The sequence below is a fragment of the Cajanus cajan genome, chromosome 5, assembly GCF_000230855.2.
Source record: "Cajanus cajan strain Asha chromosome 5, NIPB_CcT2T_4, whole genome shotgun sequence".
In the NCBI taxonomy this organism is placed as follows: domain Eukaryota; kingdom Viridiplantae; phylum Streptophyta; class Magnoliopsida; order Fabales; family Fabaceae; genus Cajanus; species Cajanus cajan.
This window is the reverse complement of record NC_138521.1, coordinates 31218166-31290254: the sequence shown is the minus strand read 5'-3', so window position 1 is coordinate 31290254 and position 72089 is coordinate 31218166. Positions and strand designations below refer to the sequence as shown.

General features: G+C 39.6%; 1 protein-coding gene across 2 annotated transcripts; it reads right to left on the bottom strand.

The window, feature by feature from the left end:
• Positions 1 to 36251: 36251 nt before the first annotated feature.
• Positions 36252 to 41719, bottom strand: LOC109790117 (Regulator of Vps4 activity in the MVB pathway protein). 2 transcript variants are annotated; one of them, XM_020349220.3, is made up of 7 exons: positions 41547 to 41719; positions 41324 to 41456; positions 37834 to 37937; positions 37582 to 37753; positions 37301 to 37441; positions 37129 to 37217; positions 36252 to 37042 (listed from the first exon to the last, which is right to left on the bottom strand). In XM_020349220.3, the coding sequence occupies exons 1-7, from the start codon at positions 41636 to 41638 to the stop codon at positions 36400 to 36402; spliced, it is 1374 nt and encodes a 457-aa protein (XP_020204809.1). In that variant the 5' UTR covers positions 41639 to 41719; the 3' UTR covers positions 36252 to 36399. The 2 variants fall into 2 exon arrangements, with proteins under 2 accessions (XP_020204809.1, XP_082931332.1); XM_083075206.1 differs by lacking the exons at positions 41324 to 41456; positions 41547 to 41719 and adding an exon at positions 38067 to 41281.
• Between the last annotated feature and the right edge of the window lie 30370 nt (positions 41720 to 72089).

Sequence of the window (72089 nt, the reverse complement as noted above, 5' to 3'; positions counted from 1 at the left end):
GATACCTATACTAACATGATGTATACAAAACATATGAAAATAGCTATAACAAAATATGGCCCATGAAAAGTTCAACTTGGGCCTTCCTAGGCCCATTGGGCCCGATGGGCCCTGACTGGCCTAAACCTTCATGCCTAGCCAACTCCTCTTGGATCTTTGAGTATGTCACCTCTTGCACTCCAAAGCATGATTCCATCATCCCCTCCCTCTTGAAAAGGATTTGTCCTCAAATCTCGAGGATGAATGGAAGAAGAAAAATTAACACCTACATATAAAACATGCAAGGAATAAGAAGTAACATGGTAAGAGAAAAGATCATGGATCCTAAGAGGAGTCCTAGTATCTAACCTAACAAAGAAAGATAAAATATTAGACTCTCTAAAAATAGGCTCCTCTTCTAAGAATAACCTAGAAGTAAAACCTAAAAATTTAAGAACACTATGACTAAGACAATGAAAAGACTGATTTTTAAACACTACAATATCTTGCCTAAAGTACCCTAAATGGTATCCTAGGCTTTTCCTAAAATATAAAGATAATACTACTAAAAAACGTCCTAAACAATTTTGGATTTGATTGTTTATTAGATACTCATAGTCATATATTCTATTTTTGTCTTGTAGGGAAGGAAACATATTAAGTTCAAAAAAATAAGAACTTCCCATAAGATCAAGCATAGAATATAGATTATTACAATTTATATCTACTAAACAATGTAAACCAAAAATTGGGTGCTTTATGAAATCCAAAGAAATACTTCCTTCCTTGTGCACCTTCAAGGAAGTAGTATAAGGAGTAACACTAGGTATAGTCCACTCCTTCTTCACTATATCTCGAAGTTGAGAAGAATTCTTTACTTGAAATTCATTTTGTTCCTCATTCTCAACTTTAAGATAAGTGGCAGCATTAGGATAAGAGCCAAGACTTTTATGAATAAAGAGAGTTCTTTTCAAATCTTGCTTGGTCATAAAATAACTCTCCTTGGTCACAAAGGTTTTAGTGGAATCCCCTTCTTCCACACTCTTTCCTTCTTTTCTTTCTTTATTTCTTTTTCTTTTCATTTGCTTTTGATCCTCAAACACTTGGGGTGGTGTTAAAGGATTAAAAACAACTTTCTTATTTTTATGAGTGAAGGTTATTTTGTTAGTAAGGCCATCATGTATAGTTTGTTTATCAAATTGCCATGGCCTACCAAGCAAAATATGACAAGCTTCCATAGGGATCACATCACATAAAACTTTGTCTTTATAATCCCCTATAGAAAACTTGACCTTCACTTGTTGATTCACCTCCAATTCCTCACCTTCATTGAGCCAATGAAGTTTATAAGGGTGAGGGTGAGGAATGGTGGTAAGGGCTAACTTGTTAACCAACCTTGTACTACAACAATTAGAACATGATCCACTATCAACAATGAGAGAACAAGTTCTTTTAGAAACCAAACATCTTGTATGAAAGATGTTCTCTCTTTGAGATAGTGAAGTGGGACAAGGTTGGCTTCCAAGAAGCCTTTTGATCTTAAGAAGATCACCATCCACAGGATATAACTTTTCAATTTTAGGATCTTCCTCACTAGTCTCACTACCACTTGAAGTGGTAGAACTAGATTCATCAAGACTACTATAAATGTCTTGTCCTCTCAAAATCATGACCTTTTTAGTTGGACATTGAGAAGCTATATGGCCTCTCCCAAGACATTTAAAGCATTTGATGTCACTAGTTTTACTACTAGAAGTGACAACATTTTTATTATTTTCTTTTTTTATTTCTTTTTCTTGACCCTTACTAGAGTTTTTAGAAGAGTCATATTGACCCTCTCTCTTGTAGTCATTCTTGATATAAGAGTTAGTTTGAGTTTTTCCTTTTCTCAAATTTTGTTGTTCCACCCTTATACAAAGTTGGACCAAATCATCAAGGTCCCTATAAGGGAGTAACTCAACTCTATCTCTTATATCAAAATTTAGACCACTTAAAAACCTAGCAATGGTCAATCTTTCCTCTTCCCTTATGCCAGCCCTCATGAGATACAACTCCATCTTTTGTCTATACTCCTCAACACTCATGTTCTTTTGTTGGAGTCTTTGGAGCTTATCCATAAGCTCCCTACTATAATAAGAAGGTATGTGCCTTCTTCTCATAGCACTCCTCAACTCATTCCAATAAGTGATTGGAGGGTCATTGTGAAGTCTTCTCTCTCTCTCTAAGGATGTCCACCAATACATAGCTTGTCCTTGGAAAGCTAAGGTGGCCAAGGGAACTTTTCTTTCTTCACCTACTTGGTGACAATTGAAGATTTGCTCCACTTTCATTTCCCAATCCAAGTAGGCATCCACATCTTCTTTTCCATGAAAGTAAGGGAGATCAACCCTTGATTCCCTCACTTTGTGTTCTTTAATGACTCTCCTAGGTGTTGGTTGATAGTAAGCATCTATATGCATACTACCATCATTATCTTGGCTTTGAGAATCATTGGAGCTCTTGGTTGAGCTCCTAGAAGAACCTTTTGGACTTTTATTTTTATTTAATCTTTTCAAAAGTTTTTCTTCTCGTTGCTTAATCATTTGAATCTCTTGTTCTAAAGCCATGATTTGTACTTCTTTTTCAAGTTTTTCTTTTTGTTTTTGAAGTACTTCATCTTGTTTCCAAAGTTTTAGTGCTTCAACCTCCTTTACAATTCTTTTAAAACTTTTAGGAGATTGAAAGTCACTACTACTTTGAGAATGTTGACTCATGATTAAGCAATAAGAGTTTATATGCTATGCAAAAAGGTATAAAATATTTTTGAGATTTTCTAGGAATGAAAATAGCACTTGGAAGTCTAAGTGTACAAGTTGCACTATCAAGGGAGGTGAGCTACAAAGAGCCACTTAATAACCAAGCCTTTTCAAGTGGAAATCACTAAACTCCTTTGTGGTACTTTCAATTCCCCAAAATTTTTCACAAAAATTTTGAATGCTTTTCCACAATTTGTTTGTATTTGAGACTAAACTAAACGTGAGCAAGTAAATCTACACAAGTCTAGACGTTTCAAGGCAGCAAAATAAAGCAATTAAAAGACAAAGAACTTAAAGGAATCAAGATAAGTAACTAGTCGGGTTCCCTAAGTGGAAGCTTGAAACATATGAAATTTTCAAGCCACTTCCACTAGCACTACACGTGAGGATGCTAACAAGGATTTAGATATACCTGACCAGCTTCTTAGTACTCCCTCCAAGCTTTACAAATTGATTTTAAAATACAAGAGAGATTGCAAAATTTAAACTAGCCTAGAAAGCAATAAATGGCGGTTTTGGTGACCAATTTAGTGACGGATTGTTGTGCAAATTTTCCAACACTTAATCAAGTGTTTAATCCGCCACTAATCCTTCAATATGATGCTACTGGACCTGCAAAAGAAACACAAAAAAGAGGTTAATGGTGGCTGCCTCACAAGGTGAAAGGAATGGTCCCTCAAGTGAAGGAAGTTTAGGAGAAGTTTTGGTCACTAAATTAGGTCAAATTTTTAGGTCTTAGTGTCCAAACTTTTCCTACTCTTTGTTGAGCAATGCTTGATCCTTGAGCAAGGATTTGAGGCCACTTCCAGCACAGGGAAATTATTGAAAGAAAACTAGACAAGCAATAAAGCACAATTTGGAAAGCTTATACCAAAAGTTAAGAGTAATATGTATATATGACAAGACTCAAAGAGGTTCAACAAGTAAAACTGGAAAATAAGACTCCAAATAAAGCTAGCACTCAGTTAGGAATGTTCCTAGATAGGTACTAGAGTAGATGAACAAAACAAAAAAAATTTGAAAGCAATTGGATAAGTATAGCACAAGTAGTAGTCAAAACAATAACAAGGAATCAAGTGGATTTTTCAGCTTGTACACCTCTCGGCTTTTTCTTTATAATTTTTTATTCTCTATTTTTTTTTATTCTTTATTTTTCCAGTATCAAGTTAAGAGTCCAGAGAGTATATTTGCCTTTTGTTTCAAATTTTTATATGATTCCAAGCTATAGAAAATGAGAAAACAAAACAGCCAAAAATTAGGTCAAATTTCAAGTGAAAATGAGAAACTAGTGCACTAGTTTTAGGTTTTGGTTTGGATTCCTTTTGAACTATTTTTCTTTTCAACTTTTATGTCTTTTAGGCTCTGTTTAAAACTCTGTTTTCCAGCCTCTTAACTCATCATTTTTTTTTTAAAATTGAATCCACAAGAAAAGTGCACTAGAAGTAGGATTACACTTGAAATTTTGAGTCACAAATTTTTTTAGAAGATTTTCAATGGAAATGTGATTTGAAAACTTAAGACACAATGGAAACCTAACTCTAAAGAAACTTACTAGAACTAATAGCAAGTTATGAACACAATAAGGTAAAAGAAAAAGCACATATAGGAGGCAAGAATAATAAGCAAACCGAGAGCAACAAATTGATGAACAAGACACAAAGAAAATTTAGGTCAACATGCTATTCAAGGAATTTTAAGACATATAAAGACTACACAAACATACTAAGACAAAACATGGATTAAAAACCAAAATCTAAATGTAATGCATGCAGTCCAATCACGGACACATATTAGGAATGGAGAGACTCAAAATTAAAATCAAAAACAAGCACAAGCTAATAGGTCCTAAACAAGTTGATTGAGGAAGAAATTCAAGAACAATCAACCAATGGATCTATGGAACAAAATATGATACAAAACATGTAGATACGAAAAGAAACTCAAACAAGACACTTAGAACACAAAGAACACAAAAACAATCGGACCAAAAACTCAAGAACTTATCTCCTTGAAGACCTTGCTCTTGATACCAAAAATGATAGAAGTGAGTGGGAGAAGTGATGATTGAACTCCTCCAAGCTCCTTCTAGGCACGGATCCACTTCAAAGGAGATACTACCGAATGAATGAACACCTTAGGAAGGTGAGAAGCTTGCGGAATGAAGGCCTAAGCCTTGAAGGAAGCATCCAAGCTCAAGAACATCAAAGGATTGCACACTTCAAAGGGAAGGAAACTAGGTTTTCCTAAGTGAATTTTGAAGGCACTCTCTAAGGTTCTCTCTTGAATGATTCGGTGACTCTTGAAAATGGCTGAAGCAACTCAGATTTTCATATATTCAAAAGTGATTACAATGTGTAGGAGAAACACTTTAAGTAGGGACGGTTTTGGCACCTAGACTAAACTACACAAGTTGGCGCCTAAAATTTGAATTCAAATTGGAAATTTGAATTCAAATTTTGGTGCACATGGGTGTGGCCGTGAGTTTAGGTATCTAATGTGCATCTAGGTCTGATTTGAGAGTCATTTAGGGTTAATTTGAGTGTCACATGTTCAGCCACCAATTGGTGCAAAACATGTGACTCAAATGTAACTTAAATGGCTTCCAAATTAAACCTAATTTAACCTAGTTAACCTACTTTAGTATTTCTTGTATTTTCCTAATCTAATGACCTAAATACAATGGTCAAACAAATACAATGGAAAGGAAAAATTACAAGAATGAAAATGAGCCCAATATTGGGTACCAAAAGCCCAAAGGCCCATGAAGCCCAAAACTAGGCCCAACAAGCCTAAAACCTAAAATGCTACTCTATGTGGTCCAAAATACAAGACCAAAATATATGATACCTATACTAACATGATGTATACAAAACATATGAAAATAGCTATAACAAAATATGGCCCATGAAAAGTTCAACTTGGGCCTTCCTAGGCCCATTGGGCCCGATGGGCCCTGACTGGCCCAAACCTTCATGTCTAGCCAACTCCTCTTGGATCTTTGAGTATGTCACCTCTTGCACTCCAAAGCATGATTCCATCACGCCAGCTCGGCCCAGAAGAGACACCTACGCAACATCAACATCGTCCATTCCGCTACCTCGGCTTCGCACCAAAGTTCCCCGCCAATCACCTTCAATGACAACGACTACGCCGGCGTCAGTCCCAACCAGGATGATCCCATGGTCATAGCCGTGGAGGTAGCTAATTGGGAGGTGCACAAGACACTGATAGACCAGGGGAGCTTGGTAGATGTCCTGTATTGGCTAACCTTCCTCAGGTTAGAGATCCCCCACTCTCTCATCTAACCTCACACAGAGCCCCTAGTCATTTTTGCAAGAGAGCGAGTGCACACTCGGGGATACGTGGACCTGCTGACCACCTTCGGAACCTCCCCAGACACAAGGAGAATTATGGTCCGATACCTCCTTGTAGAGGCCAACACCTCCTATAACATCATCATTGGGAGGCCGACGTTGAATCAGCTTGGAGCAGTGGTGTCCACTCCACACCTCACCATGAAATTCCCGAGAAGTGACGGTAAAATCATCTCCGTCAAAGAAAATCAGAAGACAGGTCGACAATGCTATGTCGAGAGTCTGAAGATATCCTCATCTGACGAGCAAAGCAAGAAGGATCCCCCCACCGTGGCTCACATCACCCACGTGGAAATCACTTATCTCGACCCAAGATCAGACTCCCATGACGAGAGGCCAAGCCCCGTCGATGACCTGGACGACCTCCAGATCAGAAAACTCCCCGGGCAGTGCACAAAAATTAGCAGGCAGTTGAGCCCAGATTTGCGGCAACAGCTCAAAGCCGAGATTCTCCAGAATGCTGACCTCTTTGCCTGGTCCAGCACCGACATGCCAGGTATAGACACTGACTTCATCTGTCATAGGTTAGCGATACACAAGGACGCAAGGCCAGTCACCCAGAGGAAGGGGAAGGTCGGCGATGAGAGGCGGGAGGCCATCATCACCGAGACACAGAAATTGCTGAACGCTGGCTTCATCCGTGAGGTCAGATACACCACATGGCTGGTGAATGTGGTCCTGGTGAAGAAGACTCGGGGAAGTGGCGCATATGCGTCAACTACACTGACTTGAACAAAGCATGCCCCAAGGACTCATACCCCTTGTCGAGCATTGACAGGCTGGTCGACAAAGCATCCGGGCACGCCCTCCTCAGTTTCCTCGATGCCTACTCCGGGTACAACCAGATAATGATGTACCCACCCGACGAGGTGCATACGTCTTTCATCACCGACCACGCCAACTACTGCTACAGAGTGATGCCCTTCGGTCTCAAAAACGCAGGGGCAACCTACCAGCGGCTGATGGATAAAGTCTTCCACTAGCAGATCAGGCGGAACATGGAAGTCTACGTCGACGACATGGTGGTCAAGACCGCCTCGGAAACAGACCATGCTACCGACCTCGCCGAGGTGTTCGCTCAGATCAGGAGGCACAACATGCGCCTCAACCCGGAGAAGTGCGTCTTCGGCGTCCAGGGAGGCAAGTTCCTCGATTTCATGATAACTAGTAGAGGGATCGAGGCCAACCCCGAGAAGTGTAAAGCCATCATCCAGATGCAGAGCCCGCAAACAGTGAAAGAGGTCCAACGCCTAGCCAGAAGGCTAGTCTCACTGTCCCGTTTCATCCCCGAACTCGCGGAGAAGGCAGGGCCAATCTTCACTCTGCTACGGAAGCCAAAAGACTTTCAGTGGACGGATCAGTGCAAATAAGCTTTCCGAAGTTTCAAGATGATAGACTATGGCCAAGGCCAAGGAATCCAAGAGGTGATATACTAAAAGAACCAAGAGGAATGGGATGATCTTAAAGACCTTTTTCTTATGTTTGTACATACAGTAGTTCTTTTGTATAGGTTATTTTTGCCTTTGTATTTGTAAGGCACTTTACTTGCTTTTTCTAGTGTTTGTATATTGATTTCAAGGTAGGTTACTTGGAGAGTTTAACTCCATTTAACCTCCCTAGTTGATACATTCATGTTGTATTTTTTCAGTAGAGAAAACGGGGTGACATTTAGCAATACTTGAGGGTGTGACTAGTAATTGGGCCAGAACTGGGCCTAGGAAAAATTTTGCATATTGGACTCATTTTGCTCCTAATTTTTCATAGATTTGATTTAGCTAGGTCTCATCATCATATGATGAACCTAACTAAACCAAATCAAATATTTTTGAATTAATTCATGGAGTAATTTTGAGCCAAGGCCGCCTAGCCTTTCTTCCTTATTCATGGCCGAAATTCACTTAGTCTTCCTTCTAGTTTTGAAGCTTCTCCTCCAAGTTTCTAAACCTTGGTAGGTTAGGTTGACCTTACCATGGTTCTTAAGTGAACCATGGTCAAGGTTAGCTTCTCCTACAAGTTTTAGAAACCATGGATGGTTAGCTACACCTTACCATGGTTCCTAGTGAACCATGGTTAAGGTTAGCTTCTCCTAGAAGCTACCTCTCCCTATATAATTGTAAATCTGACCTAAACCTTCACTTTTGGACATTTATGAGAATTAGAAATCATATTTCTCTCTCATTTTCAAGAGTCAAATTTCGTGTGAAACCTTCTCCTAGGTTTTCTCTCAAAGTACCTTCTCCTAGAAGCTTGGTTCCTCAAGCTTCTCCACTTCTTCAAGAGGTAACCGAACCTCTCTTAGGTGCTTCTCCACCATTGGAGAATCCTCCAAGGTGATTCCGCCACCTTCAAGGAGTTCAACCTCATGGAGCATTTCGATCCTTGCATGGAAAGCTTGGAATAATATCAATCCTCTCCAAGTACTTCCATCACAAAACCTTCCTCACGACTCCGCCAATCCTACAGAGACCGGATCACAAGACCGATCTCCTCCTCTATTTGGCCGTAGCAGAAAGTTCCATCAGCGCGGTTATAGTGCAAAAGCACCAAAATGATAGACTATGGCCAAGGCCAAGGAATCCAAGAGGAGATACATTAAAAGAACCAAGAGGAATGGGATGATTTTGAAGACCTTTTTCATATGTTGTAAATATCTTGTACATAGTTTGTTTTGTATAGGTTATTTTTGCCTTTGTATTTGTAAGGCACTTTATTTCCCTTTTTAGTAGCTATTGTATATTGATTCTAGGGTAGGTTACTTGGACACTTTGACTCCATTTAACCTAACCTAGAAATACATTCTTTTCTTAGTTTTCTAGTAGGAGTGGCATTAGCAAATTAGAGAGTGTCCTTAGTAAGCTAGAGAGTGCTCCTAGCAATTTAGCCAAAGGTGGTCCTAGGCTAAATTTTTCATATTGGACTCATTTTACTCCTAATTTTTCATAGATTTGATTTAGCTAGGTTCCATTCCCATTGAATGAACCTAACTAAACCAAATTAACCATTTTCAAATCAAAAGGAGTAAATTAATTCCAAGAAGCCACCCACCTTAGAAGTGTGTTCACACTTGTGTTCACACTTGTGTGAACACTTGTGTTCACACTTGGACAAAATTCATGGAGTTTCTTAAGCTTGGAAGCTTGAAGCACAAGCTTCTCCTTGGCTAGCTTACCAAGCAAGCCAAGTGAGAAGCTTGCTCTCCAAGCCTCTTGACCTTGGACGGTTTATCTAGACTCAACCATGGTTCCTAGTGAACCATGGTCAAGACTAGCTTGCTCTCTAAGTTTCCTACTCCTATAAACTTGTATTTCTTTGATTGTAAAACACTTTTGACCAATTTGAGAAATGAAATCTGAATTTTCTCTCTAAATCAAGAGTCACAAAAACCAAAGAGAACTTTCTCTCCTAAGTTCTCTCCAAAGGTGCTTCAACCTTACCTTGGTTCCTTAAGCTTCTACCTCAAGCTAAGGAGTAACCGAGCCACTTCAAGGCTTCTTCTCCATTGAAGAACACTTCAAGGAGCTTCAAAGAGTCATTGGAGTCTTAACCTCAATAGCATTCACGGTCCTAAGCATGGAGCAAGTGAAGGAATCATCAATCTCCTCACCTAGTTCCATCACAAAAGGTGCAGACACCGATCTACTTCATCAGCCAAGTCCTCCAAGACGCGGAGAAGCGGTACCAGATGATAAAGAAGCTGGCACTGGCCATTGTCACAGCAGCTCGGCACCTCCAGCCCTACTTCCAGAGTCACCAGGTGGTAGTCAAAATCGACTAACCCATCAAGCAAATTCTGCGTAAGCCCGAGCTCGCCGGTCGGATGATTGCGTGGTTAGTAGAATTATCCGAGTTCGGCATCCAGTACGAAAGTCGTGGCGCACTGAAAGCTCAATGCCTGGCCGACTTCGTAGTCCAGCTCACGCCTACTACTGCCGAGAAACCCCAGGTATGGACTTTACACGTTGACGGGTCCTCCAACTCTAAGGGTGGTGGTGCAGGTATCATATTGGAAGGACCAAATCAAGTCACTTTGGAGCAATCCCTCAATTTTAGCTTCAAGGTGACCAACAACCAAGCAGAGTATGAGGCACTTCTCGCAGGACTAAGGCTAGCCCGACCTCGGAGCTCGAAGAGTGAGTTGCAACTGCGATTCGAAGCTCATGGTGGAACAGCTCAGTGGGACGTACCAGGCAAAAGACACTCTTCTGCAGCGGTATTTCCACATCGCATTCCACCAGATCTCGTCCTTTGACGAGTTCACCATACAACATGTGTCGCGAGAACAAAACATCCAAGCTGACCTCCTATCAAAGCTCGCCAGCACCAAAAGGCCTGGACAGCACCGAACTATCATCCAGGAGACCTTGCACTCACCCAGCTTGGACGACAAAACCGTAAACGTTAGTAGCAGCGAAGACTAGGGGTGGATGACAGGCATCTGGAATTACTTGAAAGAAGGGATCTTGCCCGAAGACAAGGACGAAGCTCGAAAAATGAGGACGAGATCAGCGAAGTTCGTCATTATCGGGGAAGAGCTATTCAAACACGGTGTTTCCACTCCACTGCTCAAATGCTTGACTGCGCCTCAGGCAGCCTACGTCATCAAGGAAATTCACCGAGGCATATGTGGCATGCATTCCGGAGTACGCTCAATGGCGACCAGAGTACTCCGAGCTGGGTACTACTAGCCCACTCTGAAGTCAGATTTCCAGGACTACATACAAAAATGCAAAGAGTGCCAGCAGTTCGGCAACACACACCGGCAACCGCCCGAAGCACTCCACCATATGATGTCGGCATGACCTTTCTCCCAGTGGGGGATGGATATCCTCGGGCCATTCCCCCCTGCGAAAGGTCAACTCAAGTTCCTCCTAAAGGCAATCGATTACTTCACCAAGTGGATTGAGGCATGCCCACTCGCCAAAATCACCACTGAGAATGTGCAAAGGTTCACCTGGAGGAATATCATTTGCAGATTCGGAATCCCTCACACCCTCATTACTGACAACGGCCGACAATTCATCGCACAGGGATTCGAGGACTTCCTCCGCGAGCTCGGTATTAAGCATCTTCCGACCTCAGTGGAACACCCCTAGACCAATGGTCAAGCCGAAGCGGCCAACAAGGTCATCCTCCGAGAACTCAAGAAGCGGCTAGGGAACGCCAAAGGTCAGTGGGCCGATGAACTCCCAAGCATCCTCTGGGCATATTATTGCACCCCCCAGTCAACAACGCAAGAAACGCCTTACAGGCTGACTTACAGAACTGACGCAATGATTCCAGTAGAATTCGGAGATACGTCTCACCGACGTCAAGCTTTCAACAGCGAGCAAAACGCCCAAGAGTTAGCAGCCAACCTCGACCTAGTTGACGAGCTCAGAGATGAAGCTCAAATCCACGAAGAAGCTTGCAAGCTCCGAGCTTCTAGAAGATACAACACGCGAGTGTGACCTCGCTCTTTCCGAGCTGGTGACCTGGTGTGGCGTTTACTAGGCGAAGCTCGGAAAGATACATCAGACGGAAAGCTTGCACCTACCTGGGGTGGCCCATTCCGAGTTACAGAGGACTTGGAAAATGGAGCATACCGACTAGAAGAGCTCAGCGGAAAACCTATACCGCGAACTTGGAATGCTACGCATCTCAAGTTCTATTTCAGTTAATTTTGTAAGAATGAGTTGTGCACTCTTTTCCCGCCTCAGTCTTTTATCCCAAGAAACAGAAAAAAGGGTTTTGGCTGAGAGGGTTTTTAACGAGGCGCACTTACACAATCAATAAAATGACTCATTCTGTTCCACTCATATTTCCTTAATTCCGCATCATGTTACGTTTTACCCTTATTTGAGGTCGATTACGAACCTTAACACGCTTATCCGAGGTCGAGTTCAAACCTTAGTAAAATACATTTTACTTTCAATTCGAGGTCGAGTACGAACCTTAACACGCTTATCCGAGGTCGAGTTTGAACCTTAGTAAAATATATTTTACTTTAAATTCGAGGTCGAGTACGAACCTTAACACGCTTATCCGAGATCGAGTTCGAACCTTAGTAAAATACATTTTACTTTAAATTCGAGGTCGAGTACGAACCTTAACACGCTTATCCGAGGTCGAGTTCGAACCTTAGTAAAATACATTTTACTTTCGAGGTCGAGTACGAACCTTAACACGCTTATCCGAGGTCGAGTTCGAACCTTAGTAAAATACATTTTACTCTAAATTCGAGGTCGAGTACGAACCTTAACACATTTATCCAAGGTCGAGTTCGAACCTTGGTAAAATACGCTTTACCCTTATTTGAGGTCGAGTACAAACCTTAACATGTTTATCCGAGGTCGAGTTCGAACCTTAGCAAAATACATTTTACTCTAAATGTGAAGTCGAGTACGAACCTTAACACGTTTATCCGAGGTCGAGTCCGAACCTTGGTAAAGTACATCTTACCATAATTTGAGGTCGAGTACGAACCTTAACACTCTTATTCGAGGTCGAGCTCAAGCTTAATACAATTCCTAAGCTAAAAGTCGAGTTCGAACCTTAAGACAAAACATTCACTTCAGGCCAAGTTTGAGCCCCACAAAACACATAAGTCCAAAAGCAGAAAAACCATCGAAATCTCAAAGAAACGATACATATATACAACAATTTCACGAGTTCAACACATGAATTCAAGGAAAGGAAAAACAAAGTAGAAAAAATTAAAGACTATTACAAACTTAGCCTACGCAGAGGTGTTGTCACTGGAGTTGTCCTCGACGTCATCCTCCTTTACCAACCTCCCGAAGTGGACGACCTTCTCCACGTGCATCGCAGAGAAGTCAAACCCTAGCGCAAGAAGCCTAGCCTGGCAGGCGACCTTGAGGAAACCCCTCTTATGCTCAAAGACAACAGCTTTCTCGGTCTCCTCAAGCTTCCTCTCCAACCCCGCCCTGGCTTCCTCCAGCTTCGCCAGCTCCACTCTCAAAGTGGCGACCTCCTCCTCTTTGCCGCCAAGGAAAACCTCGTCGCAGAGGCGCTTCTCAGCTGCCGTTACCAGCTCACTCTTCAAGGAGGTTACTCCATCCTCCAAGGAGCGAACCCGACCATGGGAAGATGTCACCTCATCTTCGAGGACGCCACCCGACTTCGGGACGAGGCGGCAAGCCCTTGCAGCTCGCCCACCTGGGAGGCGTAGTTCTCGTTGGAGCGCAAAGCGATCTCCAGCGACTTCTGCACCCTCGCAAGATCCCCCCTCGCGGCTCGCAGCTCGGCACCCTGCAAATTTGCTTCACCGAGAGCAGCACTAAGGACCTTGTTCTCCTCCTTCAGGACCTTGTTTTCGTCCCTCAAGGGTTGAACTCGGCCCCTCAGTCTAACCAGATCCTCCTGCTGCTTGGACCACCTATGCTTCCAATGGTCCATAATAGTCGTAGCCCTCTGCAGAAGGACCTGATCAGCATGATGGAAGCACTTGGTGAAGGATTGATGTTCATCCAAGCTTCCATGCAAGGACCGAGATGCTCCTTGAGGTTGACACCTTGAGAACTCTAAAATCTCCTTTGAAGAAGCTTCAATGGAGGAGAAGTTCTTGAAGAGGTTCGGCCACTTCCTAAACATGTGAAGGAAGCTTGAGGAACCAAGGCAAAGTTGAAGGACTTTGCTAGAAACCTTAGAGAGAAATTCTCCACGGTTTTGAGAGACTCTTGAGTGAGAGAAATCTGAAGTTTATTTCTCAATTTTGTCAAAAGTGAGTACGTGAGAGGTAATTACAAATATATAGGGAGAGGTAGCTTCTAGGAGAAGCTAACCTTAACCATGGTTCACTAGGAACCATGGTAAGGTAAGCTTAACTTCCCACGGTTTAGCAAGCTTGTAGGAGAAGCTAACCTTGACCATGGTTCACTTAAGAACCATGGTAAGGTAAGCTTAACCTACTAAGGTTTAGAAGCTTGCAAGGAAAGCTTCAAAAACCTAGAGGTGTAGCTTAGAAATTTGGCCAAGGAAGAAGAAAACGAGCTAGGCGGCCTTGGTTCCAAATTGCTCCATGATTTAATTTGAAAATTCTTGATTTGGTTTAGTTAGGTTCATCATATGATGATGAGACCTAGCTAAATCAAATCTATGAAAATTTAGGAGCAAAATGAGTCCAATATGCAAAATTTTGCCTAGGCCCAACTCAGGCCCAATTTCTAAACACACTCCCTAGCTTTGCTAAATGCCACCCTTTTTTCCCTACTGAAAAAATACAAAATGAATGTATCAACTAGGGAGGTTAAATGGAGTTAAACTCTCCAAGTAACCTACCTTAAAATCAATATACAAACACTAGAAAAAGTAAGTAAAGTGCCTCACAAATACAAAGGCAAAAATAACCTATACAAGAGACTATGTATAAACTGTACAAAATACACAAGTAGAACTAGGCCTTCTCTTTATGATAGAGCATTCCAAGTGAAGAATACCTTGGGCTTGACAAGCCCACTAGTCTTCACAAGGTCCAACTCTTCCTGCATTCTTCTAGCCATAGCTCTGGTAATTGGGTCCTTGGCCCATGGTCTATCATCCCCTCCTTCTTGAGAAGGATTTGTCCTCAAATCTGTAGGTTCATCTTCCTCATCATAACCTGCAAAGGGAATAAGATCACTCACATTAAAAGTGTTGCTTACTCCATAATCACTAGGAAGATCTAACCTGTAGGCATTATCATTGATTCTTTGGAGGACTTGAAAGGGACCATCTCCTCTTGGGTTGAGTTTAGACTTCCTTTGAGAAGGAAACCTTTCCTTTCTCAAATGAAGCCAAACCCAATCCCCTTCCTCAAAAATGAGGTTTTTCTTTCCTTTGCTTCTATCCAAAGCAGTTCTCTCATTTTGTTGTTGTATATGAGTTTTAACCTTCTCATGTAGTTTCTTAACAAATTCAGCCCTAGATACCCCTTCTTTATGAAAATAATGAGAAGAATCTGGTAGGGGTATTAGGTCTAAAGGAGTAAGAGGGTTAAAACCATACACAACCTCAAAAGGTGAGATTTTGGTAGTCTTATGGACTACCCTGTTATAAGCAAATTCAATATGTGGCAAGTACTCATCCCAAGACTTATGGTTACCCTTAAGGACTGCCCTTAACATTGTAGATAGGGATCTATTAACTACTTCCGTTTGCCCATCAGTTTGTGGGTGACAAGTAGTAGAGAAAAGTAGTTTAGTTCCTAGCCTACTCCAAAGAGTTTTCCAGAAATGGCTTAGAAACTTGGTATCCCTATCTGACACAATGGTTTTGGGTAGACCATGAAGTCTAACCACTTCCTTGAAGAAGAGTCTTGCTATGTTGCTTGCATCATCTATTTTGTGATAGGGTATAAAGTGGGCCATTTTACTAAATCTGTCCACTACCACAAAAATCGAATCCATGCCTCTCTGGGTCTTGGGCAAGCCCAAAATAAAGTCCATACTGATATCAACCCATGGAGAGTTAGTAACAGGCAAGGGTGTATAGGTGCCATGAGGCATTACTTTAGACTTTGCTTGTAAACAAGCTATACATCTAGAGCAAAACCTCTCAACATCCCTTCTCATATGAGGCCAAAAGAATTTTTCTTTTAGAAAACTTAGAGTCTTTTCAACTCCAAAGTGCCTCATGAGACCACCCTCACTTTCTCTAACAAGGAGTTTTCTAATAGATCCTTGGGGTATACAAATTCGTCCTTCTTTATATAGGTACCCCTAAGAAATATAGAAACCTCCTTGAGGCTTAACCAAGCATTGGGTATAATTTTCACTAAACTCTGAGTCATTGGAATATAATTCCTTAATGTGATCAAATCCCAAGATTTGAGATCCAAGGGAGATCAACAAAGTGTGCTCCTAGAAAGGGCATCAGCCACAATATTATTTTTCCATTTCTTGTACTTGATCACATATGGAAATTGTTCCAAAAACTCTACCCACTTGGCATGCCTTTTATTTAGTTTGCCTTGACCCCTCAAATACTTAAGTGACTCATGGTCACTATGAATGACAAACTCCTTGGGAATAAGGTAGTGTTCCCAAGTTTGAAGGGCCCTAACCAAAGCATAGAGCTCTTTGTCATATGTAGGGTAGTTAAGAGAGGCATCCTTAAGTTTTTCACTGAAATAAGCAATAGGGTGCCCACCCTGTAACAAAACCGCCCCTATGCCAACTCTAGAGGCATCACATTCTAACTCAAAAGTTTTTGAAAAATCAGGTAGAGCTAGAAGTGGTGCATGGGTAAGCTTATTCTTTAAGGTTAGGAAGGCATTTTCTTGTTTTTCTCCCCATATAAACTCCACATTTTTCTTGACTAACTCATTTAATGGGGAGGCTAGTGTGGAGAAATTAGGAACAAACCTCCTATAGAAGCTTGTCAATCCATGGAAGCTCCTAATATCCCCAACACTTTTAGGAGTGGGCCATTCTTGGATGGCCTTGATTTTCTCGGGGTCCACAAACCCCTTTTTTAACTAATGATAAAACCTAAGAATACAACACTATCTTCACAAAATGTACATTTCTCTAGATTACCAAAAAGTTGATTTTTCCTAAGAATATTGAAAACTTGCCTTAAGTGTCCTATGTGATCACTTAGGCACCTACTATATATGAGAATATCATCAAAATAAACTACAACAAATTTACCTATACAATCCCTTAGAACATGATTCATGAGATGCATAAAGGTACTAGGAGCATTGGTGAGCCCAAAAGGCATCACCAACCATTCATACAATCCCAACTTGGTCTTGAAAGTGGTTTTCCATTCATCACCTTCTTTAATTCTTATTTGATTATAACCACTTTTAAGATCAACTTTAGAGAATATGATGGCTCCATGAAGCTCATCTAACATGTCATCAAGTCTAGGGATAGGATGTCTATACTTCACAGTAATGTTGTTGATGGCCCTACTATCACAACACATTCTCCACTTTCCATCTTTCTTAGGAACCAACAACACTGGAACAGCACAAGGACTTAAGCTCTTTCGTACCCAGCCCTTCTCCAACAACTGTTGGACCTGAGACTCAATTTCTTTTGTTTCTTGGGGATTGGTCCTATAGGCAAGCTTATTAGGTAGGCTAGCCCCAGGCACCAAATCAATTTGATGTTCTATTCCTCTTGAAGGAGGAAGGCCCATTGGACCCTCGGGAGGAAATAGATCATCAAACTCTTTTAAAAGTGCTTTTACCCCCTTAGGTAAAGTCTCATGTCCACTAGATGTTGCAGTGCAAGAGAGAGTTCCTTTACAGAGAAGGATATAAGAGGGTTGTTGAACCAAGAGGGTTTGTTTAGAAGAGTTCTTCTCTTGAGTAACAACCTCTAGGGAGGGAACTCCTTTCTCCCTAGATTCCTCTTTATCCTTAAGTTTCACAGACTTTTTTTTTTCTCTTTTTTCCTCTTTTTTTGAAATCTTTTCTCACTATCTCTTTTGAGTTTCATCTGTGCTTGATCCTCAGCCACCTGTTGAGGAGAAAGAGGATGAAGCACAAATTTATTTTCCTTATGTGTAAAGGTAATCTCGTTAGTAAGGCCATTATGCATGGTTTTCTTATCAAATTGCCATGGCCTTCCTAATAAGATATGACAAGCTTCCATTGGTACTACATCACATAGCACTTCATCTTCATAATTCCCAATGGAAAGCTTAACCTTCACCTGTTGGTCAACTGCTAAGTCACCATCCTCATTAATCCAATGAAGTTGATAAGGTTTAGGATGGGGATTAGTAGTCAAGCCCAACTTCTCAAACAGCCTAGTGCTACAACAGTTGCACCATGAGCCACTATCAACAATGAGAGAACATGCACTGTTTGAAACTTTGCATCTAGTATGAAAAATGTTCTCTCTTTGTGATAGAGTATCACTAGGTTGGTTGTTGAGGAGTCTCCTAAGCATTAAGAGCTCCCCTTCATAAGGAAAAGTAGACTCTACACCTTCCTCTTGCTCACTTGCTTCTTCCTCACTATTACTAAAGGAAGTAGTAGCCTCATCTTGGCTACTATAAATGTCATGCCCCCTCATGATCATGATCTTCTTTGTGGGGCATTGGGAGGCAATGTGGCCTCTCCCTAAACATTTAAAGCATTTAATATCACTAGTCCTAGAACTAGTGTGTGTAGTGTCTTTTCCCTTTCCCTTATCTTTTCCTGTTACTAGATTCTTGGAGGGTTCAAAAGTTTTCTTTTTCTCAAAAGTTTTTCCCTCCTTGGAATCTTTCTTTAGAAATGAATAGTGGGAGCTATCCTTTTTATAAGATTTTCTCATTCTTTGTTGTTCTACCCTTACACAAAGTTGGACCAAATCATTTAGGTCCCTGTAGGATAGTAGCTCCACTTGGTCTCTTATTTCTAAATTAAGACCACTTAAGAATCTAGCTACAGTTGTAGCTTCCTCTTCTCTTATGCATGCCCTCATCATTAAAAGCTCCATTTGTTTCCTGTACTGTTCTACAGACAAATCCCTTTGTTGGAGCCTTTGGAGCTTATTCATAAGCTCCCTCCCATAGTAGGTGGGAAAGTGCCTCCTTCTCATAGCACTTTTGAAATCATTCCAATATTGAATTGGAGGATCATTGTGGAGGCGTCTCTCTCTCTCTATAGCTGTCCACCAATACATGGCATGCCCTTGGAAGCTAAGGGTAGCCAGAGGGACTTTTCTCTCTTCCTCACCCTGTGGCAAGCAAAGAGTTGCTCAACCTTCATTTCCCAATCTAAGTATAACTCCACATCATCTTTGCCAAAGAATTGTGGGAGGTCAACTTTTTGGAGAGCCATCACTTTCACTATTGGAGGAATTTTGAGACATTTTAATTCAAGAAGATTTTTCCACACAAAAATAGTTTTTATGAAAATCAGATTTTTTTGAAGTGCTTTAGACTTGGCACTTGAAGGTCTAAGAGTACAAATTGAACTTTGGAGGGAGGTGAGCTACTATCGAGCCACTTAATAACAAAGCCTCTTCAAGTAAAAATCTCTAAACCCCTTGTACTTTTGTCTTGCACAAAGCAATTTTCACAAAGATCTTTTCTCAAAGAAAAATAACAAACAAGTGCCTAAGTGTACAATTATATGATGCTTGAAATCATAAAGGGAAAAAAAAACATAAATTGCTTGAAAACTTAAATTACTAAAAACATAAATTACTTAAAACATAAATGGCTTGAAAACTTAAAGACAAGAAAACATAAACTAGGCGTTGAAAGCAATTAAACCTAGGTGAGAGCTTGAAAGGCACCAAAGACCTTCAAGGACCCTCTCACAAGTACTAATCGAAATTTTACTATGAGAACACTTAAGGAGAGATGGAGATACACCAAAGGCACTCCAAGACACTCCTTAATAAAGGCCTTGTACAAAAATGACAAATCAAAAATTACAAGGAAAATGAAATTCAAATTTTCTTCAAATGAAATGTAAATTCACACTCCAAATGAAATGTAAATTCACATTCAAATGAAATTAGTGGCTGCACTTAATTTCAAGGAAAACAAATTAACCACTAATTAGAGACAAATTTTAGAGACGGATTTTGTAAGGAAAAACAAGTTTTAGAAACTAAAATTTCCGTCACTAAAATTAGTCTCTAAATTTTCACAAAAATTTTCACAAACAATTTGGCTCCTTCTTTTTCCAATTCAGCCACCATTCTGCAGCCTCACAAGGTGTTTCACTCCTCTTTTAGAAGCAACCTTGACTTTGGTCACTTCTAGGTGTTTTCAAGAGTCTTGCCACCAAGAGAGAACAAACTCCCTAAGCAACCACCAAAGCCTTCAAGTTGACTTCCTTTGACTTGGCCTCCTACACCTTTTAAGAAGCACTCAACCACCTTCAAGACTGGATTATTAATGTAAAAACTGAAAATGCACAATTTAGGATGGCTACACCAAATGGTAGAATGAAATGAGACAAACTAGAAGGAGTTTCACAAAAATGACAAGCAACAATTAAGGCTAATTTTGGAAAGCTAGCACACAAGAGATATCCTATCAAAGGCACTAGAATGGATTAAAAAACAAAAGCTAAGATTAGAAACAAAAATAAGACACAATTTATGTGGCTGGACAAGAAATTTATATGCAAAAATATTACCAAAACCGAGAGCTACACATACCAAATTTTCACTCCTTTTTGGCTTTTTCTTTTGCTTTTTCTTTCTTTTCTTTTTGGCAAAATATTTTTCACTTCTTCTTCTTTTAATGTTCAGGAGTTCAAATGCCTTTTAACACATATAAGCCTCGAATTTAAGTCATTAAAAACTGCAGCAAAAATATCTCACAAAACAAGAGGTGTTCACATGCATTTTGTAACTAGTGCTTCACAATTTTGTAGTATTTTTAGGTCAAATTTTTAAGCACTCATTCTTTTGTTTTTCTCATGCATTTAGAACACTTACACCTCTGTTTTGTTTCTGTTTTAATGTTTTTAAAATTGTAATAAGTTTCAGCCACAAAAAGACTCAAGGATAAACCTAATAGGAATTAGTGTTTATGAATTTTTTGACAAAACTTTTAACAAGACATATATAGAAACCTAACTCTAGGAAATTTGCTAGAACTAATAGCAAATTAAGAACTCAAACATGTAAAGCAAAAGCACATATAGTAAGGTACAGATTCAATAAGCAAAAGACACACAAATTTCGGACACAACAAAACACAGAAAAGATTAGGTCAAACAAGCTAGTCTAGGAATATTCAACATACAAAGCACTACACATGACTTTCTAAGACAAAACAAGAGATTCAAAAACAAAATCTATGCTCAATGAATGTTGTCCAATCACAAACACATGTGAATGAATGGAGAAGACTCAAGCAAAAACAAAAATGCATAAGTTCAAGAGTACCTAAAGCACAAAACCGAAATTGATTCACAAGAATAGGAACAAGCAAAAATGAATCAATTAAATCACACTTGACATATAGGATCCATCAAACATTGTATTAGAACTAGATCCATACAGCAAACACAAGTTTAAGACATAGAAAAGGAAGATTAGACAACACGGATTCAAGTAGAAAAAGTTAGAAACAAAAACCTCAAGAGCATTAGGCTCTAGATACCAAAAATGATGGAAGCACTTGGTGAAGGATTGATGTTCATCCAAGCTTCCATGCAAGGACCGAGATGCTCCTTGAGGTTGACACCTTGAGAACTCTGAAATCTCCTTTGAAGAAGCTTCAATGGAGGAGAAGTTCTTGAAGAGGTTCAGCCACTTCCTAAACATGTGAAGGAAGCTTGAGGAACCAAGGCAAAGTTGAAGGACTTTGCTAGAAACCTTAGAGAGAAATTCTCCACGATTTTGAGAGACTCTTGAGTGAGAGAAATCTGAAGTTTATTTCTCAATTTTGTCAAAAGTGAGTACGTGAGAGGTAATTACAAATATATAGGGAGAGGTAGCTTCTAGGAGAAGCTAACCTTAACCATGGTTCACTAGGAACCATGGTACCATGGTAAGGTAAGCTTAACTTCCCACGGTTTAGCAAGCTTGTAGGAGAAGCTAACCTTGACCATGGTTCACTTAAGAACCATGGTAAGGTAAGCTTAACCTACTAAGGTTTAGAAGCTTGCAAGGAAAGCTTCAAAAACCTAGAGGTGTAGCTTAGAAATTTGGCCAAGGAAGAAGAAAACGAGCTAGGCGGCCTTGGTTCCAAATTGCTCCATGATTTAATTTAAAAATTCTTGATTTGGTTTAGTTAGGTTCATCATATGATGATGAGACCTAGCTAAATCAAATCTATGAAAAATTAGGAGCAAAATGAGTCCAATATGCAAAATTTTGCCTAGGCCCAACTCAGGCCCAATTTCTAAACACACTCCCTAGCTTTGCTAAATGCCATCCCTTTTTCCCTACTGAAAAAATACAAAATGAATGTATCAACTAGGGAGGTTAAATGGAGTTAAACTCTCCAAGTAACCTACCTTAAAATCAATATACAAAAACTAGAAAAAGTAAGTAAAGTGCCTCACAAATACAAAGGCAAAAATAACCTATACAAGAGACTATGTATAAACTGTACAAAATACACAAGTAGAACTAGGCCTTCTCTTTATGATAGAGCATTCCAAGTGAAGAATACCTTGGGCTTGACAAGCCCACTAGTCTTCACAAGGTCCAACTCTTCCTGTATTCGTCTAGCCATAGCTCTGGTAACTGGGCCCTTGGCCCATGGTCTATCACAGCATCAAAGCTCTCCATAGGCCCAGCCTCCTCGATCATCTCTTGATCCTCCGAGCTTAGCGAGCCCTTGGGGAAGAACCTCTCAACGGTCACCCCCGCACTCCATAGCAAATTCATGTAGGCGGAGGCGCTCACGTGGTCCAGGCGCACATCAGAGCGGTCCTTCTCGAAGCGGTGAGCAATATGTCGGCTCCGGGAGGCCCCCTGTGATGGACCTAAAGATGGTGTAGAGGCTGCAGGCGTCGCCGTAGGGACCTCGGAACTTGGCCCCTCGCCCCGAACCTCGGCAGCAGCAGAAGTGGCAACCGACGTCCCCTGCTCAGTAACAGGGATACCTGCCTCGGGCACCTCCGAGCTCGGAGCCGCCAGGGTCTCAACAGCATCCCCAACCTACAAAAGAACAGCATATCAGAGGACAAAAGAATAACATAAAAAATACCAGAAAAACAAAAAACGAGGTACTCACCACGGCGGCCGAGGTGACTTGCTCAACAGCATGAGCCCCCACCTCGGCAGCTATCCCTGCCTGCACAGAGCGATAATACCTCAACAAACCAAGCAAAAGCAACATAGAAGAAAAGTTAAAGCGAACAAGACACTTACCTCGGCAGAGGGAACATCTCGCTCAGCAGTCGCCGCAACGGCCATTTGGGGAGCCTCCCTAGGCGGAGGGCTCCCAGTGAGGTCGACTACATCGGCATCGACAGCCTTGGAGGTCACCTCCTCCGTTCCGCGAGGGGCAGAGGTCCCCTCGACCTCTTTCTCACCTCTCTTTCTTTTTCGGTTGACTTTTAGGGGGGAAACCTCCTCCACTTGAGGCTCAGAAACCTCGAGCTCGGCGACGTTGTAACGATGCTTCAGCTCACGCCACTTGTTCTTGCCCATTATGCCTACAAATACAGCAAATAAAACACGTCAGCAAAAGGAGTTTGCACAAACCCTAGCAATCTAAACAAGACGAGATACTTACTCTCCAGACCCCTCTCCTTATACTCCGAATTCGCAAGCGACACGACGAGCTTGCAATCCAGCGGGCGAGGAAGCGCGGCAAGGTTTTCAACGGCGGCCGCTTCCGAAGCCGTCAGCTTCAGGTTACCCAAACCGTGAAACCTAGACGGTTTGGGACACCAATAGAAAGGGAATTTCGGCAACCCGCCGAAGTAAAACGCCCCATCCTCTAACGGGTTGACATCCACAGGAGCAACCCAGAAAAAATCCTATTTAAAATTTTTGTATGACTGGGAGAAGAGAGTGAATAAACCCCCATCCCTACTCCCACTCAGAGACAATATGCCGTAAGGCGGAACGCCTATCTTCAACTGGTAAAATGAAGAAAGATGCGAAGAGACGTCTCTATTCCTAGGGTCGAACACAGGACCTGAAAAGCCCTCAAAAAACCCCAACTGTTGGGGCGCAACTGGCAAGGAGCCGAGTTGATAAAATTCAAAAAATCGCACTCGAATTGAGTGAAGGGAAGGCATACATCTAAATCTCTAAAGAAGCATTGGTACATATAAAAATGGGGAGAGTCAGTAGACTTCCCCATGTACACGCCCTCTCTAGCCTGACAGGGTTCAAGATGGATCATTCGGGAAATAGAAGGGTCACAGATTTTATGCGATCTCAAAACCGCATTAACCTCAAGAAAAGATCGAAACACACTTTGGACTCCCCCCATCTCGCGCCGAACCCAATCGTACCCAGGAATGCCTGGAACGAGGTCCTTGGGCGGAGGTGGACTCTTCCTTTCGGCAGCGGCTTTTCCGGTAACCATCGCCTTGCTGCGCGCCTTGCCTCTAGCAGGCGCAGAAGAACCAGCACCGCTACCACCAGCCATTAAGAGACAGAAAGACTCGAAGAAGATTCGGGAAGAAAGAAAAAGAAAATTGTAGAAATAAAGTACCTAGTACTCTTCCTCAGAAAATAACCCTAACAAACGACTGGGTTATCGGAAACGACGACGAAAACTGTGAAAATGGAGACGGAAGACGAACGGAAGCAAGAAGGCAAAGAGAACTATCGTACTCGAGAAGCCAAAGAAAGGAAGAAGGTAAAGTGAATGAGAAGGGGCGCGGGAGAGAGAAAGAAAAGGTTTTCCCCCAAATTTCAAAAATGGTCGAGACACGTGTCGGTCACGGGGCAAAACTGACGACACATTTAATGAACCCCATTATGGCGAATACGACCATCATTGCATAACCGCCACTCCTCATTAACACACCGTCCACACGTTTTTGAAGAATGAAGCGACAGGAATGACACATGGCACCCGGACAGACCAGCGTACGCGAAGGGTCACTACTCCCCAACGAGCTTGGTCTTAACTCCTCGACCCACTGTCTTCGGAGCTCGGGGGGCTAGTGTACTATCCATACTGTGAAGCCAAGCTCCGAGCTCAGCACCACAGCACAAGATGACCTCGGGCACGCGCTGCATGACGTCAACTCGGTACTTAAGTAGATCATAACTGATCTCAGGAGATCTCGGTCCAGACGGGATCCACTATCTAATCAAATCATAACCGATCTCAGGCCCAAGGCCCAACGCAACCCTAACTCACACTAAGGTACGTGCATTACTTATACGAGAGATATACTCATACAAACCCTAACTTTGGCATCAGAGTCTCTTTTGCAGGTACCACCCCCATCTTGGAGCATTCAAGCGTACCCGTGAAGGAGGCTCACCAATCTTACTTAGTGGATCACCTCTACAGAAGATCTCCGGTAAGAACACTATTCATTCATGATCTTCATGTCTTCTCTTTTGTTCATGTCCTTTGTGTCGCCACCCGCCGAAACGGACCTTGGCATTCGCGACGATGGTCGGACTCGTTTTTATGGTTCGAAAAGTGGTGGATTGTTAGAACGACTTATTCCCAAAACTGAGACCTCGTCGAACTAACAATTTTATTAAATGAGTCACTAATCCATGTTAATCTCAAGCGAGACCCTCCATGGATTAGTGGTTTTCGCAAACGAAGGGTTCTTGGAGTCGCCACCAATGTTTTACTCAAAACATTGGAAAAAGGGATAAGGCAACTGATTTTCGCAAATCAACCTTGGCCATTACAACCAGAGTTGGGTAAGGGAGTCGGTTACGTGCGGGGAAGGTGTTAGCACCCCACAACGCCCCTTTCGGGTTCCCTATGACGGATTACTTCATAAATAACAGTGTAAAATTACTAAATTACCCCTATTTATTAGAAACGATTATAAGCGGAGTATTTACATGATGAATAATTTAAACATGCGATGCAACAATCAGAAAGCAGTAAAAGGAAGGATTTTGAAGAAGAAACCTTTGAAGCGTGCTTTTATATATTCAAATAATAGGAGGCTTTTTGGCACTCCTTCCCACTACACACTTGCTCGCTCCTTCCCTAAAAATTAATCTTTACTATGGAAATCAAAAAGATTTCCCTTCGACTAGTTCGAATTCTCAAGCTAAATGCTCAGAACTCAAGAACTTCGTCGGATCGGCTCTCGGAGAGAATTCTAGGGCAGAACACTGCTCAAAAACCCAAGAATACTCAAGAAGAGAGTCCAAGAAGTGTGGAAAAGTGTGTAATGACGTCCAAATGACTTCCTATATATAGGAGTGAGGCGCAGTACGGCCTCTGACATCAATACGGCTCGTACTGAAGATTTGAACTACAGTACGGCCGTATTGAATTCAGTACGGCCGTATTGGTTTTAGTACGGCCGTACTGAAGTTCAAAAACTTCAGTATGGCCGTATTGGTTTCAGTACGGCCGTATTGTAGTTCAAATTGTTCAGTACGGCCGTACTGAACTTCTAGGAGGCCGTATTGAGCTTCAATCCTCCCACATCTTTATTTTAAGCTACTCTAAGACTTCTAAACCTACGAATGATCATCCTAGGGTCTTCCAAGGTCTTCCAGGAGTCCTTCCGGCTGACTTTCCTTCGGTCTTTGAGAGTCTTCGAGTCTTATTTCCAACCCGGACAATTTTAGGGGTCTACAGCTGCCCCCCCTTTACTTAGTCAAACGGCTTTTTGGTGTACCGGTTGCGAAGTAAAGGAGTTGACCCAATTGTCCGGGGAGTAGGCCATCCTTCTGACTTGTAGTGTCTTCCGATGGAAAATTGTTGAGTAGCCTCTCCAGGTTGAGTATTAGTCGTCGCCTCTCCAGGCTCGTGCATACCTCGGTGCTTCTGACAACCTCGGTAGCTGAGTACCGCCTCTCCAGGCTTAGCTTCGCTCGTCCTTCGAGCCGGAAGCTGCATACCTCCGTGTTCATGACGACGGGGTAGCGTGAGTACCCGCCTCTCCAGGCTTAGCTTCGCTCGTCCTTCGAGCCGGAAGCTGCATACCTCCGTGTTTGTGACGACAGGGTAGCGTGAGTACCGCCTCTCCAGGCTTAGCTTCGCTCGTCCTTCGAGCCGGAAGCTGCATACCTCCGTGTTTGTGACGACGGGGTAGCGTGAGTATCTCCTCTCCAGGGATTTGTGATGATTTTGTCTCCACAGTCCACGATGCTGCTTCGACGGTTGTTTTTGATTTTGGTGCCGCTGAGGGCTGGATAACGCAGGGATCCGTCTAGGGGATGTGCAGTTACTCATAGGTTCTTGTGTCCCAACTTTCCATTGCGTAGTTGGTGCCCACTAGGAAATTCTGATTCCGTGGGGATGCAGACACAAAGATGCTCTTCCTGAGGTGAGCGATGCCTTATGATTGGCTGACGTCCTTTCGACGTTGGTGGAGTATCCCGGTTATCCTTATTCGGGTGACTCTTTTTGATTTTCTGGTTTTGTTGCCTCTGTGTAGGCTGTTATCCGCTGGGGGATTCTGTCGTTAATTTTGATTAGCCTCTTTTGTTAGGCGGATCATCTTGACGTTCAATGATTGGCTACCGAATTCCTCTTGGGGAACGGGTATTGATCTTTTTGGGTTTTCCTTTTTTGGAGGAGTGCCTCTGAGTAGGCGAATGATCTTGATGTTCGGTGTTCGGCTGAGTGCCGGATTCCGCTTGGGGAGTGGTTATTGATCTTTTTGATTTTTCTCTTTTTGAAGGAGTGCCTCTGAGTAGGCGAATGGGGATTGAGGATCTTATGTATCCCAGAGTATTATTTAGAAAGCCTCTGCAGGCTTAGCTTCACTCTTCGCTTGAGTTGGAAAGCTATCTTCCACTGAGGAAGTCAGAGTCCTTTGACTCGGATATTCTGTTTGGATGATCATGCTTCCATTGGGGAATTTTGCTGATCTTGCTTTGATAGCTCTTACTGGGGATTTGATCCACGAGAGTGAGCTGAGAAGTCTCTGGGGAGTATTATTTCGACAAGCCTCTCCAGGCTCAGTTATTCTGTACAATTTGTTGAGTATTATTTCGGCAAGCCTCTCCAGGCTCAGTTATTCTGTACAATTTGTTGATTTTCTGTTCAGCCCAAGAATGCAAGCTGAGATGTCTCTTGGGGAGTATTATTTCGGCAAGCCTCTCCAGGCTCAGTTATTCTGTATGATGCGGGAGTATTATTTCGGCAAGCCTCTCCAGGCTCAATTATTCTGTATATTTGTTGGATTTTCTGAATTTTGCCTTTTTTTCGTTGATTTCGGCTTTTTCTGTTGGAGGGATCTCAAACACACTCACAGATGAAGTATGCAGAGGAATGAAGATGTTGTGATGAATGAGAATGGGCCAATACGGGCCGTATTGAATTCAATACGCCCGTATTGGTGTGGACGTTATGGCCAATGTTGCCATATTCATTTCGGTACGCCCGTATTGAGTTGAAAATTTGTTCATAACCCTGATTTTAGTATGGGTGTACTGAACATGGTACGGGCGCATTGTTTTTTCTAAAGTTTATATTTTTTTTTATTTTTTTTTTATATATTTTTTTTTTGTTTGTTTTTTCAATAAACAGAGAATAAGTGATCTTCCAGTACACCTATCATCTGTATGCATGTATGCGGTATGATGCACCTAATTATATTTGATTCATTTTTCAAAAGAATTAACCGATGCGTTTCTCTGTTTGAATTTTGCCATTCCTCCAGACAGGCTGTGCGATGCCGATTTCTGTAACCGAGGAATGATGCGTGTTATATCGAGATTGGTGTCATCAACCCAGTGATTCTTCCCTTCCTTTAGAAGACATGTCAACCCTCCTATTGACCACTATATCTCTATGTTTCCACTAGATTATCCTAAAATCGTTTGGGACAAGAGAGAAAAGAAAGGAAAGATATTTTTGTTCTGAAGTTTGTGTTTTAGAGGGGATTTATTTTTCAAAAATGGTTTTTGTAAGAATGGTTGGCCAAGGTAGGCTTATGTGTTTAGGCTTGTTTGATTAAACACTTATGAAGTTAAGAAAATCTTGTTATTGACGTTGTGATTTTGACAACTTAGATAGCTTCCCTTGAACCTTTTTTGAATTCGGCTCATGGTACCATCATGGATTTCTTTTGTTTTTTGATTGTCCTTATTTTTGCCTAAAACACCCTTTTGTGGCGTTTTAGCAGACTTTCGTTTTTGTTCATTTTTGCAACCCTAACTTTTGCCTAGGTCACCCTTTCGTGGGATTCCTAGCGGGTCTTTTGCTCTTATTTTTGCGCAGCCCCCTTTTTGGGTTTCCTGCCGAGCTTCTTTTATTTTAAAGGATTTCTTTTTATCCATGATGGCACTTGTCGAGGCCAAGGGAAGGTGCTCCAAGTTGTCACGCACACTTCCACATAAAAATGATGCGGGTTTATTATTATTAAGATGATTTTAACCTCATTCATGTTTATTCAAACAGGGTTAAAAATAATGCGGTTTAGAAATTTATTGTAGGCAAGAAGAGAAGCAGTAAGAAATAATAAAGAATGATTTTATTATAATCATAATGGAAACATGTGCCCTATCGAGGCTCGGGGGTCGGGCTATCCCCGAGGAGTAATCTCTAATAGTCATCAGGTCTATACATCCCTATCGGAAGGAGAAAAGCACTTGATGACGACGACCGGCCTTGACGCTTGTGAACCGGCCTTCCTAAAGATCTGGCTTAAAGAACGTCGAGAAGGATCTTGGTTCCTCTTCGTCCTTTGATCTTTATTAGGGTTGTATCCTAACCCTTGTTTCCCCGGATTATCCTTGATAATGGGTAGCTCGGGAATTCCTTGGGAATCCTTGCCAAGTCCTTGTCCTGGCAAGTATCCGTTCTTGGTGAGCATGGAGGCTACCTTCTTCATTTCTCGGGGAAACGTTTCAACATTGGAAATTTCCAATGCTTGGAAGGTGGTTTCTAGAGCTTCCTCCGCTGCATCCACGTAAGGTATGGTGGATGGCTTGCTGATGAGTATGTCATCTTCAGCTTGTACAGTCACCAGCTTGTCACCCACTATGAATTTGACTTTCTGGTGAAGCGTAGAGGGAATAGCTTTCGCATCATGAATCCAAGGTCGGCCGAGGAGACAGCTGTATGCGGGAGTAATGTCCATCACTTGAAATTCGACGTTGAAGATGGTGGGTCCAATTTGGATTGGAAGATTGATCTCTCCCACCACTTCTCTTTTAGAACCGTCGAAAGCTCGAACGATCATGTTGCTCGGGCGCATTTGGACTCCCTTGATTGCCATTTGATCGAACGTTCTTTTTGGCATCACATTCAAGGAAGATCCATTATCCACCAAGACTTTAGCGATGTGGTATTCCTTGCACTTTACAGAGATGTGCAAGGGCTTGTTGTAGTTCGGTCCCTCAGCGGGGATTTCTTCATCGATGAAAGAGAGGTGATCACTAGCCGTGATGTGACTAACAATCCCCTCAAACTTGTCTTGGGAGATAGTGTGCGACACGTATGCCTCGTTCAAGACTTTCAACAGAGCTTGCCGATGCGGTTCGGAGCATAGGATCAACGACAACAGAGTAATCTTTGATGGCGTCTTATGAAGTTGATCCATGATGGAGTACTCGCTCTGTCGGATATACTTTAGCAGCTCGTTTGTCTCCTCCTCGGATTCTTTATTTTCCTCGATTTTTTTTCTTTTTCTTTTTCTTTTCCTTTATTCTTGGGAGCTTTATCATGAAGATCTTCGGGAGTGTAGATCCTGCCACTCCTAGTCATGCCCCCAAGTCCAGCGATGTTAGAGATATCGCTGTCGGCAGAAGAATGGATGTCGTATATCCATGGCACAGCCTTATTTGATTCGTAGGGAAAAGGCCTTGGAGTAGTGATCCTTAATGGTGTCGGACCTTCCCCTTTATTCGTCTTGATTACCAACAACGGAGTTGATGTGCGCTCGCTTGGTGCGGTTGTTGGCTTGCTTTTAATAACAAACGGCGTGCGATCCATTCTACGCATCGATTAATTCTTTCTTTTTATTAATGTTTATTAATGATTTATTGGGAGGGATGTATGAAATGCAAACCTAGATCCCTCCATGATCTTTGATAAGAATGCATGACATGAGATGATGACGTTGAATATGCATGCATTGTGTTTATTCAACTAAGCATTATCATGTTTTCGGGATGCTCCTAAGATGATGCATGATATTGCTTGGTTTTGGATAAATATCATTTTTCTTTATTTTTCTTTGGGTATTTTGTTTTTTGTATTTTTCGGGTGAAAAGGGAAACTACCTATATGAATGTGATGAAGGTAGACGTTAACACCATGTAATGGAAGATTCTTATTCCTATTTATTTTTATTTTAAAAGGGAATGTTGTATGTTTAAAGAATGCAATGTATGCTCAAACAATGTCACATAAACAATGCACAAACAATTCACTCATCCACGAACAGTCACGAGCGAATCACGAGGTAGGGGTATCCTGCAGAAAAGTGCATATTCAAGGAGGTTCTAACTGTTCTCACTGGTCTGAGGCCCCCAAGGTGCCCCATTATAGGGACCCAATTCCTCTCGTCGTAAGTCGATGGAAAGTTCCAACGCACTGTCGGACTTGAGTTCATGGTTATCACCTTGAGTGATGTTTTCCGACAACGGTCTACGGGCACCTATAGACCCATTCGACAACCGGCCGTACTAACATCCACTCCCTATGGCTTTCCACTCATGCCCCGGGTATAGAGGGAACTGTTGTGTGCAAAGGTTCGTGTGCAGTTTGTATTTCAAACAATTGCGAGAATTTAAACATACAACAATTTATTAAAGCCAAATAGATAAAACGTGTTATCATACAAGTGAGGGTTAATGAAGTAATTTTAAACTTTTATTTTAAAAATAATCCATCACTAAATGGGACTGACTCTCGAGGCTTCCCCAGTGGAGTCGCCATCTGTCGCCACCCGCCGAAACGGACCTTGGCATTCGCGACGATGGTCGGACTCGTTTTTATGGTTCGAAAAGTGGTGGATTGTTAGAACGACTTATTCCCAAAACTGAGACCTCGTCGAACTAACAATTTTATTAAATGAGTCACTAATCCATGTTAATCTCAAGCGAGACCCTCCATGGATTAGTGGTTTTCGCAAACGAAGGGTTCTTGGAGTCGCCACCAATGTTTTACTCAAAACATTGGAAAAAGGGATAAGGCAATTGATTTTCGCAAATCAACCTTGGCCATTACAACCAGAGTTGGGTAAGGGAGTCGGTTACGTGCGGGGAAGGTGTTAGCACCCCACAACGCCCCTTTCGGGTTCCCTATGACGGATTACTTCATAAATAACAGTGTAAAATTACTAAATTACCCCTATTTATTAGAAACGATTATAAGCGGAGTATTTACATGATGAATAATTTAAACATGCGATGCAACAATCAAAAAACAGTAAAAGGAAGGATTTTGAAGAAGAAACCTTTGAAGCGTGCTTTTATATATTCAAATAATAGGAGACTTTTTGGCACTCCTTCCCACTACACGCTTGCTCGCTCCTTCCCTAAAAATTAATCTTTACTATGGAAATCAAAAAGATTTCCCTTCGACTAGTTCGAATTCTCAAGCTAAATGCTCAGAACTCAAGAACTTCGTCGGATCGGCTCTCGGAGAGAATTCTAGGGCAGAACACTGCTCAAAAACCCCAGAATACTCAAGAAGAGAGTCCAAGAAGTGTGGAAAAGTGTGTAATGACGTCCAAATGACGTCCTATATATAGGAGTGAGGCGCAGTATGGCCTCTGACATCAATACGGCCCGTACTGAAGAATTGAACTACAGTACAGCCGTATTGAATTTAGTACGGCCGTACTGAAGTTTCAAAAACTTCAGTACGGCCGTATTGGTTTTAGTACGGCCGTACTGAAGTTCAAAAACTTCAGTATGGCCGTATTGGTTTCAGTACGGCCGTATTGTAGTTCAAATTGTTCAGTACGGCCGTATTGAACTTCTAGGAGGCCGTATTGAGCTTCAATCCTCCCACATCTTTATTTTAAGCTACTCTAAGACTTCTAAACCTACGAATGATCATCCTAGGGTCTTCCAGGAGTCCTTCCGGCTGACTTTCCTTCGGTCTTTGAGAGTCTTCGAGTCTTATTTCCGACCCGGACAATTTTAGGGGTCTACACTTTGTTATCATCAAAACTCTCAGAACTTGATTCACCATCCATAAATCTCAACACCATGGTCGTGGTTCATGGCCATGGCCGTGGAGAAAAAATTGTAGTGGCAGCGACTTGTAGCCATGGTCGTGGTTCGTGGCCATGGCCATGAAGTGAAAATGCGTAGTGTAAGAGACCTACAACCATGGTCGTGGTTCATGACGATAGCCGTGGGAAGGAAACTGAGCTGGCAGAAATCCAGCGCTAAAGTGCTAATTTGAGCTCTGCAGAGGTGAGAGTAGATGACCGAATTTGGTCTTGAGGTCTTCATAAAAGTTGTCGCCTTGAATGTTAGCTTTTCAATGGCTCTAGAATCACCCAAAAAGGAGGTCTAGAACCCACGTTATGACCTTTTTAGTGAGAAAAGGTCAAGTTGTCAGCATTTAGGAAAATGGTTTCCGTTTTTACAATTTTTAACATGGTAGATGAGGGAATTAGAAACTGAATTATTCATGAAAGTTTTAGAAAATGTTATTGTCTTTCATATGAGATAAGGATGAGAGTGATTGGAGTAGTAGAACTCCCTATGGGTTGTTTTATGTGAAGGTTGTCAGTGTAGAAATATGTGATTTTGATAAATTGTATGTGATACATGTTGTATGATGGGTGAAATTGGTGAACATGAATAGAAGGATTGTGTCTATTGCATGTTGTGTATTATAGGATGATGATAATAGGCTTTGGAATGCTATCTTTGTGTACTTGAAATGATAATAAGCATTGGAATGCTATCTTTGTGTACTTGAAATGGTGGAAGCATTGGTATGCTTTATATTATTGATATGCTATGTTTGAATTAATTATGGAGCATTGACATGCTATTATTGTATGAATTGTTAAGCATTGGTATGTTGTTATTGGTTGACATGTTAAGCATTGGTATGTTGTACATGATTGATGTTGTTGATCTCTATATGCATTGACTGGATGTAATGTATATAGTAGATGTATGATGAGGTGTGGATGCTAAAAATCCAGTGTGGCATTATAGCATGATGGCTAACTTAGGATTTGAGGAGAAAAAGTTATTTTGAAAATTGAAGATCCCACATAGGGTATCTTGGAATGGTGCTCAGGTAGGCCACTATTTGGAAAACCCTCCTTGAATAGTTGTGTCTCTTGGAGTAGGTTTTGAGGTGTGTTAAGTCTCCTCTAAATCCTTAGTTAGTGGTTGAGTAAGGTAGGAGGTCGAGGGCTACAACCCTTAACCAAGTACCTAGAAAGGTTGTGTGGTTCCTTGCGGATAATCAGTGGGTGAATTCCATATGTGACTTGGTAATGCATGCCAAGGTTGTGGTAAGCCTATACCCAGTTGTACTACTCTTGACGGTGGAATCAGACTTTCCTAGTGTAAGTGATGAAACCCGAGAAACCAGATGAGGGATTGGTATCCCATTTTGCTGTGATCGAGCCGACGCTTCAGGTGTGAAAATGATTGGGTTGGTTCGGTAGGGTGGAAATCACTTAGATTGCTCATGTTGTTAGGAGATCTTCGAGTTGAAATGCGTGACGACACATATGTGTTGATATTGTGCTGATATGAGTTGTATGTGTTGATGTGTTGTGAAGGTGTTGTTGAGATGTGTGTTATTTATGTGTAGTGTGTTGTATGTTGAACAAGTTGATGATGATAATAGCGTTGCTATATTACCTGTGTTGTAAGTTGCTTTTAAATATGTGTTGTTGAGAGGTGTGTAATACATGTATTGTTTGTTGTTGTGTTGAATATGGTAACTATTATGATGAGTTGTATAGTAGTTTGTGTTGAGATGTTGATACTATGTTGATCAGTGTTGATGTGTTGAATTAAGTTGAAATGATGTTAAGATGTGTAGTATATGTGTTGTTTGTTATTTGTGTTAAATGTGAAGATGATTATATAGTTGTTGTGTTGCATATTTAATTATTATGAGTTATTTATTTTCTCTAGCTTACCCTTGCACGTTTCCATGTGGTTTGGACTACGATGATCATACGATTTATGGGAGCAGGGTAGGGATAGGTTGGGAGATAACTGCTAGAGGCCTTAGGAGGTCCCTGGAGTGGATGTTCCTTCTGTAAGCTACCTTATAGTAGCAAATTTTTCTATTTATAGTTGGATATTTTTAGTTTCTTGCTTACCAACTTGTGTTGTAAATATTCTTATTATACCATTTTAGTATGTATTCCAGTACAGTGTTTTATTGTTCCGCAGTGTGACGACCATGGCGGGTCATTACAAGAGAGATCATAGTTTTTGTATTGAGAGGGTTCTTTTCCCAACTAAGATACATTTTCATCTCATTCTACTATCATAGAAACCCTAACTCAAATTCATCTTTATATATATATATATATATATATATATATATATATATATATATATATATATATTCTTTTTTTGTAGAAATCATGATATCAATTTCATCTTTCATCTTTCACCCTTCCCTTTTCTTGACGCGTGTTATAAAAAAACTATCACTTAAAAGTTGAAATTTCAAGCGTTTTTGTGTTGAAGAACAAGTTTAACTAAATAAAGCAAAATAGAACAAAGAGAACAAAGAGAAAAATAGAACAAGTCAATGATACTTTCATTTACATACTATAGTACAATATTATATATGAGTAATGAACAATAGTATAGTATTAGCAGAGGAAAAAAATGGAGAAAATAGGAGCATAGAAGAAAAAAAAAAGATGAAAAACTCATTTGGAAATCCTTGAAGCACTTGAAAAGTCACTTCAAACAATCCTCCAAAATCTGATGGGTTTGGATGAGATTGTTTTATGAATTTGGTATTTATAGATACTACTAAAAAGTCCTTCAAAATCCCTCTAATACAACAATCCTTAAAAATTCTTATATTTTTAAATACCAATGGATTATTTTTAAGTTGTAATAAGTCTCAAATGAATACCAATATATTTTAATAGACTGTTCAAAAAATCTTGAAAATCCAGATTAATTCTTATATTTTTAAAATACCAATGGATTATTTTTTAGTTGTAATAAGTCTCAAATGAATACAATAGATTTTAATTGACCCTTCAAAAAATCTTGAAAATCCAAATTGAATACCACTAGATTATTTTTAAGTGACATAAAATGTTGATTAAATACTAATGAATTTTTTTTCTAAAAAAAAGTCTTTGTAAAATCCTATGAAATCCTAAGTCAAATTATAATTTTCATTTTCACGATATCAAATTTGTAGAAAATTGTTTTTTTTTTTTAATTTCCCCTCGTGTTATTAATCGGACTGATTTTAGTCACACAAATAGATCATGGATTGTTAAATACACATTTAGCTATAATAACTTTTCAGAACAATAAAGTTGCTTACACTACAAATTCATACTATAATTACATAACCTTTCTAAATGTGACAATCATTCAGAATACTCAGATCATGATAATCTTCAATATACTTTTTAGAATTTCAGGCCCCAATCATGTAGGGAAATCAGAATGATGGAATATTTTTATTGAGATTCAAGTTGACCAAAATAATACTATATACCCTAAATAAATATCCGCTAAGGTAGAGCAGTACAAATTAATGACTTAGAATAGATTCATGTAGCTAAAGTGGGTTCAAGATTGTTACTTTTTGAATTTTAGTGCATCAAAGCGGGCAGCAAGTTCATCATAATCTGGCAATTTAGGATGTACACGAATGCGGTTATCTTGTTTAGCCAGAGATGAGGGTACCGGTGGTGGAAGCCGATTAGGGGGCACAGTAGCAGGAGGTTCTTCTGCTTCAATTTCTTCATCACAGTCTGATTCATCAAATTTTATATCAGAATATGCAGAAGTCGGATGGTAGCTGTGCCTCCTATAATCATTTCCACCATATTGGTTAGGCAATGTATCCTCATTATTCATTTGGTCAGATCTTGGATGATAGCTGTGCCTCCTATAGTCATTTCCGCCATATTGATTAGGCAATGTATCCTCATTGTTCATTAGATCAGACCTTGGTAAGCCATGTGACATGTTCATTTTCTCCTCAGTTGACATAGGATTGTGTGTACATTTTGGAGGATTGTGTGATTGGAAGGTCACAGAGTTGACTCCCGAGTTATACAACTTATTATTGTAAATATATGGTTGAGGAGCTTCATTGTTGTCCTTCATAGCCATATAAGCAGCAACTTCAGCAGCAGCGATTGCTTTCTTGGCTGCTTCAGCTGCTGCTTCAGCAGCAGCCTTAGAATCTTCATAATGCATTCCACCACCTGATAATCTGATGGATCACCAGAAAATCCTGTTAGAGAATAAGATGATAATATAATGCACATATATAGGTTAAAATCACAAAAATTCCATCACCTAGTTGCTGGCTTATTTGATTCAATTGACACATTTGTAGAGGGTTTTACTGGTAGGGTGCTCGCGCTGACAAAAGCACGTGGCCCTTCCTGACAAAGAGAGAGGGCCAAATTATTTATGAAAATTTGAGACAAAGCATAAGAAAGCAAGGGAGTCCAATACAGAAACGTACTATTAGCTCTTCTGGAGGCTTGAGAAGTTCTTGCTCAGATTCTGTGGTATCCCAATCAATTTGATGTTCCTTAGCTATTTCCTTCAACACTTTCAATTTTACTTCACCAGGAGGTGTTCGTACTGAGAGTTTTTCAATCAACTAAAATTCATTGCCATTCACAAGTCACAACATTAGTATTAATACTTTTGAGGATTATATAGACAAGCAAACATCGAAATCCAAAAGGCAACTTCTTTATAAGCAAATGCAAGCAAAAATGCAGTTAGCAAATGGCTCACTTGGCGATTTACACCACAGCTAGGTCTAAGATCAACAGCCGCAGATACAAAATCTTTCCCATATTTCTTCTCAAAGATATTCTTGAGTGCCACAAGTTCTGGAATTTCAGAGCACCTAGGGGCTGCAAATATCAAGCTAGCGATTCCCTCTTTCAAATCTGCAGGACATTCCCTGAAACAAGTAGATTAGCATTAGAATTTCAAGTCTGTTACTTCTATAATATAATAAAGTAACTGGTTCCCATTCTTCACCTTTGCTTTGCAATGATTGACAGTCTGGCCACAACTAATTCACAGAAGAGTTCAATGAACTCATTTGCAGCCAAAACATTTTGCTCTCTCATGACATGCTCAACCTACAAAGTACAAAGCAACAGAGATCTTTAGGTAAAAATCACAAAATAGTTTTCTAAAAAAAATTGCACTCAATAAATCACCATGCTACCACTCTCATGATAATGAATCTCTACTTTCAAATGCCATACCTCATCGAGAAGTGTGCACTTCCCGTAGCCATTAACCACAGTCACAAAGGAAAACAACCATATAAACCATCATAAATCAATCCCAATTATAGTATATTGTTGAACTTATCCAAGTGAATCTTTACAATGGATACAATTTCACACTAAATTCTCTTTCTTTATAACATGAAAAGTCATCATTTAAGAATATTTTTTGGTAAATATTTAAAATTACACATGGTCTCATCCTGATGCCATTAGATAAAACATCATTAGTAATTTACTATTAGTTAGTACTTAGTAGCTTTATGTAGTTAGAAAATGATGTCACGTGTATTCTTGTAAATGTGATAGATATTTAGGAGATATAAAATATCTCTAAATATCTATTAGATATTTGTTTCCCAAATTTTGTATTATTGTTATTTCCTTTTTCAAGCATAGTCATCTACTTTATAAAAGGGAGATTAGGGAATGTACAGAATACAATTAATATACAGTTTCGTTTTTTGTTCAACTTGTATAAAACGGATACTATATAAGGGAGCCCATCTTGTGATTTGCAATAGAATTGGGGCTTCTGAGCATTAGGAGGTGCTGAATCTCAAAGTTCAGGAATGTTTTTTATTTGCAATTTGTAACTAGAGTATACTCATAATTTTTCTTAATAGGGTACCAGGTTTCTATCAACTAGTATTAAAGGTCCAGAATTGAAGGATTCAAGAGCTGTTCAGGGTTCAGTGAGAATGAATAAGCAGCATATTCTTGACATTATTGGAGAAATAAGGGAGGACATAGAAGGTTTCAGGAGAGAACTCCATGAGCAATATCAGTCTTGAAGGATTCAAGAGCTGTTCAGTGTTCAGCGAGTACGAAGAAGAGCATATTCTTGACATTATAGGAGAAATAAGGGGGGAGGAGAATATAGCAAGTTTCACGAGAGAACTCAAGGAGGAGCATCTAAGAACTCCAGTCTTTTAAGGTGATGTGTATGGATTGCAGATTCAACTTAAGCAGCAGTTTGACATGAAAGGAACTATGAGGGGGAAGCTGCAGGTGGCTGTAGAATAAACAGTTCTGACCTGAGTAAGATCCAGATCTGCCAGTTTAGATTCCAAGATAAAGGTTCATGGATGCAAGAAAATAGAACAGAAAATGAAGGTTGGCAATCAAACAAACAACAGATTGGATGTCAGACACATACAGAGAAATATGAAACTTCCCAAAAAGAGGAAGAAGAAAAGTGCGCGAAAGAAATATCGAAATTAAAGACAACAAGGATGGTGGAAATCAATAGGAAGCACCGAGTTAACATTTGGAACCAAGAATGGAGTGGTCAAGTGGATTGAGAGAAAATTTTGTACCTAGCTCATTCCCAAAGGTGTTCCCCGCTTGCACTATTTTATTTTTACCATCACTAATTAATATGGAATCTCCAAAACAACACCGAGATAGAGAAAGCAGTGGATCCTTCTAAGTTTGAGAAAGATCTTTATTTTGCATGGTGGAGGACCAAACACATGCGTCCAGGTAATAAATAGGAAGTGATGAATGAGAGGAAACCGTCACCATGGACAATGCAATGATGAACATAGATGGAAGGAACATGCAAACAATTGGGTTTCAAGCAAGTCAACCCACCACCACCCCTAGAATCACAAGAGTCAGTTTCTCTCATGGAAGTACATGGGTCATATAAACTAATACTGAATTTTGGACCTCAAACATGCCAACCAAGCTTCCACCACTAGAGTTGGCTCATTGTAAAGTGGTTGATGTGGGAAGGAGAACAAAGAAAAGACTGAACAGGAATTACACCCCAGATGAGTAAAAGAGAAGAATTGGAATTTTAGAGAAGAAAACTAATTCTCTCAAGCGTTGAATGGAACCATCTGAATTGAATTGAACCACTTTCTATGACCTACTGGGCTAGACTCAAGATAATTCGTGGAGGACTTTGACAATCATCAGCACCAACCACTTGCTATAGTGAAATCAACAATGAAGCGATGGAACCTCAGTAGAATAGTAATAGCAGCATTGATTCTCTGTTTTTGATGATTAAAAATACTGCATTCCCAGAAGGTTAAAACTGCTTTGGGAATGCAGTGGTGGGGTCGAGCTGCCTCAATTTTTACCATTGTTATGTTGTCACTGAAGAAGATGCTATTGAAGAAACTATAGAGATAAGGCAGCAACCTAATAGTATCAAAACGATCATTTACCAACTTGCTACACATGCAAGCCTTACGGAATAATGTTATTTTATTCACCAAGAAGACAAGTTATTGAAATAAGTTAAAAAGAACTTATGAAGGGTCCTAAACCCCTTATATAAGCTAAACCGAACAACTACTTAACTGTTTATATGATATGATAAATCCAAACAAGCTTTGTACATGCTCTTCTCTAAGTTTTTAACATGCAAAGCATGATGTTATGTAAATAGGATGAACTATCTATTTAAATATCATCCTTTTTGGTCAAGTAAAATGAAATTTAAGCAAAAATCAGCAGCACACACACACTAATCAAATACACAAAAGATACTCAATCAAAAGCTATCACTATACCCAAACGGCAACAGCTCTCTCCTCAAATTCCAACCATAGAATTACTTCCACTTAAAACCATCTCACGAAGGTTCACCTCTGAATTATACAACTCACGTCACAGCCATCTAATCCCTCTCTACACATACAAAGCGTAAAAAAAACAGAACACAGCACACCATTTTGAGAACCCTGACGAAAACTATTACGAATAAAATATTGACCATAAAACAAATCTCTCAAGACAATCATCAGATCTATACAGTTATAAAATATTTATCATAAACTATAGAAGTTCGGTTTCCATCATTATTCAACCTCAAAACTAGTTTATAACGTGATGATCGCCCTCATTGATATGCATTATATTGACTATATTAATAGTTAATATAAAATCTCTAAACACCTCCACCTATGTCGAGATAAGATGTGATCTCATAGGCCTAAAAATAACTATTTTAGAATTTAGGATTTGTCTAACTCAGTCTAAAAGAAAACAGTTTAAAAGGTAGCTGAGGATTCCCCTCAGCTTATATCCTAACCTCTCGACACTATTATGTCAAATCACATTACTAAAACTAGTGAATGTGGGATCTCACATTCTTCGTAGATTAACAAGAATGATATAAAATACCATAAACGAGAACCCACATTTTTGTATAGTTAATATAAAATCCAATAAATAATCTCATTTTCATTAAAAAGCTTCTATTTTTTTTTTGTTACTCTGATACGAGCGGTGCCATCTTGACCAGACTGAAGAAGAAGAGCAATGTCACGTCTCATCTGCCTCACCACCACCTCCCTCTTGTTCTTCAGCAGCTTGATCCTCGCCACCGCCATCTTCGCCGCCGTTTTGCTGCGCCGCAAATAACAAACCCACATCGGTTTAGTCATTTTATTGTCGTTTTGCACAGAGAGAAAAAAAAGAAGAGAGTAGGTGCAGTACCATTTGGAGGAGTTGAAGCCGAGTCGGAGGACGGAGAGCGTGAGCTTGAAGAGCCTCTTGGTGCGTTCCGAGGCTGTGCTTGCGACCGTCATGGCGGAGTGGCGAGTGAAGGAGAACAACAATGGCTTGGGGTTTAAGGGGAAAATGAGGAGAGTAACGGTCTACTGGTAATGAAATAAAATAAAATAAAAAATAATAAGAATAAGAATGAAAAAGGATTACTTTTGTCGTTTATTTAGGAGTAATGGAGCGTGTGCCTTTTCCGGAAAATATAGCCGTTATGGAAGCTTTTACTGGAATCCTATGTGACGAGGTAGTTCCTGTACTGTGGGATCTGACGACTAAGAAAACGCCAGATGGGTGACCATGGGATTCGTGAGACTTACCCGCGACGTGTGTATTTATACTTTCTAGTTTCGACCGTAAAAAAAATAATATAAAAATTACATTTTTTTATTTAATAAAAGTATTTCTATAATATTATTTATTTAGTTCATATTTGTTTAGTTTAGTTACGGTTTTAGTTATATAGTTTCACAAGTTTTATCTCTTAGGCTTATAGATAAAATCGTTTCATTATAATTTTTATATATTAATTTTTTTTTTAGTTTTTATTGTCTACTTTGATGCGGAATAAAAAAACATAAAATTATAGAAACTAAAAAAAAAAAAGTATGTTTGAATGTATTTTTTCCTTTCAAGTATAACAATTATACAATTTTAATACCGGTTAAGATTTGAATCATGTTATTGATTGAGTAATTTAATTTTAATACTTTTGTAATTTGTTATTTCCGTTATGTCTGGTTTATGTTAACAATGTGATCTCTCTATTTGTGTGAACTTTGAGTTCATTTATTATGTTGAGGTATTTCAATTTTATATTATTCATGTGTTATGATATGTAGGATAAAGGACGTCATATTTGGTGGTATTAGAGTTTGGTTAATTCAATTGAACGTGTGTTTTGTATGTCTTAGTGTCGCATTCTTTGATTGTGTATTTGTTATATTTGATGTGATAGTGTCGTAACTGAAAAATTTTGATCTTACGATCAATGGTTTAGACTTCTAATTAAAAATCTCATCAATTAAGGAATGCTCGGAAACCAGACTAATCTTTAATTAATGGTTTTGAAAAATGATTCGTGGAATCGCCACCAATGTTCTATTTAAAACATTGAAAGAAAAAAAAAATTTGAAAATCCAATAATGGCCTTGATAACCAAAATTGGGTTCGGGGTGGATCACGTGTAGGGAAGATTTAAACACCCTAACAACACCCTAAATCGATACCCTATGACGAAGTTAACGTAATAAGAATTAATAATTTAAATATTAGATCCCCTTTTATTAATGGTTATTTACATACTTGAAATTTAAATTACACGGTTTATCCTAAGACGTCTACATGATTATTTTTATTTAGAACAATATTTATTAAAGTAAAGGAAGTAAGGGACGGGGAAGAATATTGACTAAAATACCTCTTAGTTGAGCTTTATTGAATCTTCAAATATGAAGATCTTTAGGCGCTTTTTGGCTGCCTTACACACTACAATGTGCCTCCAACTCTCAAGAAATATAAGAGAGAGAGAGAGAGAGAGAGAGAGCTTAGAACTTTCTGGAACTTTCTAAGGTCAATTTTTCGGTCCTGGGTGTAGTGCCCGAGTTTACTATTTATAGACATCAGAACTGACCAGAACGACTCGTTCTAATTTCGGAAACGGCCCGTTCTAGGCCAAATTTTTAAGGCCAAAATTTGAATATGGAACAGCCTGTTCTATATTTGAATTTTTCTTATAACAAACTGTGTCGAAACACCCCATTTTGAATTGGGAACAACCCGTTTTGACATAGTATTTCTAAGCCCTTTTTAGGAGTTTGGAACTCCCCGTTTAGATTGGGAACGACCCGTTCCGAGCTACTAAATTATCCTTATTGGGTTTTGGGCCTTTTAATATCATGTCGTATCGCTTTTGTGCTTCCAAGAGCTCATTTTCTTCATAATAGAAGTCCATTTCTTTGTTTGCGAGTCTGGACGAAATTAGGTGTCTATAGATACCCCTCTTTACTTATTCTTTGGGATAGTTAGGTGTTTCTTTTTCAAAAGCAAGTAAAGACGTAGGCATTTCGTCTGAGTCTTCTCTCTATCTCTTCGTGTTGGTACTTCCACGTCGATGTCTTCGAATAGGTGGGTTTACCTGTATCCTTGCCTTTTTAGAATAGCTGAGTGTTTGTGTTGTGTATTCCGTTGGGTAACAAGGGTGGCAAACTGTACACCTGATCTTCTGTCTTCGGGTAGACGCTTTATACCATTTGCTCAATTTTGTGATAGTGTGCCCCTTATTCTTAGCTCATTGAAGAGGGAATATGTTTCGAGCTCAACCTCTCCAGGCTAGAATGATATTGAGGCTTTAGCCGACCTATTTCTGCTCTTGTACTGGTTTTGAGGGTCCAACAACCTTTTCTGCTCTTGTACTGGTTTTTAGGGTCCAACAACCTTTAGTGGATGCTCGATGGCGCTCCTTGGTTTGACTTAAGGTACTCGACAGTGCCTTCGTTGTCGCTGATTGATTTGAAAGGCACGATGGTGGCTCACAATCGAGCTTAGTATTGACGTCCTTCGTAAAGGTGGACCTCGCTAGAAACCTTTGGTGGATACTCGACGACGCTCCTTGATTTGACTTGAGGTATTTGACGATGCCCTCGTTGTCGCTCACAAATTTGAGAGGCTCGACGAAGTGATAGAGAAGGTAAGGAGGAGTGATGAATGTTCTTCTCCTTAGCTCTCCTTATGCACGGATCTTCTTCAAGGAAATAGAAACCAACGTGATGAACACTAGATGGAGGAGATTCTCGGATAGGAAGAAGGCTTAAGCCTTAGATGGAAGCATCCAAGCTTAAGGTGCAAGGGAAAGCTCACTTCAAAGAGGAGGAAATCCTAGAAGGGTTCCTAAGGTGAAGCTTTCTCTCATGGTGACTCTTGAACGAAATTTGGCTGAATAAGCTCTCAAATTTCATTATTCTCAAAAGTGAATACAAAGAGTGAAGGAAAGGCTTAAGTATGCACCGAAAATGTGACACTTAGGCGCCTAAACTTAAGGCTCACAAATTGGCGCCTAAAGTTTGAATTCAAATTTGAAATTTGAATTCAAACTTTGGTGCACATGTGTAAGTCCGAAAATTTAGGTACCTGTAGACCCCTAAAATTGTCCGGGTCGGAAATAAAGCTTGAAGACTCTCGAAGACTGAAGGAAGATCAGCCAGAAGGACTCCTGGAAGGCCCTAGGAGGGTTCTCTGTAGGTCTAGAGGTCTTAGAATAGCCCAAAATAAGGAAGTGGAGGGAATGAAGCCCAATACGGCCGTACTGAACTTAATACGGCCGTATTGAAGCTTCAATACGGCCGCAGTGAACTCAATACGCCGTATTGAAGTTCAAAAATTTCAATACGGCCGTATTGCTTCTGTAGGCCGTATTGCGCCTATTCCCTATAAATATGACGTCAATTGGACGTCATTACACACTTTCACACTCAGTTTTGACTCCCTCCTTGAGTATTCTGGGGTTTTTGAGCAGTGTTCTGCCCTAGAAATCTCTCTGGGAGTCGATCCGACGAAGTTCTGGAATTCCGAGCACTTAGCTTGGAGATTCGAACCTAGTCGAAGGGAAATCCTCCGGATTTCCATAGTCAAAATTTTATAGGAAGGAGCGAGCGAGCTTGTAGAGCGAGGGAACGCCAAAAAGCTTCCCAGTTTTACTCAATATATAAAAGCACGCTTCAAGAGGTTTCTTCTTAAATCCTTCCTTTTACTGCTTTCTGTGTGCATATTTAAACTGTCATCATGTAGATAGTTAATTTATAATCGCTTATAATAAATAGGGGTAATTTAGTAATTTTACGCTATTATTTTAGAAATAATCTGTCATAGGGAACCCGAAAGGGGCGCTGTGGGGTGCTAACACCTTCCCCACGCGTAACCGACTCCCTTACCCAACTCTGGTTGTAATGGCCAAAGTTGATTTATAAAATCAATTGCCTTATCCCTTTTTCCAATGTTTTGAGTAAAACATTGGTGGCGACTCCACGAACCCTCCTTTTGCGAAAACCACTAATCCATGGAGGGTCCCGCTTGGGATTAATATGGATTGGTGAATCATTTAATAAAATTGCTCGTTTGACAAGGTCTCAGTTTGAGAATACGTCATTCTAGCAATCCATATTTTTAAACAAATAAACGAGTCCAACCATCCTTCACGAATGCCGAGGCCCGTTTCGGGCCGGTGGCGACAGATGGCGACTCCACTGGGGATTTGAAGTTTGAGAGTCAGTCCCATTTAGTGACAGATTATTTTTAACAAATGATAGTTAAAATTACTTTCTTACCCCTTGCTTGTATGATAACATGCTTTATATATTTGGCTTTAAATAACTGTTGTTTGTTTAAATTTCCGCAATCGTTTGAAATAAAAATTGCACACAAACCTTTGCACACAACAGTTCCCTCTACACCCGGGGGCATGAGTGGTAATCCATAGGGAGTGGATGTTAGTACGGCCGGTTGAATGGGTCTATAGGAGCCTACGAGACCGTTGTCGGAAAAACATCACTCAAGGTGATAACCATGAACTTAAGTCCGACAGTGCGTTGGAGCTTTCCATCGACTTACGACGAGAGGAATTGGGTCCCTATAATGGGGGCACCTTGGGGGCCTTTGACCAAGTGAGAACAGTTAGATCCTCCTTGAATATGCACTTTTCTGCAGGAGACCCCTACCTCGTGATTCGCTCGTGACTGTTCGTGGATGAGTGAATTGTTTGTGCATTTGTTTATGTGAAATTGTTTGAGCATACATTGCATTTCTTTAAACATACAACATTCCTATTCTTTTAAAAATAATAATAAATAGGAATAAGGATCTTCTAAGTACATGGTGTTAACGTCTACCTTCATTGCATTCATATAGGTAGTTTCCCTTTTCACCCAAAAATACAAAAAGATACAAAATAAAAAATAATAATAATAATAATGATATTTACCCAAACCAAGCAATGTCATGCATCATGTTAGGAAAATCCCAAAAAACATGATAATGCTTAGTTAAATAAACACTATGCATGCATATTCATCTCCATCATCTCATATCATGCATTTTATTATAGATCATGGAGGGATCTAGGGGAGTGCAAGGGCAATTGAAGAAAGTGGACTTCTTATTGTACCGTGCCGAGAGGTTGGATCACCTCTGTACCTTGATGCCACGAGAGGCTCGTTTGGAGTTCGAAAAATCCTATGGACGAGTTCTCGACTTGATGAAGATTTGTGTGGATCCATCTTTTCTGAGAGCATTGGTCCACTTTTGGAGTCTCGATTTACATTGTTTCGAGTTCCCCCAGTTTGACCTAGTTCCTACTCTCGAGGAGTACGAGCTCATGCTACGATGGCCCAAATCAGCTGGGGTCTATATCTTTCATGATAACCATGTGGCCGTGGAGAGAGTTGCCACTCAGGTCAAATTACCATCACGATCAGCTGCCTTAGTGGGGAACGGCAGTATTAAAGGTTGGAAGCTTGCTATGATTGAAGACCACCTTTCTTCCTTGGCTGGTGAGGGAGATTGGTTAGCTTTCAACAAAACTCTAGCGTTAGCTGTATTTGGGATGATCCTTTTCCCCTTTTACGCTAACACAGTGGACCATGCTGCGATGGACGCTTTCTTCGCTTGGGACGTACACATGAAGAGTCCCGTGCCTGCCATTCTTGCCGACACCTTGTTCTCTGTTCATTTGTCTCAACAGAAGCAAGGAAAAATCATCCGATGCTGCACCTCCTTGTTGTATGTGTGGGGCATCACACACTTTTATGCCTTTAATCATATGGGGACTTTGCCCGATCCGTTGAGAAGTTTTTCGAAGATCCCCGTACGCCGCCGATATGCTTCCGAGTGGAAGGAGGAGATGGAACAGTGGAGTATTGAACACTTCACGTGGGTTTGCCCTTGGTTCCGTCCAAGCAATGTATTGATGAGATGCGGCAGTTATCCAAGCATACCATTGATGGGCCTCAGAGGTTGCATAGCCTACTCACCAAGATTGGTTATGAGGCAACTGATGAGGACTCAGATCATTCCTACTATAGAGGAGCTTGGAGGGTTGTGTTTCTCTTTCGATTATGAGCATCAGAAGGACGTACACGCTGTCATGAGAGCGTGGGAGAGACCAACCTATGAGGGAGATCTCGAGCTTGGAAAGCCTCGGGTATCCGTCTCCATTGATTATGAGGAATGGAGGAGCAAGAGGGGGGTGCCTCAACCATCCACTTCTTGTGCAACCACAGCAACAAGGAAGGCATTGCAAGAACAAGTCGACGCCTTGACCAAAAAGCTGGAAATTATGGGAGCTCAAATGAGAGTTCTTGAAGAGAAAAATGAAGAATCCAGTTTTACTATTGATGGTCTTCAAAGGCAATGCAAGAAGAAAGACCACGAGATAGAGCGGCTCAAGGATGAGTGTGCTAACCTCAATGAAGAGACTACTCAGGCATCCAAAATGCCAAAGGATGAACCGAGTAGTCAACTCCAAGAAGTCAACGCAAAGATAGCACACCTTGAAGCCGAACATGCAAGGCAGGCACAGTTGATCAAGAACATGCAAGACGATCTGCTCTTGACTCGATCCGACGCACAACAATGGCGGGAAGTTGCTCAACAACAAACCGCAAACCTTTCCGATTTCCGCAAAAAGGAAAGGGAGGGACTAGCACAAATGGCTAGACTCCGAGAAGAGAAGGATCGAGCCGAAGACGAGCTTAACGAGTTGCAGGCCATGATCAACTATCACACTCAAAAGGCGAAGGACGCTCAGAAAAGTAGTGATGATATGAGTCAAGCCGTCCATATGCAAGTTGAAGCAATAGCACGCCATGTGGAGGAAGCCGAAGACGAATGGAGAAGAAAAATGAACCCGCCTGTGGGTTTTTATCGGCTTTTCTTATATTGTAAAAAATTGCTTCAAAGCATCGTATGATAAGTTGTACACTTTCTTTAATGAATAAAACAGTATTTTTGAGATTTATTACCTTTGCATCTCATTAGTCATTCATTTTGCATTTATCTCTCCTAGTAATTAATAAATAAGATTAATAAAAAGAAAGAATTAATCGATGCGTATGTTCAGAATGGATCGCACGCCATTTGTGATAAAATGCAAACCAACAACTGCGCAAAGTGAACACACGACGATGCCGTTGTTGGTAATCAAGACAGAAAAAGGGGAGGGTCCCACGCCGTTAAGGATTGTTGCTCCAAGACCTTTCCCTTACGAATCGAATAAGGCTGTGCCATGGATATACGACATCCATACTTCTGCCGACAATGATATCTCCAATATCGCTGGACTTGGGGGCATGACTAGGAGTGGCAGGATCTACTCTCCCGAAGATCTGCACGATAAAGCTCCCAAGAGTAAAGGAAAAGAAAAGGAGAAAACCGAGGAAGATAGAGAATCCGAGGAGGAGACTGATGAGCTGTTAAAAATCATCAAACAAAGCGAGTACTCCATTGTGGATCAACTTCACAAGACACCAGCAAAGATCACTTTGTTGTCGTTGATCCTAAGCTCCGAACCGCATCGGCAAGCTCTGTTGAAAGTCTTGAACGAGGCGTATGTATCACACACCATATCCCAAGACAAATTTGAGGGAATTGTTAGTCACATCACGGCTAATGATCACCTCACCTTCACAGATGAAGAAATCCCCACCGAGGGACCGCACCATAACAAGCCCTTGCACATCTCTGTAAAGTGCAAGGAGTATCACATCGCGAAGGTCTTGGTGGATAATGGATCTTCCTTGAACGTGATGCCAAAAAGGACGTTCGATCAGATGGCAATCAAGGGAGTCCAAATGCGCCCAAGCAACATGATCGTTCGAGCTTTCGACGGCTCTAAAAGAGAAGTGGTGGGAGAAGTCAGTCTTCCAATCCAAATCGGACCCACTATCTTTAACGTCGAATTTCAAATAATGGACATTACTCCTGCATACAGCTGTCTCCTCGGCCGACCTTGGATTCATGATGCGAAAGCTGTACCCTCTACGCTCCACCAGAAAATCAAGTTCATCGTGGGTGACAAACTGGTGACCGTGCAAGCTGAAGATGACATACTCATCAGTAAGCCATCCAACATACCTTATGTGGATGCAGCAGAGGAAGCTTTGGAAACCGCCTTCCAAGCATTGGAAATTGCCAATGTTGAAACGTTTCCCCGAGAAATGAAGAAGGTAGCTCATATGCTCACAAAGAACGGATACTTGCCAGGACAAGGATTAGGCAAGAACTCACAAGGAATCCCGGAGCTACCCATTATCAAGGATAATCCGGGGAAACAAGGGTTAGGATACAACCCTGTTAAAGATCAAAGAACGAAGAGGAATCAAGATCCTTCTCGACGTTCTTTAAACCAGATCTTTAGGAAGGCTGGTTCACAAACGTCAAGGCCAGCTGTCGTCATCAGGTGTCCTTTTCCTTCTAATAAGGATGTGTAAATCCAGTGACTATTAGAGATCACTCCTCGGGGACAGCCCGACCCCCGAGCCTCGATAGGGCACATGTTTCCATCATGATTATAATAAAATCATTCTTCATTAATTCTTTATTGCTTCTTTTCTTGCTTGCAATAAAATTCTAGACCACATTATTTTAACCCTGTTTGAATAAACATGAATGAGGTTAAAATCATCTTAATAATAATAAACCCACATCATTTTTATGTGGAAGTGTGTGTGTCAACTTGGAGCACCTTTTCTTGGCCTCAATAAGTGCCATCATGGATAAAGAAATCCTAAAGAGCAAAAGACCCGCTAGGAATCCCATAAAAGGGTGACCTAGGCAAAAGTTAGGGTTACAAAATAAGACCAAAAGACCCGCTAGGAACCCCACAAAAGGGTGACCTAGGCAAAAATTAGGGTTACAAAATAATGAATAAAAACAAAAGCCCGCTAAAACACCACAAATGGGTGTTTTAGGCAAAAGTAAGAGCCATCAAAAAAAAAAAAAAAAAAAGAGAATAAATCCATGATGGTACCATCAATTGAATTCAACAAGGGGCTCAAGAAAAGCTATCCAAGTTGTCAAAGCACAATCAATAATAACAAAGATGTCCTTAACTTCATAAGTGTTTAATCAAACAAGTCTAAACACAATAAGCCTACCAATGGCCAGCCATTCTTACAAAATCCATTTTTCAAAAATAAAACAATCCCCTCTAAAACACAAACTTTTGAAAATATATCTTTTCCTTCTTTTCTCTCTTGTCCCAACGATTTTTGAATAATCTAGTGGAAACATGGAGATATAGTGGTCAATAGGAGGGTTGACACATCTTCTAAAGGAAGGGAAGGATTATTTGGTTGATGACACCAAATCCCAAAATCAAATACGCATCATTCCTCGGTTACAGAAATCGGCAGAGCACAGCTCGTCTAGAGGAATGGCAAAAATCCAAACACAAAAACGCATCGGTTAATTCTTTTGAAAAAAAGAATAAAATAGAATTAGGTGCATCATACTGCATACATGCATACAGATGATAGGTGTACTGGAAGATCACTTATTCTCTGTTTAACACCAAAAAAAAAAAAAAAAAAAAAAAAAAAAAAAAATTATCAATCAATGCGCCCGTATTGAGTTTAATACGGGCGTATCAAGGCGAACGTTGAAGCAACGTTTCGTATTCAATACGACGTATTAAACACAATACGGGCGTATTGACGCTCAATACGGCCGTATTCCATTCAATACGGGCCTTATTGATTGCCACATTTGTACAATAACGGTAAAGCCAATACGGCCGTATTATATTCAATACGGCCGTACTGGCGAAAATTTCTCTATAAATAAGCCTCCCCCCCTCTCATTTTTGCATACCAATCTTCATTCTCTGCATATTTTGTTTGTGAGTGCACCCTAGACAGCTTCTCAGAAATGGCAGAGTCATCCCGAAAAAGACAGAGAGCCCCAGCTCGACGTGAGATGACGGATCGACACAGGCAACGACTGGAGCTCATAGAGACATTCAACTTCGAGCCGTCAAGGGTGCTCGACTTTGACCTTCTCCGAGCAGTGGGCTTGGAGGATGACGTCAGGGGTTACTTCGGCAGCATAGGATGGGGATTTCTCCTTGATTCCCCTTCTCAGCTGTACTTGACAGCCACGAAGGAGTTCCTGGCCTCCGTCGGTATTACTGAGTCGACGAACAGTTATGGGGAAGATGTCTGCTCGGTTGACTTCTGGATGAATCAGGGGTACCGCTCCTTGACTTTGGACGAGTTCAATGTCCAGGCAGGATTTTTCAGCTGCACTGATCAGCTGGAATTTCGTGATGCCATATGCGAGTGGCCTGATCAGTGGACTCCGGTTGACATGTGGAGATTGCTCACTGGCCGAGAAGATTACCATTCAGGGGTAAAGGGCTCCCGGCTTCCGACCGCTCTTCGGATCTGCCACAAGATCCTTACCAGTAGTATCCATGGCAGGTCCAAGAGCCCCGAGTCGATTACTCGTCCGGACCTGCTGGCATTATATTGCATGGCCACCGGACGGAAGGCCAACCCTGGATATTTCTTCCTCGAGCATGTGAAGAAGCTGGGGACACGAGAGGGAGGAGAGTCTAGACAGGGGTATATCTTGGTCGCCCCACTCCTCTCACAGCTGGCGGAGACATGGGGATGCCCCGATGGCGAAGAGCCAAGGGCGCTGGCGCCAAAGCTGATCGGTGCTACCACTTTGATTAGCATGAGGATCATTACTAGATCAGCTGGGGGGTTTGTACGAGTAGATGGCCCCGATGCCTATGCCGACATCCTCAATGACCTCGACTTTGAGGGCGATGGCAGCCCACAGCCAGAGACCGGCACCTCGCAGTCGGATAGGGCCTACTTTGATGCCCGCTTTGACGCTTTACAGCAAAGCATCGATACTCGATTCGATGCTTTTCAGCATAGCATCGACACATGGCAGCAGAGTACAGATGCTCGATTAGACACCTTGGTGCAGGGGTTTGACAACCTCTCCGTCTGGATGCATCGCCGCTTCCCGGACCCGCCACAGGACCCGCCGGCAGAGGAGTGAAGACCGGCTTCTGTTTTCTTGCTTTTTTATGCATTAGTTTGGTTGGGCTTAGCCCCATTTCTCAAATTTTCCTTGTACAAATTCATTTTTAGTAATGAAATTTGCCACTTTTGAATTCAAAATTCTCTAGCAATTTAAATTCTGTACAGCAAAAGCCAAAAACATAAAAAAGGCAAAATACAGAAAAAGCCAAATCAGAAGAAAAGGCAAAATACAGAAAAAGCCGAAAATGAAAAAAAGCAAGGATATAGAAAATCCAACAAACAGTTTGTACAGAATAACCAAGCCTGGAGAGGCTTACCAAAATAATACTCCACATCCTCCGCAGTATGCAGAATAATTGAGCCTGGAGAGGCTCGCAGAAATAATACTCCCCAGAGGGAACCTCAGCTCAAGCTCACGGGAAAATCCCCAGCGAGAGCTATCAAAGCAAGATCGACGCAATCCCCAATGGAAGTGCGATCATCCAAACAGTATATACAGGTCAAAGGACTAAAACTTCCTCAGTGGAAGATAGCTCTCCAACTCAAGCGTTGAGTGAGGCTAAGCCTGCAGAGGCTTCCTAAATAATACTCTAGGATACATAAGATCCCTAAATCCCCAATCTCGCCTACTCAAAGGCACCCCTTCAAGAAAAATCACAAAAAGATCAATAACCATTCCCCAAGAGGAATCCGGCACTCAGCCGAACACTGAACATCAAGATAATTCGCCTACTGAGAGGCACTCTTCCAAAAAAAGGAAAAAATATATCAATAAATATTCCCCAAACGGAATGTGGCATCCAGCCAAGCACCAAACATCAAGATCATTTGCCTAACAGAAGAGGCCAGTCAAGAAATGAATGACAAAATCCCCAGCGGATAAACAGCCTACACAGAGGCTACAAAATCAGAAAATTGAAAAGAGTCACCCGAATAAGGACAACCGGGATACTCCACCAACGTCAAAGGACGTCAGCCAAACATAAGGCATCGCTCAACTCAAAGAAAGAGCATCTGTGTCCACACCCCAAGGATTCAGAAATTCCCCATGGGTACCAACAATGCAATGCAAGTTGGGGCACAGGAACCTATGAATGACTGCACATCCCCTAGACGGATCCCTGCGTTATCCAGCCCTCAGCGGCACAAAATCAGAAAAAACTGTCGAAGCAGCATAGTGGACTGTGGAGACAAATATCATCTCAAATCCCTGGAGAGGTTAAACTCGCATTGCCGAAGTGATCAGAAGACACGGACGCAGTCCCTGGAGAGGGCAAACTCAGCTGCCGATGTTAAGACGCAGTCCCTGGAGAGGGTAAACTCACCTGCCGATGTTAAGACGCAGACCCTGGAGAGGGCAAACTCAACTGCCAAATGTTAAGCGGCAGAGCCTGGAGAGGCGGTACTCAATCATCAGGGTGATGTTAACACACTGGTGTCTAGCTTCCGGCTCGGGCGTCGAGTGAGGCTAGGTCTGGAGAGACGGTACTCAACCATCAGCGTCATCAGAGGTGCGTTGGTGTCCAACTTCCGGCTCGGGCGGCGAGTGAGGTTGGGCCTGGAGAGGCAATACTTAATCATCAGTGTGATGTTAACACATTGGTGTCTAGCTTCCGGCTCGGGCGTCGAGTGAGGCTAGGTCTGGAGAGACGGTACTCAATCACCAACATCGCCAGAGGCACGTCGGTGTTCAACTTCCGGCTCGGGCGTCGAGTGATGTTGACCCTGGAGAGGGTAAACTCAGCTACCGAGGATGTCAGAAGCGCCGAGGTATGCACCCACCTGGAGAGGCTACTCAACAATTTTCCACCGGAAGACACTACAAGTCAGAAGGTTGGCGTATTACCCGGACAATTGGGTCAACTCCTTTACTTGTCAGCCGGTACACCAAAAGACCGTTTGACTAAGTAAAGGGGGGGCAGCTGTAGACCCCTAAAATTGTCCGGGTCGGAAATAAAGCTTGAAGACTCTCGAAGACTGAAGGAAGATCAGCCAGAAGGACTCCTGGAAGGCCCTAGGAGGGTTCTCTGTAGGTCTAGAGGTCTTAGAATAGCCCAAAATAAGGAAGTGGAGGGAATGAAGCCCAATACGGCCGTACTGAACTTAATACGGCCGTATTGAAGCTTCAATACGGCCGCAGTGAACTCAATACGCCGTATTGAAGTTCAAAAATTTCAATACGGCCGTATTGCTTCTGTAGGCCGTATTGCGCCTATTCCCTATAAATATGACGTCAATTGGACGTCATTACACACTTTCACACTCAGTTTTGACTCCCTCCTTGAGTATTCTGGGGTTTTTGAGCAGTGTTCTGCCCTAGAAATCTCTCTGGGAGTCGATCCGACGAAGTTCTGGAATTCCGAGCACTTAGCTTGGAGATTCGAACCTAGTCGAAGGGAAATCCTCCGGATTTCCATAGTCAAAATTTTATAGGAAGGAGCGAGCGAGCTTGTAGAGCGAGGGAACGCCAAAAAGCTTCCCAGTTTTACTCAATATATAAAAGCACGCTTCAAGAGGTTTCTTCTTAAATCCTTCCTTTTACTGCTTTCTGTGTGCATATTTAAACTGTCATCATGTAGATAGTTAATTTATAATCGCTTATAATAAATAGGGGTAATTTAGTAATTTTACGCTATTATTTTAGAAATAATCTGTCATAGGGAACCCGAAAGGGGCGCTGTGGGGTGCTAACACCTTCCCCACGCGTAACCGACTCCCTTACCCAACTCTGGTTGTAATGGCCAAAGTTGATTTATAAAATCAATTGCCTTATCCCTTTTTCCAATGTTTTGAGTAAAACATTGGTGGCGACTCCACGAACCCTCCTTTTGCGAAAACCACTAATCCATGGAGGGTCCCGCTTGGGATTAATATGGATTGGTGAATCATTTAATAAAATTGCTCGTTTGACAAGGTCTCAGTTTGAGAATACGTCATTCTAGCAATCCATATTTTTAAACAAATAAACGAGTCCAACCATCCTTCGCGAATGCCGAGGCCCGTTTCGGGCCGGTGGCGACAGTACCAAGGTGCATTTAGGTTTGATTTGAGAGTGATTTAGGGTTAATTTGAGTGGCACATGTTCAGCCACCCATGGTGCTAAACATGTGACTCAAATGTAACTTAAATGACTTCCAAATTAAACCTAATTTAACCTAATTAGCATACTTTAGTATTCCTTGTATTTTCCTATTCTAATGACCTAATTACATTGGTCAAACAAATACAATGGAAAGGAAAAATTACAAGAACGAAAATGAGCCCAATATTGGGTACCAAAAGCCCAAAGGCCCATGAAGCCCAAAACTAGGCCCAACAAGCCTAAAACCTAAAATGCTACTCTATGTGGTCCAAAATACAAGACCAAAATATATGATACCTATACTAACATGATGTATACAAAACATATGAAAATAGCTATAACAAAATATGGCCCATGAAAAGTTCAACTTGGGCCTTCCCAGGCCCATCAGGCCCATTGGGCCCTGACTGGCCCAAACCTTCATGTCTAGCCAACTCCTGTTGGCTCCTTCAATATGTCACCTCTTGCCTTCCTAGGCATGATTCCATCATCCCCTCCCTCTTGAAAAGGATTTGTCCTCAAATCACAAGGATGCATGGAATAAGAATCATCACCTACATACACAACAAACCATGTATAAGAGGTGACATGTTTATGATGAGAAAATGGATTATGGATCGTAAGAGGAGTCCTTATATCTAACCTAAGAAAAAATAAACTATCAAAATTAGACTCCCTAAAAGTAGAAATAGGCTCCTCTCCTAAGCATAACCTAGAAGTAAAACCTAAGAATGTAATAACACTATGACTAAGACAATGAAAAGAATGATTTTTAAATACTACAATATCTTGCCTAAAATACCCTAAATGGTAGCCTAGGCTTTTCCTAAAATATAAAGAAAATAATACTAGAAAACGTCCTAAACAATTTTGAATCATATTGTTTGGTAGATAAAATGTCTTGAAAAATCTTGAAAACTCATAAACTATTTTTGTCTTGTAGGGAAGGGTGCAAATTAAGTTCAAATAAAGATGAACTTCCCATAAGATCAAAAATAGAATATGAAATATGACAAGATGTATCTATCAAACAATATATTCCAAAATTTGGGTGCTTTATTAGAACAACTATGGTAGAAGGATTCCTAAAGAGAGGAAGGCTATCTTCCTTGGGCACCTCCAAGGAAGTAGCACAAGAAGTGGAACTAAATGTAGTCCACTCCTTCTTCACTACATCTTGAAGTTGAGATTCATTTTTCTTTAGAATGATTTGTTCTTGAATCTCTACTTCATGACTAGTGGTAAGATTAGGGTAAGAGTTAAGGTCTTTATTTATGAAGAGAGTATTTTGTAAATGATTTTTAGTGGTAGAACAACTCTCTTCACTCACAAGTCCTTTAGAGGAATTATTTTCCTCCTTACTCTTCCCTAAGAGCAATGCCTTTTTTCTTTCCTTTTCTCTTGTTTTTCTCAATTTTTCTTTTGCTAAAAGTTTTTCTCTCTTTTGTTTAATAATGTGAATTTCTTCCTCTAAAATTGCAAGTTGTGCTTTTTTTTCAAGTTTTTCTTTTTCTTTTTTTAAAGCTTCTTGCTTTGTCCAAGGTGTTAGTGATTTAAGCCTTTGAGTAGAATGTGAAAAACCTTTTGGAGAGCTTGAATCACTACCACTTGAGGAATATTTTCTCATGATTAAACAAAATAAATTTTTTTTATATGCTATGCAAAAAGTTATAAAATGTTTTTGGTATTTTCTAGAAATGAAAATAGCACTTGGAAGTCTAAGTGTACAAGTTGCACTATCAAGGGAGGTGAGCTACAAAGAGCCACTTAATAACCAAGCCTTTTCAAGTGGAAATCACTAAACTCCTTTGTGGTATTTTCAATTCCCCAAAACTTTTCACAAAAATTTTGTATGCTTTTTCACAATTTGTTTGTTTTGAAAGCTAAGCTAAACATGAACAATTAAGAACTACACAATTCTAGACGTTTCAAGGCAGCAAAATAAAGCAATTAAAAGACAAGAAACTTAAAGGAAACAATGTAAGCAACTAGTCGGATATCCTAAGTGGAAGCTTGAAACATGAAATTTCCAAGCCACTTCCACTAGCACTACACGTGAGGATGCTAACAAGGAGTTAGATATACCTGACCAGCTTCTTAATACTCCCTCCAAGCTTTACAAATTGATTTTAAAATACAAGAGAGATTGCAAAATTTAAACTAGCCTAGAAAGCAATAAATGGCGGTTTTGGTGACCAATTAGTGACGGTTTTTGTGTTCAACTTTTCTAACACTTGTTTAAGTGTCTTAATCCGCCACTAATCCTTCAAATTTGATGCTCCTGGACCTGCAAAGAATCACAACAAAAGAGGTTAATGGTGGCTGCCTCACAAAGTGAAAGGAATGGTCACTCAAGTGAAGGAAGTTTAGGAGAAGTTTTGGTCACTAATTTAGGTCAAATTTTTAGGTCTTAGTGTCCAAACTTTTCCTACTCTTTGTTGAGCAATGCTTGATCCTTGAGCAAGGATTTGAGGCCACTTCCAGCACAGGAAAATTATTGAAAGAAAACTAGACAAGCAATAAAGCACAATTTGAAAAGCTTATACCAAAAGTTAAGAGTAATATGTATATATGACAAGACTCAAAGAGGTTCAACAAGTAAAACTGGAAAATAAGACTCCAAATAAAGCTAGCACTCAGTTAGGAATGTTCCTAGATAGGTACTAGAGTAGATGAACAAAACAAAAAAAATTTGAAAGCAATTGGATAAGTATAGCAAAAGTAGTAGTCAAAACAATAACAAGGAATCAAGTGAATTTTCTCCAAAAACACCCACGGCTTTTGCATTTTAAATTGTCTTATTTTTTTTTTTAATTCTTTCTTTTTCCAGTCTCAAATTAAGACTCCAGAGAAGGTGTTTTCTTTTTGTTTCAAAATTTTCTATGATTCCAAGCTATAGAAACCGAGATTACAAAAATTAGGTCAAAATCCAAGTGAAAATGAGAAACTAGTGCACTAGTCTTAGGTTTTTGTATTGAATTCTTTTTGCACACTTTTCTTTTGAACTTTAAGACTTTTCTTTTGTTTTAGGCTCTGTTTTATCTCTGTTTTCAGCCTCTAATTTTTTTAAAAATTGAATCCACAAGAAAGAGTGCACTAGAAGTAGAATTAAGCACTTGAAATTTTGAGTCAAAATTTTTTTATAAGATTTTCAATGGAAAGTGATTTGAAAACTTAAGAACACAATGGAAACCTAACTCTAAAGAAACTTGCTAGGACTAATAGCAAATTATGAACACAATAAGGTAAAAGAAAAAGCACATATAGGTAGGCAAAAGAGAAGCAAAACCGAGAGCAATATGTAGACACAAAGTTCAAAATAAAACTAGGTTAACCATGTTATTCAAAGAATTTGCAACATATAAAGACTAAACACAAACTTCTAAGACAAAACATAGATTCAAAACCAAAATCTAAATGCAATGCATGAGGTCCAATCACGGACACATACAAGAAATGGAGAGACTCAAAATAAACTCAAAATAAGCACAAGCAAATAGTTCCTAAAACATTGATTGTGGAAGAACATCAAGAACAATCAACAATGGATCTATAGAACACAAAAATATTCAAAACAACATAGATCCGAAAAGAAGAACTCAAATAAGACACAAGACACACAAGAACAATAAGAACACGGACACAAAAAAAAAATGAAGAACACTTATCTCCTTGAAGAACCTTGCTCTTGATACCAAAAATGATAGAGAAGGTAAGGAGGAGTGATGAATGTTCTTCTCCTTAGCTCTCCTTATGCACGGATCTTCTTCAAGGAAATAGAAACCAACGTGATAAACACTAGATGGAGGAGATTCTCGGATAGGAAGAAGGCTTAAGCCTTAGATGGAAGCATCCAAGCTTAAGGTGCAAGGGAAAGCTCACTTCAAAGAGGAGGAAATCCTAGAAGGGTTCCTAAGGTGAAGCTTTCTCTCATGGTGACTCTTGAACGAAATTTGGCTGAATAAGCTCTCAAATTTCATTATTCTCAAAAGTGAATACAAAGAGTGAAGGAAATGCTTAAGTATGCACCGAAAATGTGACACTTAGGCGCCTAAACTTAAGGCTCACAAATTGGCGCCTAAAGTTTGAATTCAAATTTGAAATTTGAATTCAAACTTTGGTGCACATGTGTAAGTCCGAAAATTTAGGTACCAAGGTGCATTTAGGTTTGATTTGAGAGTGATTTAGGGTTAATTTGAGTGGCACATGTTCAGCCACCCATGGTGCTAAACATGTGACTCAAATGTAACTTAAATGACTTCCAAATTAAACCTAATTTAACCTAATTAGCATACTTTAGTATTCCTTGTATTTTCCTATTCTAATGACCTAATTACATTGGTCAAACAAATACAATGGAAAGGAAAAATTACAAGAATGAAAATGAGCCCAATATTGGGTACCAAAAGCCCAAAGGCCCATGAAGCCCAAAACTAGGCCCAACAAGCCTAAAACCTAAAATGCTACTCTATGTGGTCCAAAATACAAGACCAAAATATATGATACCTATACTAACATGATGTATACAAAACATATGAAAATAGCTATAACAAAATATGGCCCATGAAAAGTTCAACTTGGGCCTTCCCAAGCCCATCAGGCCCATTGGGCCCTGACTGGCCCAAACCTTCATGTCTAGCCAACTCCTCTTGGCTCCTTCAATATGTCACCTCTTGCCTTCCTATGCATGATTCCATCACGAAGGCTCTCAATCGAGATGAGTATTGACATTCTTTGTAAAGGTGGACCTCGAAACCTTTGGTGGATGCTCGGCGGTGCTCCTTAGTTTGACTTGAGGTGCTCGACGGTGCCCTTGTTGTTGATTAATGATTTGAGAGGCTCGATGGCAACTCTCAACCAGGATGAGTATTGATGTCCTTTGAAGGAGGACCTCCCTTGGGTGGATATTCGATGGTGATCCTTCTTTGATTTGAGGTACTCGACGTTGCCCTCGTTGTTGACTTGTGATGGAAACTGACCTAAGGAGGATGGGCAAGACATTCTTGATGTGCCCCTGTGTTCATAGATAGATAAGTAGATAGATGACAGGGATTCTGGTGTTGCCTCTACCATATGAGTATTGTGATGTCTCTCCAGGCGTCTTCCTTGGAGATGTATGTGGTTGGTAGGAATCTGGTATCGTTCTTGCCAAAGTGAGTATTGTGATGTGATGGAAGTTCCTAGTGGAAGGGATTGATGTTCTTCAACTAAGTCCATCTTCAAGTCCAATCTTCTCTTGAAGTAGAAGTGTATTCGCGGAAGCAAGGTTCAAGCTCCAAGAGCTTGAGGAAGCAACTCCAATGGCACGGTTTCTTCTTGAAGAAGAAGAAAAAGATTTGATGAACCAAGGCACAAATGAATGATTCCTTTGTGAAGGTTCTTAAAGGGAGAGGTTTTCTCCATGGCTTAGGACTCTCGAGAGAGAGAGAATTTTCTGAATTCTAATCTCATTAATGTCAAAAGTGATTACAAATGCAAGAGAAAGATTTATACAGTGTAGGGAAACTTATGGTGCAAACTAGACTAACTATGGTTCAAGAGAACCATGGTTAATCAAGCTTGACCGGCCTAGTTGGTTTAGAGGGCTTGTGGAGCAAGCTTCTAACTTAGAAGCTTGGGAAGCAAGCTAAGTTAGAAGCTTGTAGCACAAGCTTCCCAAGTGTGTAGGAGAACCTATCCAATTCGCCAAGAAGAGAAGCTAGGCGGCCTTGACTTGATTTCCAACATTTAATCCAATCCAAAATCTTGGAATTGGTTTAGTTAGGTTCATCAAATGGTGGTGAGACCTAGCTAAATCAATTCCTTGGAAAATATGGAAGAAAACAAGCCCAATATGTAAAAATTTGGCCTAGGCCCACTTCTGGCCCAATTACTAGTTGCACCTACACACTTTACTATTTGTCACCTCACTTCTACTACTGAAAATACGAAAATGAATGACCCTTAATACAAGGTCAAATGGAGAAAAAGTATCCAAGTAAAATACCCTAAATACTCAAGGAAATATCTTATAATGAAAGAAAGAAAGTGCCTCACATATACAAAGGAAAAATAAACTTATACAAGTAACTACTATGTACACAATCATATGAAAGGTCTTCAAGATTAACCCATTCCTCTTGGATCCTTCAATGTATCACCTCTTGGTCTTCTTGGCCTTGGCATGATTCCATCATGATGCCTCTCCAGCCATCTTCTGCTTGGATGTTGTGACTATCTTTTGTTGATGATCGAGTGTGGATTGATGTGAAGTGCCCCTATGTTGGTGATGGGCAAAGGATACTTGGTGTGCACTTGTTTTGGATCTCTTGCTTGGCTCCCAACGGGATTTTATCGGGGAGAGAGTGATGTCTTTATTTTGGAAGAAGGTACAACAACTCTCCCTCTTATTTGGATCTCTGATATCCAGTAGCCTAAACGGTTGTTCATTTTTGGATGGCTTGATTGGGGTATTTTGGATGGTACATTTCTAAATTTTTATTTTCATAGATTCAGCTTTTTATCAAGTTTGAAACTTGCCTTTTTCTTGCTACTTATTGCCTTTTTCTGAATGCTTTGGCTTTTTTTTAACATGTATGAAGCTTGTCTTTATACAATTTTTTTTTTACTGAATACATGATACTAGGTTCTACTTTTTCCTACTGTTGTTGTATTTTCTTTGCTTAATGGCTACCCGGAACTACTTGTAGGGAGTGCCCCTATTGGGCTAAGCTTCTAATGCCCTTCAATTGATGTGGATTTTAGCTATTGAGGCCTTGCTTGGATGTCGAGCTTTTAGCATCCACAAGCGTTTTGGCTCAAGAGCTTACTGTGGTTCACGACAAGCAAACACAAACAAAGAAATGCAAAGATGCAAGATGCAAGATGCAATGCAAAGCAAAAGTGAATTGGATTTTTTATGGTGAACTTATACCCTTTTGTGCACATTTGTGTCATATGCATGCAGTGTAATGAGGCTTTTATGCTAATGCTTAAATGCAGATTTAATTTTACTTTCAAGAAATTGATCTATGCGCATTAATCATTGGCATGAATCGCTAGCTTTGAGCCGTGCCAAATCCATCCTTGTCGGGTATTTCAACAAACATATCAAAATAAGAGCCCGAGCATAGTATTTTTAGAATCGATTTTGGGCCTTCCTTTAGAGCAAAAATACTGTCATCTATTAGAGCATTAATTTTTCTTAGCTTTCTATAGATGTTGCTACCTAATCCTTCCATAACTAATAAAATAAAATGAATAAGAATTAATGAGCTAGTCTAAAATGTATGTTTTTTGCCTATACTTTATCATGCTTCCATTGTCTAAAGGGAAATGATATATGGTAAAGATAGGGATTTTTATTCATCAATTTTTTTCAAAAAAAAAAAAGAAACTACCTATATGATGTTAATAAAATGATGAATAAGAATGTACAAAAGGGTATTAATTTCTTTATTTTTATTATCTGTTATTTGCTTAAAATCCAACTCGTTCCTGTTAAAACAAAAAAAAAAAGAATCTAAACAAGCAAATGCACACACACATTTTTGAATAACATACACCCGCGAATAGTTACGTTCAAATCCATGGTCTGTGGTTCCTGTCAAGAAAAGTATATTGTATAGGACGATTCTAATTGTCCTTGCTGCTCTTTAATGGCTCCCAAGGTGCCCCATTATAGGGACCCAATACCATTTGTCATTGTTATTTAGCAAACTTTAAGGTCTATCGTAGTATTTTAGGCTAGAGTAACTTGTTATCACCTTGAATGTGATTTCTGATTGGCTTGCAGGCTCTGAGGTTGTTCTTGGGCTGGTCTTACGTCAACCACTCTCTATGTTTACGCTCTCATGCCCTTGGGTATAAAGGGAACTGTTGACTGCAAGGATTTGTGTACAGTTGTTATTTTAAACAAGTGCAAATACCATAAAATATCCAGCACGATCCGACGGTTAACGAATTCTCTAGAAGTCCTGCATGGTGCCTATGAAAAGATGGTATTTTTATAAAATTTAGTCCCACATCGGATAGCTCTCTTATGCTTTTGTCTCCTAGTTGGCTATATAAGAAACCCTTTAGCCAAGGGATTATAAAAAAAAGCTGCATAGCTTCCCTCTTCTCTATATAAACCTTTGAGTGATAGTGAAGTTTTTGTAGAGCGAAGGGCTACCAAAATGCGCCCCGCACGCATTTGGAAAGATTCCCTTATAAAAGACTTGCTTTAGAGGTTCTAAATTCTTCTCTTTTATTTATTCTTTTTAATTATTTATTTATTATTCTTTTTATTATTTTATTTCTTTATTTATTATTTTATTTATAATTTTTTTATACTAATAAATAATCATGTAGATAATAAGTATTTTTCATCATGTAAATAATATTAAATAATAAAAGGGGATAAGATATTTAAAATATTATTTATTATTATGCTAATTTCGACATAGGGTATTAATTTAGGGTGTTGTAGGGGTACCTAATACCTTCCTTACACGTAACTAACCTCCGAATCCAATTTTGGCTATGAAGTGAAGTTAGATAAAAAAGACACATAGAAAGGGGGGGTTGAATATGTGTGTGTGAACAAAGGAATTTTAAAAACATTTTCACAAAGAAACTCTTTTTCGTCTAGTAAAAATATTATTTTGATTGCTTAGAAAAATTATGCAGAGTTAGTTTAACAAAAGATTTTGCGTCTGAAGGTTTATCATCTGCACAGGGAAAATGTTTCTTAAATGAAAAATGTTCCTTAAGATAATGAGTTAAACAAGTGTGTTTTTCGTCTGAAGACAGTTGTAATGAACAATAAGCATTGGACGAAATTTGCAGTATGATATATTGACAAAATGAAATTGCGTCTGAAACATAGATAAATAGTGCAAAAAAATTTGTACTGGTTCGCTCAAACTGATAGATAGATGATTTGGTTTGAGTGTTTGGTTTACTCTCACAGAGAGGATACAAATATTTGATACACTCATTAAGGTGCATGTTCCTAAGTTACACTTGTTGAGATTCATAGTGGTGAATCAACTCACCTCTGAAGATTAAAAAGGTTTTGATGATAACAAAGTGTGGAACAAAGCTGACCAAGGACATCAACAACTTAGAAGTCAAAAACAAAGTCAAAGAAAAAATGTGGCTATTATGTTATGTAATAGGAGTAGCTTATAAATTGTTTTGTTGAGCTTATTTTTTGTGTGTATGCTTTGTGCATGAGCTAATCTTTATCTAATCTGATTAGGAGTGAGTATGATGATGAGTTCGAAAGATTAAGAAGTTATTTTGAGACTTAAAATAAAGTTTTGAAAACTAACTCAAAATAATCGATTATCATTAAATATAATCGATTATTCTAGCAACAGGTAAAAAGGATACCTTGCTGCAATAATCAATTATTTGTGAAATAATCGATTATCCCAGAAATCACTCTCTGGAATAATTGATTATCCAGCAAAGTAATTGATTAAATTTTTCTTGGTTGATTTCCAGAAATCATGAAGAACAAAATAATTGATTATTCTTTAAAATAATCGATTATCTGGTTCTGAAAAACTTATAAATAGTTTGAACATTTTGAAACTTCAGAACAAGATAGAATTGAGAATCAAAAATAGAAAAACGTGTTTGTGAAGTCTTTGTGACATTCTTGGAGAGTTTTCTTTGTGAAACATAGAAGAAAAACATTTTTGAAATGCTTTGAGAAAAGATCATCATCATCATCACATTCTTGAAAGGAAAAAGATTAAGATTTGGTTCTGAATTCCAGGTGAATTCGTTCCTTAATTCTTTGTGAATATTTGTAAATCTTGAGTAGGTTTCTCAAGTGGTAAGGAATTTTTGTAGTGGGTTTCTACAAGGGGTGCTTTCTTGGGGTCAAGAAAGTGATTATCTTGAATGTAGGAGTGTATGCATGTGTGGTATGCTTGTAAAACTTCTTCATTAAGATAGTGGAACAAATCTTGATCAGGTTATGATTGAGGATTGGATGTAGATCACATGTGGAGTGGCTGAACCAGGATAAAAGACTTGTGCAATCTTCTCTTACCCTTATCTTTTACTTTGTGTAATATCTTGGTTGTATATTGAAGAAATTGTTCTTGATTAACATGTTTGCATGTGCAACATTGGTTTGAACTGAATCAAAGTATTACATATTGTTCTTACCTTTGAATCTCATTAATGATTAATCAAGAAAGCATATAGGATTCATTCTTCATTAACAAGTCTTTAAGGAACTTCTTTGAAAATTTATTTTAGAAAAGTTTAAATTGAAATAAAGATCCTAAAAACTCTAAAAAAATTTAAAGTGTCATAGAATCCAATTCACCCCCCCTCTTGGATTGAGCCATTCTTTTCTATCAACACTTAGAACTCCTTAGTCTACAAAGATAAATACACTATGGTACATTTGACTCTATAAGCTTTGTCTCTAGTTTCATTGCTTCTTGGGCTTGATATCAATCTTTGTCAACGCCAAGCCTTTCGAGGTTTGAAGTTATGACATATATATAGTCTTGTAAAATTTTCCCGTTGCAAATGTCTGTTGAAGCAGAATATAGTCGTTCATGACTAGTTCGATCTTCTCAATTAATGCATTAGATCTTGCATTAAATGTTGCTTCCTATTTATAAACATTGCGTGAAGTCTTCTTCATTTTGTTAGCAGCAGTGTCTGACTTTAGCTGACCTAGGAACTTTTTGTCCTTTTCTAGTCACGTAGCTGTAGAGCGTTGTCTTTATCTGAAAAGGTAATGTACCTTTTCTGACACATGCATGCTTTTACTCTTGGAGTTCTTTTCTTCTTCTTCTTCTCTTCCTTTAATCACGCGATCATGTTGAGAGCTCTTGTATGATCGTAGACGATGCCTGAGTTATCCCTTGAGACTTGATTCTTCAAATACTTGTATGGCAGTCTTCGTCTGCGTCTGATAGTCCATGTGCATCTCAAGTCTTGATCTTCATCTGAGCATTAGTCATTAATGCTTTGACTTTCTTTGGTCTGGTCAACATTGTAGATGGACACTTTGTTTCCATTTGGAATGCTTTTCAATCTGTGTTGTCTAGGGATGGCAATGGGGGCCCATGGGGGTGGGTAATAGTAAACCCGCCCCCGCCCCGCTAGATAAAAGTTGGCCCCATACCCACCCCATATCCACACGGGTATCCATTAAGCAGGTATCCATGAATTTCTTGAATACCCGCGGATATCCATGGATATTTATAAATTTTTTAAGAAATTAAAAAAAATTATATTACAAATAATTTTAAGTTTATATTTATTGTCATTGAAATATTAAAAATAAAAAATTCAATGTTAATTTTGAACTTGTATTTAACGTTAATTTTGTTAAAATAATAATAAAAATGCAAGATAATCAATAACTTAAAATACATCAATCTCACAAGTAAGTTAAAGTCTCATCACAAAGCTACAATAATTCAATCTCATAATTTCAAACGAAAGTAAATAACTTAAAATACATATATTTTATTGGTCTAATCAAAGATAGAAAATTAATCAAATTACATCCAACATAATTTTATAACATGCTTAACACATGTTGGTAACTTCATCAACCTCACTTTTGTAAGAAAAAAAGATGAGAGATAGTAATTTTAGAGATATGTGGTACAAGGATAATTAGGATATTTAAGAAATATTATTAAACGGGTACCAGCGGGTATGGATATCATCATACCCACCTCCGCCCCATTTATAAACGGGTAAAAAATTATCCGTCCCCATTATCCGCGGGTATCCAATTAACCTATCCATTTATTACCCTAGCGGATTTTACCTGCAAATACCCGCGGGTGCGGGTATTTTTGCCATCCCTAGTGTTGTCCTTCGTCTGATATGTTGTTGACTTTCTTTTGATCTTTGACCAGCCTTCGTATGAATTCTTATATTGCGCTATAGATTGTCCTTACACACCTTCGTTTGATATTTGATTTAACATCCTCTGGTGCTTATGTCTTACTCTATCTATCAGTTGAATTTGTTTAGTTTGATTTTCATGTTGTGCTTTGCCTTGACTCATCTTTGTCTGGTTGACCATTAGGCTTCATCTGATGTTTGTACTTTCGTCGAACTTGGATCATGCTTAGTCTTGATGTTTGATTAATTTCTTTCTTGTGCTAGACTTGGCTTCATTTGATCTTTTTGTCTGATGCTTGAAGCTTTTACCCTTTATCTTGGTTCTGGTGTAGGAAGTGGCACATGCTCTATTCTTCAACTTGCCTGTACTTGTATTTTTCTGAAACACTAATATACTTGTTAGAAATAACATGTATTATATTTGTCTCATTCAAAACCTTGTTAGGGATTTCTTCGTCTGACTTAACAATCTCCCCCTTTTTGATGATGACAAATATAATTGATCAAATTGTTTTAGATAAAACTAAATCAGAGCAATTCATAGTTCATAGCAAGTTCAATTTTTCATATTATTAACATACTACAATTCTCCCCCTTAGTATATGCTCTCCTCCTTACTAAATTGTCTCTTAGTCATTTTTTATTCGTATAACATATTTGATTAATTCTTTTCTATTTCTCCCCCTTTGTAATCATCAAAAAGAAATAGATGAATCTCTTAAGAGCAATTTGATACCAGGATGAATATCATAACAAGCAAGATACCAAGCGAAATCATTCATATTAGAATCAGAGCATTCCATACATCAAAACACAAACTTTGGATGAAAAATGTATATTTTATTGAATTGAATTAGAAATGTGTACAACATGAAGAATCTATACAATCAAATAAATAAAGAATACATCCAATTATTCTCCCCCTAACTTGATTATTCCTAAGCCAGTTTCTACCCAATATTCTATCTTTCCCAAGGTGATCATGAAGATGGAGGCGGGTGAAGTTAGTGGAAAGACACATAGAAGGGGGGTTGAATATGTGTGTGTGTGAACAAAGGTATTTTAAAAAACGTTTTCGCAAGAGTAATGCTCTTCGTCCATTGCACTTTTGAATATCAGACGATTGTGCAGAGTTTGATTAACATAGGGTACTGCGTCTGAAAGATTTATCGTCTGCTGAGGAAAATGGTTCATATAACAATAATGATTAAGGTTCTTGCATTTTCCTTTTCAAGATACTTTTATTTAAGGATAAGTAGTGAATAAAACTTTTCAGTGTAAAATATTTGTTGAACAAGATTCGCATCTTCGTCTGAAAGGAAGTTTTATGAAGAATAGACAGAGGACGAAGTTTTTCAACATGATTTGTCAATTAAAAGGAATTTGCGTCTGAAGTATAAATAAAATAGTGCAATCATTTTATACTGGTTCGCTCAACAGAGCTACGTCTAGTCTCCTTCAATTTGAAGGGTTCCACTAGATATGAGATGAAGTACACAATTATTATTGACCACTTCTGGCTCGTTGAATTCACTCATCAACGCTAGTATATTCTTCTCAGCCTCTTCAGGCTAGCAGTGAGTATTATGAACCACCCAAGTTAGAACCACTCCTGGTCCAAGTATTCACAACCACTCCTGGCCCAAGTATTCTCGACCACTCCTGGCCTGTCAGCTTCACTCACCAACGCTAGTATTCTTAAATCACTTCTGGTTCTCCAAGTATTCTCGACCACTCCTGGCCCATCGGCTTCACTCACCAACGCTAGTATTTTCTTATCAGCCACTTCTGCCTTGTAGTGAGTATTCTTTGACAAGCTCCTTCAGGCTTTACAAGTATTCTTTCCCTAGCCTCTTCAAGCTTTACAACTGATAAATATATAGTTGGGTTCGAGTGTATTGGGTTACTCTCACAGAGAGGATACATATATGATCTACACTCACTAAGGTTTGCTACCTTAGTTTTACAGAGATTTTGAGTGTGTGGGTTACTCTCATGGAGAGGATACATAAGTTTACAACACTCACTAAGGTTTAGTCCATCACTGACATTTTCGAATACCTTAGTCTACATAGATAAAAATACAACATTACATTATACATATAACTATGTAAGCTCATCTCTGGTCTCTGTCTCGTGAGCTTGATATCACTCTTTTTCTTTTTATCGAAAAGCCAACCTCTTAAGGTTTGAGATAGTGATATATATATATTGTTAGAAAAGAATGGCACTGATGGAATCATGCTTTGGAGTGCAAGAGGTGACATACTCAAAGAACCAAGAGGAGTTGGCTAGACATGAAGGTTTGGGCCAGTCAGGGCCCAATGGGCCTGATGGGCCTGGGAAGGCCCAAGTTGAACTTTTCATGGGCCATATTTTGTTATAGCTATTTTCATATGTTTTGTATACATCATGTTAGTATAGGTATCATATATTTTGGTCTTGTATTTTGGACCACATAGAGTAGCATTTTAGGTTTTAGACTAGTTGGGCCTAGTTTTGGGCTTCATGGGCCTTTGGGCTTTTGGTACCCAATATTGGGCTCATTTTCATTCTTGTAATTTTTCCTTTCCATTGTATTTGTTTGGCCATTGTAATTAGGCCATTAGATTAGGATTAAAGGAGGATTACTAGTTTAGTTAAATTAGGGTAAACTAGGTTTAATTTAGCATGCATTTAAGTTGCATTTTGAGTCACATGGATCATGCCACCTTGGCTGAACATGTGTGACTCAAATTCAACCCTAAATGCACACTAAATCAAAACCAAATGCACCAAGCACTCATGGGACCGGTCATACACATGTGTGACAAGATTTGAATTCAAATTCAAATTTGAATTCAAATCTTGGCGCCAACATGGTGACCACTCATGTGGCGCCAAGTGTATTCATATTTTCGGATGCATATATCTTCCCTCCTTCACCTATTGTACTCACTTTGAATATTGAATGGAAATTTGAGAGCCTTTGGCCGAGTTTCTCCCCTTCAAAGTCACCAAGATTACTCACCTCAAAACCTTAGGAGTTCATCTTCTTCTTCTCTTTGAAGTGAGTAATCCATTGCTTCTTGAGCTTGGATACTTCCCTCCATAGCTTAGGAAACCTAGATCCGAGTTTCTCTTATCTTCACAAGTTCCTCAAGAGTGCTTCTATCTCCATTGAAGAAGATCCATGCGTAAGGAGAGCTAAGGAGGAGTTGTCTTCCACTTCTTCCAACCTCTTCCATCAATTTTGGTATCAAGAGCAAGGTCTTCAAGGAGATAAGTGTTCTTGAGTTTTTGGTCCGATTGTTTTTGTGTTCTTTGTGTTCTAAGTGTCTTGTTTGAGTTTCTTTTCGGATCTACATGTTTTATATCATATTTTGTTCCATAGATCCATTGGTTGATTGTTCTTGAATTTCTTCCTCAATCAACTTGTTTAGGACCTATTAGCTTGTGCTTGTTTTTGATTTTAATTTTGAGTCTCTCCATTCCTAATATGTGTCCGTGATTGGACTGCATACATTGCATTTAGATTTTGGTTTTTAATCCATGTTTTGTCTTAGTGTGTTTGTGTAGTCTTTATATGTCTTAAAATTCCTTGAATAGCATGTTGACCTAAATTTCTTTGTGTCTTGTTCATCAATTTGTTGCTCTCGGTTTGCTTATTGTTCTTGCCTCCTATATGTGCTTTTTCTTTTACCTTATTGTGTTCATAACTTGCTATTAGTTCTAGTAAGTTTCTTTATAGTTAGGTTTCCATTGTGTCTTAAGTTTTCAAATCACATTTCCATTGAAAATCTTCTAAAAAAAATTTGTGACTCAAAATTTCAAGTGTAATCCTACTTCTAGTGCACTTTTCTTGTGGATTCAATTTTTAAAAAAAAATGATGAGTTAAGAGGCTGGAAAACAGAGTTTAAAATAGAGCCTAAAAGACATAAAAGTTGAAAAGAAAAATAGTTCAAAAGGAATCCAAACCAAAACCTAAAACTAGTGCACTAGTTTCTCATTTTCACTTGAAATTTGACCTAATTTTTGGCTGATTTGTATTCTCATTTTCTATAGCTTGGAATCATATAAAAATTTGAAACAAAAGGCAAATATACTCTCTGGACTCTTAAATTGATACTGGAAAAAGAAAGAATAAAAAAAAATATAGAGAAGACAATTTAAAAGGAAAAAGCCGAGAGGTGTACAAGCTGAAAAACCTATTTGATTCCTTGTTATTGTTTTGACTATAACTTGTTCTATACTTGTCCAATTGCTTTCAAATTTTTTTTGTTTTGTTCATCTACTCTAGTACCTATCTAGGATTCATTCTAACTAAGTGCTAGCTTTTTTTTGGAGTCTTATTTTTCAGTTTTACTTATTGAACTTCTTTGAGTCTTGTCATAAACACATATTACTCTTAATTTTGGTATAAGCTTTCCAAATTGTGCTTTGTTGCTTGTCTAGTTTTCTTTCAATAATTTCCCTGTGCTGGAAGTGGCCTTAAATCCTTGCTCAAG

Excerpts from the sequence above, each read along its gene's own strand:
- LOC109790117 (XM_020349220.3), bottom strand. The coding sequence starts at position 41,638 with ATGACGGTCGCAAGCACAGCCTCGGAACGCACCAAGAGGCTCTTCAAG. Across the intron at positions 41,457-41,546 it reads GGCTTCAACTCCTCCAAATG|CAAAACGGCGGCGAAGATGG; the intron begins GTACTGCACCTA and ends TTTGCGGCGCAG. Across the intron at positions 37,442-37,581 it reads GCTGTGGTGTAAATCGCCAA|TTGATTGAAAAACTCTCAGT; the intron begins GTGAGCCATTTG and ends AATGAATTTTAG.